The sequence below is a fragment of the Pipra filicauda genome, unplaced genomic scaffold, assembly GCF_003945595.2.
Source record: "Pipra filicauda isolate LSUMZ 115617 unplaced genomic scaffold, ASM394559v2 scaffold28_size6257848_pilon, whole genome shotgun sequence".
Classification (NCBI taxonomy): Eukaryota; Metazoa; Chordata; class Aves; order Passeriformes; family Pipridae; genus Pipra; species Pipra filicauda.
In genome coordinates this window covers 5,701,012-5,773,100 of record NW_024104409.1, presented here as the reverse complement: position 1 = coordinate 5,773,100, position 72,089 = coordinate 5,701,012, and positions in this window count along the sequence as shown.

Here is a 72,089-nt window from a genome sequence, read left to right as displayed (position 1 = left end):
TGAATACAAATAAAAAAATAAAACAACTGTTTTAACTTCAATCTTATCTTTTATGGGGTTTATGGATAAAACATCTTTTCTATGGCTGGGAAATGAATTCCTGCTGAAGTAGGCTAGTTTAAGCTCCTTGTGTTTCAGTATTATGTTTCTTGTGAATAATCATTAAAGGAAAGTAAAATCAATAAAGATATTCTTTCTAGAATTCCGGAAATATTTGAAAAAGCTGTAGCAATTACTCTTTGCTAGAACTGAGATAAATATAGCTTAGAAATAATGGAATTCATTGCAGAGTTCTGGGATCAGAGCTCAGAACTGCATAGTAAACAGTTCCAAAAGCATTATCATAAGTCAGAGAATCTGAGGACTTCACAGCTTAATATTTACATGGGTGAGTTTTTTTTCGATAGGGTATCAGGAAGGAACAGTAGATCTGAAACAGTAAGAGAACAGTGGGAAGTACTTTAGTGTTCTCCTGGACAGAGCTGAGCAAACTCCTTTTTCCTGAACTTGACATGCAAACTGTAATTCCTTAAATACATTTTATACCTTGTTTTGATTATGCCACAGTAATCTACAGGTATTTCATCTTAATGAAAAATTCTAAGTAAGGCAGGCGTCAGAATAGGCCTTTGGTGGTTCTGAAGTGCACTTCACTCACAACACCGCACAATGCACAAACCCACCACACTACCCTTGATGTCAGATTGCCTCTACAGCAAACAGTTGCCTTTGAGAATTGATTTACTCCAGGAAACTGACAACCTCCTATTCAATTCCACTATGAAATTCATGTGAAAAATCCTGGTCGATGTTTTGCTTTCAGCATCCTATGTGTTGAACAACTAAGGATGTTGGACGAAAGAAGAAACCAATTAAAGGGCCTTTGGAGATTCAAATAACTTGTGTTATCCTTTCACTGCTCATTGACTTTTAGAACACATGTAAAATCACAGACAAAACCAATGTAATTTTTTCACAGGGAGTGTTGGAATACCTAACTAATTTGTGTATGATACTAAGCAAGTTTGCAGATGACACAAAACTGGGAGGAGCTGTTGACTCTCTCAAAGACAGGGAGGCCCTGCAGAGAGACCTTGACAAATTAGAGGACTAGGCAATCACAAGTTCAACAAGGGAAAGTGCTGGATTCTACACCTGGAATGGGGCAACCCTGCATATACAGTCTGACTGGGGAATGAGATGCTGGAAAGAAGTGCCACAGAAAGGGAACTTGGGGGTCCTGGTCAATGGCAAGTTGAATCTGACTCAGCAGTGCCCTGGCAGCCAGGAGGGCCAACCGTGTCCTGGGAGGCATCAGGCAAAGCATCGCCAGCTGGCTGAATGTTGTGATCTGGTTATTAAAATTATTAGAAATGCCTCTACCCGAGTAAAGGTGCAAATGAGGCCAAATGACAAAGTCAGTAGTATGGGGTTTATTTAATGGTAAATTTGAGACAGAGAGATAGAAAGAAATAGGGAAAAGTGGAGGGTTGGGGGGTAGAAGAAAGAAAGCGACAGAGATTAAAATAGAAAAAGTATCACCATTCCATGCAACCCTGTGGCATCCCACTGTCCGGTTCTCTCATTCTTCTTGATGGTGAGGGTTTCCCAGAAAATACAGAGTCCAATGGACTAATATACATTCAGGAGATGCTGGGCACCTCCCCTTGTGGAGGGGGAAGCTTTGAAGTCTCTTGTAACAGGTTTGTTGCCTCACTTGTATCGCATGCAGTCATCATCAATGAATTATTCTGACCAGAAGACAGTTCAGTAAGCTACACCTCCGCACTCTGTAAAGGCTGGGTTGCAATTGACACTTTATTAAACCATGTACAGCAGTGGTAGGTGATCTAACGGCCTTCTGACAACCTTCTACTGTTATTTTTGAGGGTAAGTGGCTCATTTCACATCATTTTCACCGGGAAATTAGGTTTTGTGGAGAAGTATTCTGTGTGATAGTATTTGAAGTGACTAGGAAATGAGGGGAGATTGCTGTGCCATAGGATTGGTTACCATAAGCACTTCAAATGTGTATTATCATACAGTACATTGACAAGCTTTTTACCCAGTCTGATGTCTTGTCACTTACCAAGCATATCTATCCTAACACTGAATATAAAAATAATTTTTAATACATCCAGGCTGACTAAACAATATAATTCCAACTAGGACCATGGAGTCTGTAGCTTCTTGTATACTTAAAGTCTTTCTTTTGATTTAGTCCTAAATATTTAGATTCTAATATTGTTTATTTGTTTGTTTGATTTATCTCAACAAATATAGTTACAGTTAACAGCTAAATAAGAGAGACACATCCTTTTATACACAGAAATTCAGAATAGCTTGGAAACTAATCATTTTTACTGAGCAGCAGGGGCAGAGAGTGACATATCAAGATACATTTGCAAGCATGGTTGTTTTTCTGTGCCTCATGGGTTTGAAGATACTGCTTAGGACAAGGTTTGTTTTTTTTTTTACATGAAACAAATGTCATAGAATGGTTTGTGTTGAAAGGAACCTTAATGACCATCTAGTTCTAGTCCCCTGCCATGAGCAGTGACACGTCCCACTAGATCAGGTTACTCAAGGTCCCACCCAGCCTGGTCTTAAACACCTTCAGGGACCTGGAATCTACAACCTGTCTGGGCAACCTGTTCCAGTGCCTCACCACCCTTATAATAAAGCATTTCTTCCTAATATGTAACCTAAATCTACCCTCCTTTAGCTTAAGGCCATTCCCCTTGTCTTATCACTACATGCCCCTGTGAAAAGTCCCTCTCCAACTTCCTGTAGTCCCCTTTAGGTATTGCTTAAAGATCTCCCCAAAGCCTTCTCTTTCCCAGGCTGAACAGCCCCCATTCTCTCAACCTGTCTTCATAGAAGAGAAAAGTCCTCATGGCAGCCTTTTGTGAATCACACAGGGCCGGCTAGAGACTTCATAGGAGTTGAATTATCCTAACACAGTAAAAAATGGTCACTGTTTTAACAAGTCAAATTATCTAGGTTAAGTTCATGATATTCTGTGTTCCCAATCCATTATGTATAGAGCCATTGCTCCCGCAGAATCAAATGCATGCACATACTGGCAGACAGCTAGGCAGGTATGTGGCAGACAGCGAATCAGCAAGGCACAAAAATTGCACCTAGTTGCTTACTTATAAAACTAAATAAGGCTCATATACAGTCTTATATCTGCATTGTTTTTCTTAGAACTGCAAGTCGTGAACAAATCTATACACTTATTAAGTTTATAAGGAATATAGTTCCCATGGAGATAATAAAATGTAATGTTTTAGGCTACTAGGGTGTTTGCAGAAGATTTCCACTTTGAAATTCTGATAATGGCAAAACTCCCATTGGCATCAAGGAGAATTCTGCCTGCCAAAAGAGTGCAAGATCAACCAGACAGTATTTACAATAAATTTACAGTACATTTAAGAGCTTTTATGACTTCAAAAATCATTTTGTGATTTCCCATATAATAGGTCTCTAGATTTCTGATGAACTAATTTACAGGTTATTCTTCATGGATATTGGTATACACACTTAAGAGAAAGGTACAGATTAGAATATCTTAGAGTAATGAATTTTGCCCTATCTTAAACTTCAGGGACTTAGAATAAAAATGAACCACCAGCATTTTGTTTGGTTTTAGTTCAACTAAACAGAGTCACAATTCATCAAGAAGATACTTTCTGCTGGAGAGAGCGCTAAATTTTCTCTGATCATGTCATGGTAATCAGAGGTATTTGTCCTCTTTATTTGTATGAAGAATACATTTGTACCTTGTGCAGTATTTTACTCTAATTAATGCTAATAATCTAGACGTATATTTTCTAATTTTGCATGAAAATGGGAATAGTAACAATATCCTACTGTAAGAGTAATTTAAAAGTCCCCTTGGTGCTTTAAACTACCCAGGGAGAGAGGGGAGAGGGACAGACAAAGAAAAAGAAAAACATGAAAGGACAAAGAGGGAGGAAAGCGAAGGTTAGAAGAAGGAGAAAACTCTTCTGGAGACTGTTCTAGATCAGAAACCATAGAGAAGTTTACTGATTCTGACTGGAAATTCCCATGTCGGTTCCTTGTGTTTAAACATTATTAATAACGCTCAAAATGTCATAAAGAAAGAAAAGAATTGAGTCATTTTTAATACACTTTGCACACCGATGATTTTATTCTGACTAAATGATATAGATTGAGACACCATGACAGATGTTTTCTGATACTGTAACATAAGGTGGTTTCTAGTGGCTTGTTAATTTTGTTCCTTTGTTGTCTTGTCAACAGCCTAACAAAGTCAAATCTAGAGATAAAAATACTAGCTTACAATTATTAACACTGTTTCATTAAACTGTTACAATCCACTTCTCATAAAAAGAAGTCTAGAACTGGATAATTGCAGCATGATTGCAGTAGTGATTTTCTCCTTTTACCAATGACTTTGTACTGCAATTCTATTGCTCATAACCTTCGAATACCTGACATGTAATTTTGTTCTGATTTATTATACTTTAAATAATATTTGATTGCTATGAGCTACATGATGGTATCACTTAGTCTGGGCATTACAATTGCATCTGAGTGTTTACCACACTGAGAAATTCATCATAGGCAGTCTGAAAAAAGGTTATGGATACTAAATAAAATTACTTATTTCATAAAGTGGCTTTTTTAATAGATTTCAAAATTTCACATCACTAGAAAAGTCAGGTTTAGAAACATTTTTTTCTTAAAAGAAAAAATAATGCTCAATTTTCTCTGTCTAAATATACACATATGGATTACAGATGTGCTATTAAATTGTCTGCTTTTGAAAATTGTATACAGATCCATCAAAAAAATGTACAGTGCAGTTTGATAATTCCCCTATCCAGCGTGATCTCAGTACACTTTTTATGAGATTACATAGTGAAAACTTACCCTGCTGTACTTTTTTTTTTCTTTGAGTAGGGAATGGAAATGTGAACTGTTTGAAGGAAATTGTCAAAGGCATACAGAAGAAGCTACTATTTTTCCCCCTTTAAGTTCGCTTGATTAGTTCATAGGAAGGTCAGCTCTGGGAAAATAGAGCAATGGCCCAGCAGGGAATAAAAATAAGAAATTGTTAGACCTCTTCTCTTCTCATCGCTGAGGTACTACTACTTTGTCAACACAAAAGATCCCTTTTTCACTTCCAGTTTTAGCTAAGATAAAAAGAGTCATCTTGTACTTGTATGAGACCAGTTCCTTTAGTTTAGATCTTCTACCAGAATAAAGTGGTTTGGGCTCATTTAAAGAAATAATATCTGAATCTCAAATAGGGCTTTTCACAAACCTGTGAAGGTTGTCACCGGGTTTTTGTGGGAGAACAATCCTTATTAGATTTTTTTTTTTAAATTATAACAGGGAGGGAAAAGAGAAAAAGAAAATTCCTTTTCTATATCTTTTCAGAGCCTGACAGTTTATGTCCGAGTGTTCTACCATTACCTAGGGAAAGGCATTTTTACCCAATTATCTGTATATACAAAGACACTTGTGTCTATAAACACAGAGACACCTACATGCAGTTTTATCTTAAGAAACATACCACTTCCCTGTCCACTGGTACAACTGTTACAAAATCTTTGAGTTTACTTAAGTTTGAAAGGAAAGAATTTTGCTGAAAAGCTTATAATTTTATCTTCAATTGGGAAAAAAAAATCAGTAAACATAAAAGGTATTTTCATGTTTTGAAAGGTTTTTTTCTCTTTTAAAAATTTTACATTCATATATAGTTACAGCAACAGAGGGATTTATTTATGAAGTTAGAAGTATAGATTACAAATATCTCATTGAAATGCAGCTCAACAGACAGCTGAGAAAGGGAGGCAAATATTATCACAATTTAAGCTTTAGGAAATTAATAATATCTTAGCACTGGATACTCAGACTTATCAGTAATCGAATATATGTTGTGCAGCTGAAAATTAACTTTTGGGGAAACATCCCTAGCCAGTCAAGGGAGGTGATTTTCCCACTCTGCTCTGCACTGGTGCAGCCTCACCTTGAACATCGTGTGCAGTTTTGTGCAACACAATATAAGAAAATTATTAAGCCATTAGAGAGTGTCCAAAGCAGAGCTCTCCAAAGGAGAGCAACAAAGACGGTGAAGGGCCTTGAGGGGAAGCCGTGTGAGGAGCATCTGAGATCACTTGTCTGTTCAGCCTGGAGAAGAGAAGACTGAAGAGGACACCTCATTGCAGTTACAACTTCCTCGTGAGGAGAACAGGAGGGGCAGGCACTGATGTCTTCTCTGTGGTGACCAGTGACAGGACCCAAGGGAATGGCCTGAAGTTGTGTCAGGGAAGGTTTAGGTTGGATATTAGAAAAATGTTCTTCCCCCAGAGGGTCGTTGGGCACTGGAACAGGCTCCCCAGGGAAGTGGCCACAGCACCAAGCCTGACAGTTCAAGAGGCGTTTGGATGATACTCTCAAGCGCATGGTGTAACTCTTGGGGATGGTCCTGTGCAGGGCTGAGTGGGACTTGATGATCCCTATGGGTCCCTTCCAATTCCACATGTTCTGTAATTCTAGGATTCTGGAAATTGAAAATAGAAAATGTACGGCAGTATATCTGTTCAATCACAGTGAACTGGCCTTTCAAGTATCTCATATTTGTTCTTCTTTAATTATCATTCTTCACAGATATGGGGCTTAGGTTGAACTGAAGTGTATGCTACAGAACTAGTGCAGCTATTATCAACTTGCATTATATTGCCTGTCAGTCATTTTATTAAGCACCCACTGCCTCGACTTTTATCACAGCAAACAGCAAATGAATAAGAGAATCTTAGAAAATTTTAAAACATTATTTTACACTTTTACAGTATAGATTTCCACAGCAGCTAAACAGTTTTCTTTAAAACAAATTAAAAATGTTGCATATGCCACTTTCACTAGCAAGAATAAATAAGACAAGTGTTCCTGCTAGAAACGTCATTTAGAGGCATCATTAGAAAACTCAGTAGCAGTTATTTGAACAAAGTCTAATTAACCAAGAAACAGTATTAATTAAAAATAAGTTAAATAATTGTCTCACGTGAAGGCAACAGCATGATAGCTCCAACAGCTACCAGAGGACCAAATTCTAAAGGCAATGCAAATTCACCATTTTGCTCAGCCCACACAGATAATGTTCAGTGCATCATAGCAGTGTCTTAATAGTTGTACTAACCCCTTTCATAAATGATAGGTTCTGAACTACACAGAACTTTAGGAATTACTTGCAATTTAAGCATTGTGTAGACAAAAGAAAATACTTTAAAAGCATGAGCAAAGGTGAAGGATGTGAGTTTTTGAAGGTCTTCCTATCTCAAAAGGACAGGAAAGTTCACGCAGTTTTCTGTTCACTTCTTTTCACCCTGAAAAAATAAGATGTTGAAATAATTTAGTCTTCAGAAACTGGGCATACTTGATCAAATATAGATATCTGCAGAACTAAAATCATCAATACAGTTCCTCAAAGTTCCTCAAAACAGTTTGACCTAGATTAACTAATGAATGGAAACAAGTACTCATTCTGAGGGAAAAAATAACCTCATCTAAACATAAACATGTAGAACAAATAAAACAAATTGTGTCTTAAGAGTATAATTTTTTTTCCTTAAATAATGACAGACTTGGATGATTAATTTGTCTGTGATTTCCTGGGCTGCAGATGTTTAAGATAATTGCATCCAAGAGGATCAAACTATGTATGCATTTCAGAAAACATGAATTATGTTGATATGGCTGTACACTTCTAGCTAGACCTCTGTGGAAAAGAAATCTACCAGAAGGATCTGGAAAACTGCTGAAATCTATAGTGACACCCCTCTCCTTGTCCTCAAATAAAAAAACAAACGAACAAAAGTCAAACCAAACAAACAAAAATAAAACCAACCAACCAACCAACCAACCAAACAAAAACTAAAATCCAACACAATGTGGTTTCCCTCCTCCCCTTCCCCACAACCTAAGTATTGGGGAAAGAATATATGTGAAAGATCTTCCATGAAGATATAAACTTTCAGGTAACACCCTATCCACCATATCTGAACAGAACAGATTCTAGTCACATATTTTGAATCCTGTTTTATGACACCTGGGCATCCTTAATACATGCATATAATATATGTCTCCAATTTTTTAACTTACAGTAATGGCCTTCATGAAAAAGTTATGCTATAGGACTTCATTCTTTAAAAAAAAATGATGGCATAATATTCCTCCAAGCTTGCTGTCTGATTGAATATGTAATGTAACTCAAAATGTGAGAATGTTATAGGGCATCAGAGGAAAGGAGTTAGAAATACACACAAGGACATATTCCATTACAACTTTGAAAATAATAGATTTTTTTATTATTATTATTTTTATACGCAATTCTGTCCTCCTTTCCCTTTTCTAATTAGCTTTCCTCCATGACTTCTCTTATAGCTCTTTAGCCTCCAGCTGAGATGACATGTGGAAAAATTCCTCTGAGGCCAATGGTAATGTGGGTCTCTGGATTGCCCAGTAATAATCCCAAAGTATTGTTGCTAAAATCTCTCAAGCACAACACCTCCAGGATAACAGCTAATGGCTAAGAAAGTAGGAATGACCTGAAGTTCATTTTCCTTTTTTGTGCAAGAAGAGAATGACCCTATCTCTCCTCTGCTGTTCTTCATTTCAAGGTCAACTCAACACATGTTTTAAACTATGATACTTTATGATACATGATTACTCAGTACATACCCAGCACTCCTATATTTTCTAAACTTTATTTTCTATGGTTAAACACTGAAATGGGTAATAAATTCCATGTTATCATATGTGTAAGTAGACAATCTGTGTAACAATGACCAATGACCAATAAACCAGTTGTGGTAGATTGTGGAATCTGATGTATGTTTTAAACATCAATACCTCTGCAGCCTCCTGTGTTCATAAACAGGGTTTACAAGAGACAAGAGGTAGATCTTTGATCTTAACCCCGAGAGTTTGGAATTCATACTGTGTTGTGCAGCACAGTATGTCAATAATTAAAGCAATATATAATGTGTATTTTTTTGTTTATTTTCTGGGGGACTGCTTAATTTTATATTGTTCCATTACAAAAACCATCTTGTAGGTACTGCTGTAATATGCAGAACATAATTAAACTCTCGTTAGGATTCTTTTGATTCATCAATAATGATGTAGATTAATAGAGTGATGTACAACATATAGGAGTGTTTCCTTCTTTCTCAAATGTCAATTATTTTAAAGTTTTGTTTTAAAAATAACACCAGCCATGAAATTTCCTTTTTTTATTTAAAGTCCTCTACAGGATGGAGTCGGTATCAGAAATTAAAATGGAAGTTATTTCCAGGTGAAAAAATGTTGTTCGCCTCAGAAATTCCTAGTGAAGTCTTAGTGCATAGTGTATGCCTTCAGCACATAGGACTAGGGAATAGCAGCATAAGAAAAAAATCAAACAGCCATTATCATTATTATAATCATCATCAGTCATCAGCTCCATCACACAGGTTTGTGCATATGCTGTAATGAAAGAAAAAAAAAAAGAAAAAAAAGGAAAAGAAGAGAAAGACAAAGAGAAAAGGCTCCTGCTAATTCTAGATTGCTGAATAGTTTTAACCAAGCAGTAGACTATTCCTCTAAATGACCTCTTAAAGGAGATTGCAACTTATCAGCTCTGTCATTAAATTAATCAATATAATCCCATTATATTTGCTTCTTTTTTACAGAGACACTCATAGGAAAGGTTATCAGCAGCTCCTGTGTGAGCATTTTTCTGTCCCCATGGATGCGCAATATGTCACCAACTGTCAGTCAGATCATCACTGACATGGACAAGAAGTAGTGGCTGTGTGATTGGTCTATGCAACATACTATATTCTTCCAGAAGAATGAATATGAGTCCAAAGGGACCATCGCTGATGTTGTCAAGCATGGAAATTTGGTGAAAATTCCCTGCTAAGTCAGTCAGACCAAATTATTTTTATGGTGTATTCCTAAAGATGTCCCTGGTAAAGATAGTGGGTTTGCTACTTTTGTTTCCTACTACTCTACTTTTCAGGATGCTCAAAAGTACCTTTTTATAAATTTTCCATAACCCTTACAGGAGTTTTGAGTCACTGAAATTTTCCTGGAAATATATTGGGCTAAGCTTTTTCAGTATAAAATACTAACAAATACAGAACTTCCTTTACCTGTAATGACTGTTCTTTAACCTTCTTGAAAAACCACAGCAAGAAGCAGGATTAAGAATGTCATTGTAACTGACTTAAAATTTGATTAGAGACCATGTGATTTTTAGAGTAAATTATGGGTAAGAAAATTCACACCCAAATTTGGGGAAAATACTATTTAGAGGGAGAATTTCACATTCTGATGTTTTTATTTTTTTTGCTTAGTACTATCAAATATCACAATGTTTCTATGTTTACTGAGATGGTGAATAATTGTGCAGAATTCAGCTATTTCAGAGTTCCAGGAGCAGGGGTATATGAAGTTTATGAGATATTCACATACATGGCTCCAAGAAAAATCATTCACCGAGCTTTGTGGAAACTGTTAAGTTCCCCAGAAAAGCTGGGAACAATATTTCATTAATGCCGCCTAAAGTTTTAAACTTGCATCAAAATGAGATAGGAATAAATTACTTTCTTTATCTTCCATAAAGCACCTAACATCTAAATAAATATATTAAAAAATCTTATCTGTCATTGCCACTGCACTATAATCTATTATCTGAGACATATGCATGTACCTCAGAATTAGACAGTGATATTTGTTGATGACTTTATGAGCATGTCATCAGTTAAAATTGATCAATACTTTTTTCTGGTTTGCCTGAAATATTTAAAAAAGAGTTCAATGCAAAATGCCCTGGTATGAAAATGAAAAACCAAGTGTAGCATTTATGTTTTGCATTTACTTAAGCCTGAGCTGTCAAAACAGCTCTGCAGTGCTTGATGGATTTTGCTTTTGTTTTGTTTTCAACTTATACATGATGACCCATATTCTATGTAAATTTGCTCTAAAAACATTCAAATTTGATATCTAAGTACAATGGTTTAGCTTTTTTAGTGTGGTAGTCTGACCTTGGTTGGATGCCAGGTGATTACCAATCCCCTCTATCACTCCCCTGCTAAGCAGGACAGGGGGGGTAGCAGGGAGAAAATAAGATGGAAAAAATCCTTATGAATCAAGATATAGGCAGTTTAATAAAGCAAAGGCTGCAAGTGGAAACAAGGTAAAACAAAAACAGATAATGTCCAGCCCAGAAGTCAGGGTTTCAGTGTTTGTAGTGGTTGTTATGGAAGACAAACACCATAATAACAAATGCCCCACCTCCTTCTCCTTTCTCTTAGCTTTTGTTGCAGTATAGACATCATATGGAATACCCCTTTGGTCATCTTGGGTCAACTGTCCTCGCTATATTCCCTCCCAAGATTTTGCCTACCCCAAGCCTACTGGTGAAGGGAGAATGTTGGAAAGACAGCACTGATGCTGTGCCAGCACTGCTCAGCAGTAGCCAAAGCACTGGAGTGTTATCAGCAGCTTTCCAGCTACCAGTAAAAACCACAGAGCTGTGAGAAATGCTATGGGGAAAATTAACTCCATTTCAGTCATAGCCAATAGACTTTCCTATTGATTTTTTTAAATACTTATTCTATGAATTGCACAATACCAAATTAGTAGAAGTCTATGCTGTGATGGCTTATATAGGTGTCTTTGACTTCTTATTTATTTTCTCTCAGAAACTGACTGAGCACAAAGAGTTCTGGTTCAGCTTTTTCTCATTTCAATGGGAGGAAATTAACTGCTATACATACAGAGTAAGGCTCTTCCGATGGATAAAGCGAGCACACCTTAAGTATTGTCTGAAAAAAACAGAGATAGAAAATTGGCAGCAGGAGGATGATAAAGAGACACTTCTCCAAGTCAGGCCAGACTATGTGTGATGAAGAACAAGATCAGTTTTAAAATGGTGTCAAATCTCAATTTCTAGATCACGTTAGATGACAATATTCATACTTTGGACAGGGTTTTGCTTCACTTCATCACTTCACTTCAACGTACCTAGTAAGATGATTTATCAAACCAAACTGAAGACTATTTAATCCAGAAAATTATTCCTTCCAAATTTTTTGTGGCATGTCTGAGTCAAACTCTCAGAGAAAGGAGAATAAACAGAGAAATTTAGGACAAAATATATTTTAAGTGCCAATTCCTTATACAGTTTTCTCAAGAATCAATCAAGAAAGTCATTCAACTTTTATGAAAAGGAATAGATTTCTTTCCTATGTGCCAGTAAGAATCGAATCTTCATCATTTTCCTGAGTGAATTAGGTCAATGATAGCAATGGGTCAAAACCCAACTACTTGTGAACAAACATTCATCTATCAAATATTACAGCAAAATTTCTAAATCAGCAGTATTTTCTGAATGTTTATGTATTATTTGACAGTGATTAAAAAAGGTTCTTAGGTCTTCCTTTTAAGAATTTTTATTTATTTTTTTTAATATTACAGGCAAAATATAATTTTTATGTAAGTTCTTATGGTTTAAAATATACACTGTCAGATTTATAATGAGTATCTAAAGCATTCTAAAGAGTTTTCTCAAGTAGTAGATAACAATAAGGTAGTTTAAAAACAAAACAAAACATAACAGTAAAAAATATTTTAGGGATTTTTTTCATTTTCTTTAGATTCCCTAAATTACATCCTATACCCTTTGCATTCTAAACAAATAAGGATGCATATGTACCATTTCAGCTCTTTACTCCTCATACAACCACACTGACCAAACACTCACAGAAAAAGGAGAAAATCAGTCTTATCATGGTATCTCATTGTAGACAAATATTGAAAAAGATTTTCTGTATGAACCACATCCGTTGTCAATATGATAATACCTCTAACTTTGGTTTGACCCTTGCTTTATGTATTGTTCATGACAATATGAAGTATCAAGACTCAAGTATGAGCCAGATGAAAACTGAGTAAAGTACCACTATTCTTATCTTTTCATATGCTTATAGAGAAAGCAGTTCTTCCTCCTCTCTTTCATTATATCAACTTAAAACACACCTGAGAACTTCCTAATTAATTGACAATACCATTGACCCATAATATTCTATGAACATATTTACCTGGTTTTCATTAACAAAGGAAAAGAATATAGAAAAACACTATTTCCCTAGAGTTAGATTTCCTATATTTCTGATATCTGTTTTCAGAGAAGTGAAACTTAGGCCTATGTCTAAAATTGGAACAATCTCTGGTAGTTTGCCTGCATATATTAGAGACTATGAGATCCGCCATTTCCAATATATTCAGTTAATGTTCAATTTCATTACTCAGAACAGGGAATTCAAGCCTTTTCCTAGGCTTGAACAATGTGTAAATTAGTCAGTACTGGCAGAAGTTTGTACTTAATAAACTCAAATTTTATTCACACTGACCTTCATTTTCCACCTGACTTGGGCTTTTTTCCTATATTGTGCCTCTTCTGTAGCATATGATTTGCAAACTCAGAGGAGATGGTAGCCATACTCACTTAATATCATGGAGGAAACAAGGTAAGTATAAACAGAAGTGAGTAAATTTTAGCGATCAAATGTTTAAAAGAGGTCTGCTATACAGTTTCAGAATGATCACTTAATCTAGACCTCAATACCACTGTCAGACAATTTTTCCTGGGCCTAAATTATGCTCTATAGAACTTAATAGTTGTAGTATTAGCAGAATCAGGTTGTTAGCCAATGTAAGAAATGCAATTAAAAACCTTTTAAAGTCCATTTATGAAAGCAGCGATATACTCATTGGCAGCTAAGAAATCTGCTTTAGAGATGACCCCAGTTGTCTTTTGGCGTTTTTAAGTTATGTGTTTTCCAAATAAGGTTTGCAGTTCATTATTACCCATGTTTTTTCTATTATCATGAAAACTGCAACAAATTGGCACTTACAGTGGGTTCACAGGAGGAATAACCTCATGTAAATATATTTGTAAACATCACAGAGTGCTACTATTCTTCACTACTATTTCATTACTTCACTGATAGCTGGAGTTTAAATTAATTTAGTACATTTGAAAGTTGCCAAACTGACATCCAGAGGAGCTGCAGCTTCTTATATAAAGTGGAGAAAAAAAAAAAGGAAAGATGCAAGTGAGATATTATCCACTCCAATATCCCCTGACCATTTTCTTGGAAGATTGTCTGAAATGTGCATGTCTCGACAGCATTCATTTCACTTACTTTATTTATTTCCTGTACATGAATCGAAATCCATTTTAAAATTTGAAAAGGTTCATGAACAAAATTGTTTTTAAATACAGAAACAGACATATGATGAATATGATAAGATGTTGCTCTCTTTATTTATGAATATTATTTTTGGCTATGAACAATTTGATAATACAAGAACTAAACCAAACCTCTTTTTCATGCATAATGTAATTGCAGTTTGTATATGCCAACAGTTTCCTCTCAGATGACAGATTCTCATTGGATAACTAGAACTAGTCTTTCAGTATAAAGAAAAATGATCTCTTTTAGAGATGATGATCGTGTCTTCAAATTCTATCAACAATGAACTTGAAAGATCTTGGTATTTGCCAAAAATTCATCCCAAGTAAAACACGGAGTCACATATGCCATGGTTTAACCCCAGCCAGCAACCAAACACCATGCAACCACTTGCCCAATACCCCACCAGTTGGACTGTGGAGGGAATCAGAAGGGTAAAAGCTAGAAAACACATGGGTTGAGATAAAGATAGTCTAATAGGGAAAGCAAAAACTGCACACTCAAGCAAAGCAAAAAAAAGAATTAATTCCCTACTTCCCAAGGATGAGCAGGTGTGCAGCCATCCCCAGGAGAGCAGGGCCTCATCATGCCTAACAGTTACTTGGGAAGATAAACGTCATCACTCCAAATGTCCCACCTTCCTCCTTCTTCCCCCCCTCCAGCTTTATATACTGAGCATGACGTCATATGGTATGGAATAGCCCTTCATTCAGTTTGGGTCACCTGTCCTGGCTGTCTCCTCCCAGCCTCCCATGCACCTCCAACTTCCTTGCCAGTACGTCAGTACAGAAAGCAGAAGAGGCCTTGGCTATGTGTAATCTCTGCTCAGCAACAACAAAAACATCTCTTCATTATCAACCCTGTGTTAAGCACAAATCCAAAACATAACTCCATACTAGCCACTGTGAAGAAAATTAACTCTACCCCAGCTGAAACCAGAACAACTTATCAGAGAAACCAAAGTGGAGGAATTTGTAAGACACTGACTATAATGTGTCTTTCCAGTGGGTGTCATGCACTAAGTGATGACAAAGTATTCTATTACCCAGCAATGAAGTTATTTCTTCATTTTATTGTTGACTGTTCTTTTGACACCTAATTTTTCTACCAAAATTTTCTCTTACTTTCAGTTTTGTAATACTTAGTGCCCACAGCCAAATTCAGTTGCACTACTGTGGTTACAGCCCAACTAATTTCAGTGTATACTGTCTGGACTATCTGTAGTATGCAGTATAGGATGAATCCAACATCTGAGACCAATGATGGCTTATGAGACATCAAAAACTTTCCTCTAGGAAAAGAACAGTAACAATTTTTCTCTGTATATAGTCTGAATAGTGCTGTGAAAAAGTATGATGTTCCACAGTGGTTTTTTTGTTGGCTAGCTTATTTCCTTATGCCTGTTTGTATTTTTGCGTATGGGTTTACATTTGGTTTGATTTTGTTTAATACAGCTGAGGGTATTATCTACTTCATCTAGTTTTCTATATGACTCATAGAAACCTAATTAGAAATTTTTGGTGACAATAATTTTTTTGCATTTCTCATTTGTGACTACAATGATCATCAGAAAGATTCCCTCAGTTTTGATGTATGATTTACTAATATGACTGAAAATATTATCAGTAAATAATCAGTTTGACATGCATAGGTAATACACAATTGCTGGTATATTTAGAGTTAATCATAAATTAACTGGATGACATATGTTGACTCAGTATAAGCAAACTGCATGCAATAACTATTCTGATGAGATAGATAATAGGAAATTTACATCTATTTTAAAAAAAAGTCAGATAACTAGAGCAAAAAAAGTGTAGAAAGTATAAGTAAGTTCCTAAAACTTCCTGAAAAATTCATTAGCAATTATTAAAACAACCTATTTGCAAATACATTGAAGACAAGAGTGGAGTACACAATGTACAGAATGCAGCTTTATGAAGAACAGTGAACCCAAGTGATCTAATCTTTCTACACAATGACAAATAGAAAGGGAGTTGTTTGTCATATACTTTCATTTTTTGTAACATTTATTGTTTTTGTACGTGACATTGTCTTAAGAAAATAAGGGAAACTCAGTTAAATGATATTGGGGTGGAAGTAAACCAGATTGGATATCCATAGCCACAGAGAAGGATGTGAAATTGTTCTCTGTAATCTTTATGTATTGGACAAGAAATAATGAGCTTCAAAAGCAGCACAGAAAAATCAGTATAGGCACTGGGGAAACATGTAAAGGTAAGGTAGAGAATTACAGGCATAGATTGCTGGGGGAATCTCTGTCATAGAAGTCTTTAGGAGAAGTAGAAAAATGTCTATGCAGAATCATAGAGACTACCAAGTCTGCCTTATGGCAGGGAAAAGGACTACATGACCTCTCGATGCCTTCTTAGTCCTGTTTTTCTGAGATTCTATTACGTAGACATCTAAATGTGAATACATTACTGAAAATGTTGTAATACTATAGTTAATATTTTATAATAATAATAAAATAGTTAATATTATCCAATGAATGTTGATAATGACAATTGTATTATTTTTTACTTGTAATTTAAATTATGATTGGTATTTGAATTACTGAGTAAAAGAGCCAACCATTACCAAAGATTTAATTTGTGAATCGATATTCAAATAAAAGAGTCAAGGTCACTACTTTTTATTATTATTTCATAACGATAAATTTTACTACCTGATAGGACCATTCAAATTGATAGATACAAAATTTTTATTAAAAAAGAACCAGTGGAATAGTTCCAAGGACTAAGGATGCATGTACTCTGGTCTTTTTAATCTCAATGACATGAATTCTATTCATCCATTTAGGTTTTTTGTGACAGAATAGCAAACTTGAGCTTCAGTAATGAAGATAAGAAAGTAATTCAGCTTCTTTAAGGAGACTGATAGGCAAGATCCCACGGGAAGCTGATCTGAACAGTAAAGGGACTGATGAGATCCAGTTTCCTTTGCAGAAAAACTCCTTAAAACACAAGGAGTTCAATCCCAATATGAATAAGAATGTGTGGCAGAAGGCTAGCTAACTCAATGCAGAAATCCCGAATGAGCTCAAGCCCAAAAAGAAAGTATATAGAGTTGAGCTGGGGACACTCCACTAAGAGGTAATACAGAAACAGTGCCTAGGTCTCTAGGGCGAGAATTAATGAAACCAAAGTTCAGTGCTGAACTGAACTGGTGCTGAAAATGACAGGAGATGTGAAAGGGAACAAGAAATAATGTTACAGGTCTGTAGAGAAATAGTAGGTGTAAAAAGCAAAATGTAGGCCTGTTCCTGAATGAGACATATCTATCTACATAGGATATTGAAAAGCCTGAGGTATTCAGCGCCTTCTCTTCTCAGCACTTCCTCTATCTCAGACTAAGTCTCTATCTCTAGTAGAAGAGTACAGGATAAAGAGTGCTACAAAGGCACCAGAAGACAAATTAGATGGAGGATGTCTTAGTGATTGCTAGAGCAAACTTTACATGTACAATCCATGAGACCAAACTGGATGCATCAAAAAGGTCTGATGCCATTCTTAATCTGCCTTTATCATCTTTGAAAAGTTACAGAGACAAGAAGACGTCCATGATGACAAAAAAACCCACAGATGTGATGCCCATTTTTAAGAAGGAGGAAAACTGTCTGTCTCACTCTTGCCTCTGAGATGGTAGAACAAATCCTGCTGAAAGTCATTTTCAGACACATGAAGCACAAAAAAATTCATTGGGAACTGTCAATATGCTGTGTGTGAGCACAGTTAATGTGTAACCATGCCAACTAGCTTCTGAGTTGATTGACTCAGTGGGCAAGAGGAAGGTGGCAGTTGTCCTTGATCTTGACTTTAGCAATGATTTTGACACACTATTTCACAGTGTTCACATAGCAATTTTGGAGAGTTTTAGATAGGTAGACTGTTAAGTGAATAGAAATCTATCTAGATTGTCAGACTGCCAAAGAACACTAACAGACATCACTTCAAAGTCCTACTGTTGTCCAGGTATTAGTGGCATTATGCAGAAAATAGTACTAGAGCTGATGCACAATATGGGTGACGAAACAGACTGCACCCTCACAAAATGCATTGATGGCATGAATCTGAGAGAAGAGGATGATGTCCTGAAGCATAGGAATGAGATTTTGTCAAACTTGAAAACTCCAGTAAAAGTCAGTGAAAACAAATGTTGAGTCCTGCACCTGGAATGGAGTCAACCCACGTGACAGGACAGGCTGGAATCTGCTGTGCCAAGGAGTCCCAATGAGCAGAAGATTGAACATGAAACAACAAAGTACCCGTACTGACTGGAGAGAAGACATTCAGATTCTCCTCAGATATGCTCAGTGAAAGATTATTATACAACAGACAGAAAAAAGCTACTGTAAATAAAATTCTGACTATATATATATATCTAGATATAGATATATATAATCTTCATGGTGGTGATGGTCAAGTACTGGAACCCTGAAATCTGTGAAATATTCATCCCCATTAGATATTCTCAAATCTAATATGTCTAACAGAACACTTCAAAGCCAGACCTGCTTTAATCAGGAACTTAGGTAGATGATCTAGAGAGTCCCTTTTACCCTAACAATTTTTATTATATTTTTCTTCCTTTTTTTTTTAAAAACTATAAGAAATCTAGCTGTAATACTATATTTGTTGATTTAATTGTAGCTTCTTCTTTCAGAGGTTCCTCTTATTTCTTTTGTCTTCCCTAGCTCACACCATTTTTAAAAGCTCCTGTTGAGATTTATTTCCTTTCCATTTTTATATTAGCCACTGCTTGGCTATGTTGTGATTATTTCTTTACATTTAATTCCTTTTGAACACTTAATCCTTTTTTCTTGTACTTTCCTGAACTGCCTCTGATTTGTTAATATATGTGTGATATTGAGGTTTCCAGAACTGAACTTATTCTTGCAGGTGAGATCACACTGGGGTTATATAGAACAAAACTATTGTATGCCTGCTGTGTGACATCAACGTGACAGATTCCTTGGTCTCTAACAATAATTCTTATTTCTTTTAAAATAGGAAGGGGAATGATCACTTCTGTATCTTTGCAAGCCCGGAGTACAAATACAGACATGCACGAACCGGCACAAACACACAGATATACACAGGTATATAAAGACATAAACAGTTCAGAGAGATTGAGTTAATTTCTATCCTTGTTTTGTACATCTCCTGTACAAAATGATTGGTATTGGGAAAAAAATGCAACCAAACAGAAGAAGAAAAAGAATATTCTCTTAGATTTTTTGCAGAAGGAAAAATGGGGCAAATGACTGTAAATAACAGTAATTACAAAACCCATAAGAAGAGATGTAGGAGTATATTAGTCATTGATTCATTTCCCTTGAATGGTACACCTGGTCATATAGTGATATGGTGAAATGTTTTCATAAAATCTTTCAATATGACAGTAAATTGTAACACCTTTTGATTAAATAAATCCCAAAGTATAACCAAGCATGAACAGTAGGAAAACACCTTGGGATACAGGGAGTAGAAATGTTCTCAAAAGCTGTCTGCACTTAAAGCTAAACTCTGCCTCACTTCAGATTATCATCTGGTTTCAAACTAGCAGTGTCAGATAAGCTATTCCTTCTGTTTTAGCACAATTTTTTTTCTTTGGTCTTGATAGTTTGTGAATCTCTCTGACTGTCCCAAGAGAATCATCTTCACAGCAAAAGCTTCTGACTCCACTTCACACCTGACTCTCAGTGAGATGAAGCATAGACTGAAGAATCTTGCTCCCCCTCGACTATATTCCTAGATGAAATACTTTTCAGACAGGTCCACAGGAGAAGGTTATGAACTACAAGGAAGAAATGAGTTCAGAGGGTAAAAGTGACAATTATTTTTCTACATGAACAGAAATGAGAAAAGCATTGGCCTTTTCCTTAAAAATGTTTCACATTGAAAGCCCAATACTGTTGTTTTTGTAGTCTTTCTTCACATAAATGTCCCAAAGAAACCTCTGAAAAAACAATCTGACAAGCACCAACTTTTATATGATCACCTGATTGCACTTTTTAAAAAGGAAATGTCTGGAAAGCACTGCAGCATTTACAGACAAATAATTCTTTATAGATGAACCAAGAACTTGAGATAATCTGTGGGGTGGTATTTACACATCCTTATATTTACCCACTTAAAAATCATACTTTGTGGCTCCAGGAAATTCAACTGGAATGTAACCCCCTTAAAACCAGATCTAAACTGCATTCCATGTCATAAGCTTTCAATCCTTGAAACCAAAAGGAGCATATAAGGGTGATTTTGAAGATATCTCTGCATGCATTTTATCTGCTTGAATATTTGTCAACTAATCCTCAAGGGGTTCACAATGAAAATAATTTCTGCAACCAGAGCTACTGTGGCTTCAAGGCTGATCAAGGAGCTGACGTGGAGAAGGGGAAGACCAGTAACTCTTTTTCCAAGAGTTACTACCACTGAAAGGCAATTTTCAAGCCCAGATCTCATCTTTGCTTGCTGAAGAGAGAGTTTAACTCAAAGGAAATGATTCAGATGTAACTGAGTGTCTTCAGATAGAATCTAGTGGGAAGTTGAGGAATGTCCATTTTACCCATTCTGTTCACATTCTGAGTTCAGAGTCTTCCTGTGCTGGTTCCATCCCCCCCCCCCATCTCCCCCCTTGGAATTATTGCTTTGGCTGTATGTCAACACCATGCTTGTAATTTTAACTGCTTGCTTAGGCACATGATCTTCGTTGTTGACTCCAGCTAAAGCTCTTTGAAGATATATGCTGAAGAAGAGCATCATGGGAAAAAAAAGGCATGTGGAAGAGCAATACCTCCTCTAATACCTCGTATCTCAGTGGTGTTGTGTATGTTTCACTTATTCCACAAGGAATTTCTGCTATAGAAAAGTATCTGCAGCCTAACTTGCCTACTTAACCTTTTGATTTTATTCCTTTGCATGGTCAGTTTCAGTTCTGTGATTATTAAAAAGCAAACTCCATTTCACTTATTATTTTTTTTCCCAGATACATCAGTTCCCTAAAAAAACCCTAAGTGATTAAAAGTCCTCTTACTTGAAACATACATTTTTCCAGCTGGTTTAATCTGTTTTCCATTCAAAAACAGAAGAAAATTCCATCAAATCTTCCACTCATTTGGATTGCATGACACCAGACAGATTTTTTTTTCTTGTTTTTCAGGATGTATATACCATTTCTAGCCTATTATCCCACTGATATTTCCATAAATGTAATTTTTCAAAATACATATACATGTATTTTCTTGTATTATAAATTAATCCAAGGGCATGTTAGATGATCACAGTTAGTATGACAATGTTCTCAAAAATGCTTATGGAATAAGGCACTAGAAACAGTATTTTACTCATTAAAATGTTGGCACTAGTGAGAACACAAACATATCAGCATCGTTGTTTCTTGATCGTGAGTGTCATGATTGTGTATTTTTTCAACAAATCTTTGTTTGTCCTATTTTCCTGTTGAAAACAGAGGTTTTAGTGGGAATTTTTTATGCTTGGGGATGAAGGATAGGCCTCTCTTTGAGCTTGAGCTCTCTTCAGATGTACAGAGAGACAATATATACAGGGTAAATAGAATTAATTATAATGCCAGATATGAATATTAATACATGAACAAAATCTTACAGTTTTTGATAAGTATTCTTATTCAAAACTAATAATCAGTATCTTTTTTTCCCTGATGATTGAGCTCCCTAATCTCTTTTCAACAGCACTGCTGCTAATCAACATGAAGCAAACCAGCAGATTATTCAGAGAACAACCATGTCTCTGTGGTCTGAACAGTAATAGAGTCTGACAACAGGTTATACACAAAACCTTACTGAGGCAGTAAGAAAGATGAGCAGCAATGCTCCAAATGGTGATGCACCTTGATCACTGATAACAAACACAGGGTCATAAACAATACCATGGCTCCGGTAGACTATCAGGGGCTTAATGTCCAGTCAGTCGTGCAAATGACTTTTGAATACGGGTAAGAGTTGTGCCACTCCTCGGCTCTACCAGCGTGAGTATGAGTTGAGAGAATCACACCCTACATGGCAGTAGCACGGACTACATGTCACCTCAGATGATGTGGGTGACATCCTGCCTGCATGACAATGGGGGCAGGGGGTCAGGCTGCAAGAAAAGAGAGACTTGCGCAAATCGAACAAGCTTGCAATAAAGACACTCCTATTAAATTTCCAACAGCTCTCAGCTTCTACTGCATTGTGAGGATTAGATCTAAGGCTACATTGTCTACAGCACCAGTAGATATCAATCTGCAAACTCTAGATGAGTTCTGTTCATTTTTCCCATCAATATCCCGTGGTTCATTCATTGTTCCTTGATAGGACCTCTGTGTGAAATGAAAACTGCCACTTGACAAGTGTCAGACTTCTAGACAAAATGTCCATGAAGAAAAAGATATCCAAATAAATTTTATGGAGTAATATTTGTGAACACAAAGTTTTTGAGAATTAAGCAACATTTTTCCCCATTTAATTGCTCAGATTTTTGTGTAGAAAAGGTAGTTTAATTATCTACCAGTATACTCTTATTTTGCTGGTCATGAGAATACGATTCTGCAATAAAAGCAAATAAAGTTGTGGTTTGTCAATATGCCTCCTCAAAGAGGCATAACCTGGTTTTCTCTTTTTTGCTCTCTGAATGAGAGAACAAAACAATACACAGCAGCTGTTTATACTCTTAAAGCCCGTTCTCATTATACTGTGCTGGACTTCAGTCAGTGTGCAGAATTGGACCAGTACTCAATCTGCAGCCTTATTAGAGCCAAGCAGTGCAGAGAGATAATTTACATACCTTATGCACAGCACTTCTGTAATCCAACCTAGCAGAACATCATGACATACTCAGTTCAAGTTCAATTCAGGTGCCAGTATGCTGACCAGATACTTTTCTTCAGAGCATCTTCTTGCCTTTTTTTTTTCCCTAAACCACATTTGATCAGTCCATTAATTATTACTGCCTAAGTGTAGAACTTCACAGAATCCCAAAATCACAGAACAGTTGGAGTTGGAAGGGACCACTTGAGATCATCTAGTCCAACCCTCCTGCTAAAGCAGTTTCACCTACAGTAAGTCGCACAGGATTGCATCCAGGCGGGTTCTGAATATCTCCAAGGAAAGAGAACTCACAGTCTTTTGGGACAGCCTGTTTCAGTGTTTTGTCACTCTCGCAGTAAAGAAATTTTCCCTCATATTCAGATGGAACTTTAAGTGTTTCAGTTTGTGCCCATTGTCATGAACTTCAAAACCTTTTTTGTTGAATTTTATCAGTTTATCAGTTTGTCTGTTTTCTGATCACTTTCCCAACTGAGCCTTTGTGAATTTAAATAAGTCTGTTCTGTATTGCAACATTTAAATCATTCGTGAAAAGCCAGAACTGTATAAGACATGTGAAAATCTTCTGCAGAGCCTGCCTAAATGCTACCTTCCAATTTGACAGGCAGTCACTGTTAATGATTTTTGGGGCTTATCGGATAATTTTTCACATCTATAATACTAATCTTCTTAATCTTATCTTTTGCTTATAAGTGTCACATAAAGCAGTTTCAAAAGATTTTGTAAATTCAAAATATCTTACATATACATTTCTTCTCTTTTATCTGTAAGACCGTTATCCTATGACAAAAAGGAAATTATATTATTCTGACAAACTTTGTTCCCAAGAAATCTGTGATTGTAGTTGCTCTACTCTTACGTTATCTCTATGTGCCTATAAATTTTTTGATTATTTGTTCCAGATTTTTACAAAATGAACTAAAGCTAACTCGCACATAATTCTCAATTCCTACTTTTTCACCTTTCTGAAGAGGAGAACTGTGATTTTCTTTTTTTTCTCAGCTCTCCAAAACTTCATAACCTTTCATGAATTCTATAAGACTTCAGCAATTCTTTAAAGTTTTCTGAGTAAAATTCAATTGGATTATCCAACATAAAACTTCTAACTTACATTAGATGTCTTTAATATACTTTTCCCTTCTCCAGACTAAATCCTCACTCCTTTCTTGTTGATTATGTGTCAGCTGCCTGATCTCAGACAATCTTTTTAGCAATATCTGAAGCTAAAAAGAACATTAAACACCTCAGAATTCTTGGTATCATCATCAGTTCTTCCTTCCCCCGTTCAGCATTTCCCTTTATCTTCATCTTGATACTAACATGCTTACTGAGTGTCTTCTTGTTGCTCTTTATAACTCTTGCCAGTTGTGTCTTATTTTACATCTTGGTCCTTTACAATTTTTTTCCACACATTTGTCCTTAACAATTTGACCTCTTTTTCTGTGTTCCATATACTCCCTTCACGCAATTAAAATCCCTAAAGAGTCAATACTTTACCCAAGCTATGTTTTTTCTATACTTCCTATCCTTCCAGTATTTGCAGTCTGTGATTATGCTTTTAATATAGTTTCTTCATTAAGCTGCCAAATTTCTTCTTCTTTACACGTTTCTCACAGAATATAAGTTTTAAATATTCTTAATTATTGCTCTAATAAATTTGCAGGTTCAAGGTTTGTTTAATCTAATGTATGAGAGTCAGGAGTTTTCCCCAAGGGAAATCTATAAAGACAGTTGAGAGTATTTTAGCTTTTCCTGTTCCGTGGGCTTTGACCTATTTCCCACAATCATCCAGGCATTTTAATATAACAAACTCCTTGCTATTGAAGGATGTAACCCGGATTTCTCCTGTTCTTTTGCTGTGACACATTTGTTATTACCATTGTTATTGGTCTTAATTTTTTTTCCTAAGGGACTAAAGACAAATTTGGGGGTTGGAGTTATGGAGAAATATGTGGAGTAAATGTTTCAAGCAGCTTAATTACTATGTACTTGGTCATAATTCTCCAGGGACACTGACATTGGGGCCAATAGATTTTCGTTAGTTGGTATATTTTCAACATTAAATTAACATGTGCAGTTACTATCTTTTCTTTTTATAAAAATTACTATTCAAATTTTTATCTTAGTATTGAATACTTGTACATAAAGCTCTACTATCTAATGAGTTTTTCACAATTTGTTAACCAATTGTTTGTGCTAAACCAGAGAACCATAATTTGTTCCTTTTCTAAGTTACTTTTATCCTCTCTCTCCAAAGATAACTAGAAAATAAAGAGAAGCTCAGGAAAGTGAAACTTTCTGATGACATGAAAAATGTAAGTTATGGGTAGCTGATATCTGTACTTCTGCTGCAGTTGGATTTATATCATGTCTCTCTTGACTGGGACACAGAGACTAAAAGAAAAAAATCTGAACTGTAATTTCAATAAAATGAAATAACAGTTGAAGGTCATCTTATCCAATTCAGAAATATCCAGCTCAAAATGCAACATATACTTTATGGAGAAATTGTACTCATTGTCAGATAACCATATGGCTTATTTCAAATCTATTTGTAAAGAAGGGATACTGCCACAGAGAGTTAATCGAATATGATGCTCATAATGTAATATGAATCACAATAACAATCCTAAATAGACATTATGGTAAGAGCAGTGAAATTAAACTTGAAATAAACAGTGCAGATGAGTGCAAGTCAGTTAGTTTGAAAGGATAGGAGCTTTCCAGTGGAGGAACAGCAACCGAATATAGTATCTATTCAAGGACTATTAAATGCAAATGTAAAGTGTATCTCTAAAGCCAAGTGCAACTATTTGACATATGAGTGGGAAAAAACAAATACATAGCTTTGCTGCTGTAGGATGTGTTCTTGTTAATTTCCTAAGTCTCTCCCCTCTAGGATTCTTAGGCATCTAATAACATGGTTGAACTCAGATCATAACCTTACTTCAACACGGGCACTAATCTGTCTCTATTCTGTGCATATTGTCAGTAAACTTGTTCATTATGCTTTCCCACCGTGAAATTTGTTTGTTCACATCTTGGAATTGGCCAAAGGATTCAACTGTTGTTGGAGAATAAGAATGGTCTATCAGAGAGCAATACAGACAAGGCAGTGAAAATCCATCAGCTCCATGTGAAACATTTTTTTTTTTTTTAAATTTTTCTCTTTTTTACAGGGCACATAGGGTCAACACGGAATGGTGAGGAATATCCTTTAACTGGTTTTCTTATTGCCGGCAACAACATAGGTACAAGCACAAAGTCTTGGGGACACTTGTGGTCTCAAAATCATGCTTTCCATTGATGCCAAAAAGAAAATCCAGGGAGAAAGAAGCTCCAAGACAACTTAGTTTTAAAGGTGAGATAAGGAAAGGATTTAATTCGTGACTAGGCAGAAGGTTACAAGATGTGCCCCTCTGTTACAGATGTTACAAGTTATAATACTCTCTGTCCAATCCCAGATTTTATCCTCCCTCTGGCTTTTGCCCTGGACCACCCCTGGTCCACCCCTAGGAAACTGAGGTGGGGGTCTTTTCGAGACCACCTACTTTGTCCCCCTAGTCTTCCTTGGAGCACAAAGGGCACATGTTCACCCAGTTCTTCACTGTATCCTCGTGGTTCAGACCAGGATTAGATGTCCTCAAACAGAAGAGGTCTATCTTAAAGAGAGACTAAACATTTCTACTGGATTTCAGGGGTATTGATATGGGGAATTGGGGTAAAAGGGTTGGGATATGTGTGTAGCTTCTGTGCTAAGGGTAAGGGAATAAATGCTACTGCTTCTAAAATCTACTTATAAAGTTTATAAAAATTAGAAAAATCAAAAAAACAGATGGACCTTAAGGCATCACCATTTGAATTATTGTCTTACATTTTTAACTAGATATCCACCCAGACAAATGAATTTGACATTGCAGCACAAGGGCATATCCGCAGAGTCATCTTTAAGTGAGTGAGTACAGGAAGCAAAGAAACACTATTTTTGAAGAATAACCTGAACTTGAACACGGATTAGGAACTAGAGGAATACTTTTTGTCTGCTGACCTGCTGCATTCATGCTCCAGTGTCTTCACAGATATTTTATACAAGTAGCTTGATTAAAGTTGTTGTGCAGTAAGCTGATCCACATTAGTCATGCTAGGTAATAAAGGCAAGCAAATTTATTAATATTGTTCATTCTTACAGAGAACATTAAGGAGTCAGAAGTTTGCAATCAACACCACTGTGATCTGGTTTGTTTCATTGTATTCTCACCCTGTATCTTCTTTTGGTGAACTTTCACAGGACTTTATGGTGTAAAATAGGAAAAAAATGATTATACACAAAGTTGTATTTAAGTGAAACCTTTTAAGTATGATTTCTTTGAATACTTAAATATTCATCATAAGAAAAGGCAGGTACTTTAACAAAAATGATGTCTTATTAAAATGTCAGCTTCTTCAAGGTTTTTACCTTGAAGAATAAAATAAAAGATAAGAGTTTCTTTTCTGACTTTCACTTGATGACTGCAATACACATTATGGAGATAACATTAAGATATGCTTCATTGTCCGCTTAGTGAATTATACAAGTTTTTGGACAGAAATCAAAAGACTAAATTTATCCACATTTTCACTTAGCCTCTGAAAACACTCAAATATATTGAAATATATAAGCTTCTCACAACAACAGATATATGGAGTAGGACAATAAATAACACACAAAATTATGACCATATATATGTTACACTTTGACTCAGGAAAATAAGCCCGTCTAAAATATACAGCTCAATTTTGAGATCCAGTTGTGGAAATATTTCACCCATGTTCAACACTTTGGTTGGAGTTTTGTTTCCAAGACTCTCTAGAATCAGACAGATGTGTATAGGTAGCAGGTAATATGTAAGTATGGATGAAAGAACAGGAAGATGATTGTAATTTATATTTAACTTTGATGTACACTGTGCGATGAAAATTCACTTCTTTAGTGAGGAGTTTATCTTTAAAAGGTGTTGCAGTTTCATTCAGAAAGGAGTTAAAATTCTGACTTTCACCAGATAACATCCAAGGCATTGTTGTCTGGATGCAAGATAAGACCTCATGAAAATCAGGCTTCTCATAAATTATGTCACAGCTAAAACACCCATAAATATTGCCAATCCATGGAAACACTTTTGGTTATGTTAACCTGATTTATTATATGTGTCTACATTGGGAAAACATAATTCACTTGTGTCTATCGCTTTCCATTGACTATAAAAGGAGTTTGATGCAAGTGGTTAAGGGTTAAACACTTACATTGTTTAAATGTAGATAAAATGCATTTGATTTAGATTACAAATGGATTATTCAGAATTAATATCAGTCATCTATGTAAACACAAGATAATTACAGATGTGTATAAGCATTGTTAACAGAATAAGTTAAAAAGTAAAATTGTGCCTGAAGTAAGATTTAAGCTCGGAGGCCCTATCCCAAGACCACATATCAGCCAATGAAGATAGATATGTAGCCTAAGACACCAAGAGACACAATACAGAGGCTTTGTACCAAAACTAGCTTGCGGAACAGTGTAGTCAGGTTTTTACAATGGATTTGCACATCAGGTATGTTACCAGCCAAGTTGTTTGCAAAAATTTCTTCCAGCCGTTTGTAGACCACCTACCAGGCTTTTGGGGTTTGAGACATAACTGAATAATGAAATTTCTAACGTTTTGTTTCGTTTGAGGACTCTATGTTGATATACTTAATTTCTAATTCCCTCTTCTCCTGGGGAACGTCAAACATTAAAATCATTGTCACACCAGCATCTCCAGCAAGTTATGCTCAGAGCTTAGCTTCATTCTCATAACTCCAGCGTTCTCAACAGCTTTGCTATTTGCCTAATCAAATGACCTGTAAACTAAATGACACTAAACAATCAGCCCAAATCCCCTCTGTGTTCCCTGTGCCACGTAACCCTAATACCTAATAATTATGATAATTATTCGATGAAATAGCCTAAAATAATTCATATAGTATATCATTGTTGAAATCAAAGTGATTTGTTTACAGCATAGTGCCAAAGCGGTAGGTAGAGTTGCCCTGGCAAGCTGCACAACAGCTAGGTGTTTGAGAGTGAACGGTCTGCACAGGGTGCAAGGAGTTTAAGCCTCTCTATACCACCTGTAAAGAACAGCTCCTAGAATCTCTGGAGGTGACCCTTATTTTCACCTCAGAAGAGTTTATAGTTCCCTACAAAACAGAACCCAGGCACTCCATCGCAGCATGGAATGGGAGCATGGGTCTGAAAACAGAGACACGAAATTATATGGCATAGAAAACTGATCTTATGTTATTGATATCTAAACATTCTGCAGTCATTTCACATCACTTAAAAGCTACACATGCAATTTAAGCTTCCCATCTTGCTTGTTGATAAAACTAGTCAAAAAAGAATAACTGCTGACTCCCTCAAAGGCAGAGAGGGCCTACAGAGAGACTTAAACAAATAAGAGAGATGGGCAATCACCACCTGTATAAAGTTTAACAAAAACAAGTGCCATTCTCTGCACCTGGGATGGGGTAATCCCTTATGTACACACAGACCGGGGAACAAGACTGAAGGGCAGTGCCACAGAAAGGGACCTGGGAGTCCTGGTCGATGGCAAGTTGAATCTGAGTCAACAGTGCCCAGGCAACCGTGTCCAGTGGGGGGGTATCAGGCAAAGCATCGCCAGCAAGTTGAGGGAGGTGATTGTGTGGCCTCACCTTGAATACTGTGTGCAGTTTTGGGCACCACAATATAAGAAAGATATTAAGCTGTTAAAAAGTGTCCAAAGGAGGGTAATGAAGATGGTGAAGGGCCTTGAGGAGAAGCCATGTGAGGAGTGACTGATGGCACTTGGCCTGCTGAGCCTGGAGAAGAAGAGATTGAGCGGAGACCTCATTGCAGTCTACAACTTCCTTGTGAGGGGAAGAGGAGGGCTAGGCACTGATCTCTTCTCTGTGGTGACCAGTGACAGAATCTGAGGGAATGGCCTGAAGTTGTGTCAGGTGGGGTTTAGTTTAGACATTAAGAAAAAGTTTTTCCCCCAGAGGTTGGTTGGGCACTGGAACAAGAGAAGTGGTCACAGCACCAAGATTGACAGAGTTTAAGAAGTGTTTGGACAATGAACTCAGGCATATGGTATGATTCTTGGGATGTCCTGTGCAGGGCCATGATTTGGACTTTGATGATCTTTGTGAGTGCCTTCTAACTCAGGATATTCTATGACTCTATGATTCTGCTACATGTACATTAAAGAAAATGTTTTCTTAATGTGAAATATTTGTAAGTCAACAGATGATTTCAGGATTAGCCTTGCTAAAGCTGAAAAATGAATGTTTATTTAATTATTTAAGAAAGGGCACATAATACTAAATTTGAGATAAAATAGTCTGGACCATCTGATATCTGTTTGAACGTGATACAAGATTATCACATGAAACATGAAAAATGAAAAATAACCTTTTAGATCATATAGTCCATACCTTGCTATTGCAGTGTTTCAATTTTACAGGTTTGGTTTGGGAATTTTTTCCTGTCAGTTTTGCTAACTCCAAAATCCCTCATGTTGATTTAATGTTGCTTGTTTCATATGTTTAAATATACATTGTATGTACAAACACATTTAAACAAACATATGGGGGATTTCAGCATAATGAATTCCTGTTAGCATATTTGGCAGTTCTCTTTGCCTCCTACATTCAGGCTGTTCTATAAAATGGGCTTAAATCTCTTCACGGTACAGTAAATTATACCAACATCATCCTGCACTACTGAAATTTAAAATCCCTTCTTCAGTTTCTCTTTCAGCTGCTTGTGATTTCTCCCTCTAATATACATGTAAACAGTTTCTCTCCCATGCTTTGTCTCCCATCTCACCCAACACACACAGGAACAAACTCACCTAGCAGATTTTTCAGTTGCCTGAGGTTATTGAAGGCTCTGTTGCCACAGAAATCATCCTTTATTCACCGTAAGTTTTTGAGTTAATTTAGTACCACCTCAACCTACTTTTCATCTGTAGAAAGGTGCATAGGGAAGGAGAAGTGGGTGGCCATGGAAACCTCTGAGAAGAAGAAGAAAAGAAGTGAACTCTGGTTCACAACTTTGAAGAGCCAGAGAAATGGTTTGGTATATCAGTTGTGAGTTTTCCTCAAAGTCAGTAGTTCCAAACTAAAGAGTATCATCAAGATATTGGTTCCCTCACAGAAAATTGCCAGCAGTCTCTATTTGTCATATTAAATTTCAAAGCTCTGTTTAAAATGAAGAGTTGTGATTCAGACACAAAATTGTGAATTGAGCAGATACTGTACTCAGACATAGGTGATCACCCTGAATGACAACTCATGACCAAACAGAGTAAGTACTGTGACACATCTTCAGTTTGTATTTACATCAATACACAGAAAAAATCATGACAGTCACTCTAAAGTCTTATAATTAAAAAAAGACAGCATGTTCATCTCTGCTTATTTAAATTGCCTTAGCCAAAGTCAATATGTACACCATGATGTGTAGGGGTTGCACATTCTGAATTGTGATCAGATTAGTTCATCAACAATTTCTGAAGTACACAGAAAATACATTCAATAAACTGTACTGTGTCACCAAACTAAAGCATGAACAGGGAGAGAAAACAAGATTATAAAGGTTAAGAGTTAGAATTGTTTACATATTTTAACATTCATAAAAAAATCCACTAGATTAAATTCTTTTAGGACATAACTGCTCCATGGATTCCACAGTCTGACCCTGACAATATGCAACAGTGATATTTTTACTGCTGATAATGCCCATCTAATAAAATATACCTATTCCCTAGTTGGACTTAGAATACTGTAGTCTTTTGAAAAGAATATACAAAATTTTTTATAGTTTAATATAAGTAGGACATAACTGATTAGCAAAAAACTGTGCTGAATTATTCTTAGCTGTGGGCTAGGAAATACAGTTTCTATTAATTTATTTCATTGGAAATATAAGCACTCAGGCAAAGTTAGGCCCCCTTGAAATTTTCCCCATTGGATAACTTGGTATTAAAAAATATTTGTTTACCTTTTCTGATTGAAAAATTACTGCAATTGTTGTCCTCATTTAAAATATAGATGTAAATTATTGACACAATTTTATTCTTATTGTAATATGACAGACGAAGAGTTAAGTTTAAAATATGTTTATATGTATGTACGTGTGTGTGTTCTTGAATATATATATGTGTGTGTGTGTATAGTGCAAGATTAGAAACAGAATAAACGAGAAACTGAAAATTGTCACTATTATACTCAGTTGCTGCCTGCTTTCTGTAGATAGTCACCTTGCAATAGAAGGCTAACCAGTCTCTTCTGCTGTAAACATCTGCTTATATTAGTTAAGCTCATCAGCAGAAGTTAGGTGCAATTAATGTATGCAGCTTTAATGAAACATACAAAACAGCAATTACAACCATAATTATAATATAATTAAACTGCAATCATATAATCAAAGTAAGCTACATAAAAATTTTGCCTTTGAAACAACTCAAAAGAGCATTGTAGCTTTTTTAACATCTCATATCTAACTCTTTGTAACTTTTTTTTACAAAATATATAAAGAGACAATAGTCTAAATTTAATACGAAAGCACAACAGCAAAACTTACATAGTTTACTTGACAGCCTTTCATGGGGTTTCAGTGCATTTAAGTTTTACTGAGGAAAATGTTACTCAAGTGCAGATACACCACTTATATCTGTGGCCTTGTCAAATTCCATTAGGAAAGCAAATTTGGGTCTGGTCAACACTTAGGTAGTAGGGCTTCAAGGATACATCAGGTGCTGCAGGAAGTGATACTACGGTTTCCATAAGTAGCATCTTCTAAGTTTATCTCACAACAATGTTAAGTGACATTGTGATTTGTACCTGCTGCCATTAGAGGATATGATGGCATATCTACTGCCATTTGTGGATACCAAACAAGGTATTGTAGTCTTTTATCAGTAGAAAAAGAAAAATAAAATGAAATTCAATGGGTCAGCGTGACAATGAGGCAAGTTTGTTGTTTATTCTTAGTATTTCAGTGATTTAGAATCATAGAATCATAGAATCATAGAATCGATTGGGTTGGAAAAGACCTCCGAGATCATCGAGTCCAACCCTTGGTCCAAATCCAGTCCATTTACTAGATCATGGCACTCAGTGCCACGTCCAATCTGCGTTTAAAAATCTCCAGGGATGGTGAATCCACCACCTCTCTGGGCAGCCCATTCCAATGCCTGATTACTCTCTCTGTAAAGAATTTTCTCCTGATATCCAACTTAAATCTCCCCTGGCGGAGCTTAAGCCCGTGCCCCCTTGTCCTATTGCTGAGTGCCTGAGAGAAGAGACCAACCCCCACCTGGCTAGAACTTCCCTTCAGGTAGTTATAGACGGTGATGAGGTCACCTCTGAGCCTCCTCTTCTCCAGGCTAAACAGCCCCAGCTCCCTCAGCCTCTCCCCATAGGACTTATGCTCTAGTCCCTTCACCAGCCTTGTTGCTCTTCTTAATGTGTTCTCCTTGCTGCCTAGTCATCTTTCCAGCATTTCATGTCTTTTGTGTTCCTGAAGGGGAAAAGAAAGGTAATAATGCCATCCATTCGTGTCAAACACAGGAAAAGGGCATTTGGGGGTTTTTTTGGGTTTTTTTTTTAGTTGGTTGGTTGGGGTTTTTTTTCTTTTGTTTTTTGGTTAGTTGGTTTGGTTTGTATTTTTTTTTTTTAATCTTCTCCCACCCTTTACAATGAAGACAATATTTAAAGGGAGATGTTTTCCCATGGATACCTCTCACGAACATTGTTGGGGAACTTTTTCATTTACTAACTAGATGTAGATAGAAAATGCCTGACAAACTTTTTATTTCTTCAGAATAGGATGCTTTGCTAAAAACAAGATACATTAATGCCAGGCATCTTCAATCCCAGGGCTGTCTGTTTATTACTGAGTCATATATTTTCTCCATAGGTCTACTTTCTGTATAAAGTAGAAATAAAATGTCATCTACTTGCCTTTTTGCTTTTTTTTTTAATATTTGTAATTTTTTTTGTTCTCCCAACTGATTACTGAGAGTCACAGGGTCTAGTTTTGAAGGAAATTTTTATTTTAATTTAACAAGAAAACATAATATATATCAGAAATTGTTATGGCTTTGTACTTTCATTTGAAAGAAAGCGATGAACTGTAATAGGAAGAAAAATCAAATTTGCATAACAAATGCATGGTTTATAACAGGTTTGAAAAACAGAAAATCAGGTCTTAAGTAAGAAGGCAGCTGCAGAAAGTTAAAACCCAAGAGCAAATTTCAGGAAAATGGAGTCTCAGAGAACTCCTCATACTTTTTTCTCAATTAGCCACGTCATAGAAAGTTTTGGTCAAAATACGAGAAGACTAATGCCAGGGTTAAAACACCAGGATGAGACTCGTGACTCCCATCTTCTACACTTCTTTTTTTCACCGTAGCTCATATAATTTCAAAACTTCACTCATAAAAATTCTAGTGCTTGAAGTTCATTCAACGTATGAGACTTATATGTGTATAGTTTATAAACCAGGAGCAGCTGTAAACCATTTGCAGTTAAATATGCTGAAGATTAATTTAGGGGTGATATAGTAAATTAATTGACAGGTTAAAGACCCTTATGGTTTCGGTTTGGGCTTTATTTATTTATTTATTTATTTATTTATTTATTTATTTAATTCTATGATGGAGCAGTCTGGTCCTGAAGGACTGCATGCTTTTGAAGAGACCCATACCAGAGCAGTTTTTGAAGAACTGCATCTGTGGGAAGGACTTACATTGGAAAAGTTCATTGAGAAGTGTCCTGTGGGAGGAAGGAGCAGCAGATACAATGTGTGATGAACTGACCACAGATCCTATTCCCCATCTGCCTGTCGCTGTGCAAGGAGGAGGTAGAGAAAATCGTGAGTGAAGTTGAGCCTGGGAAGAAGGAAGATGTTTTAAGATTTGTTTTTATTACTCATTATCCTACTCTTATTTTACTGGTAATAAATTAAGCTAATTTCCCCAAGTCAATTCTGGTTTGCCTGTGATACTAATTAGTGAATGATCTCTCCTTGTCCTTATCCCAGGAGCCTCTTGGATTTTTTCCTCCTCTGTCAAGTTGACAAAGAAGGTAATAGAATGGCTTTGGTGGGCACCTGGCATAGAGCCAAGGTCAGGTCACCACTATAGTTCTTATTACTTTTTATAACTCTATTTTTTTTAGTCTCTTTACATGTAAATCTCTAACTCCTGAATCTTCCATTCACTTAAACAAAACTTACTATTCTGATAAAAACATGTCTGCAGCAAACATTTTTGCTGTGACATCTCAAAACTATAATGATATTTTCATTGTAAATGGTTCATTTAAATAATATCATGAAACATTAAAGAAGCCTGAAGTAGTGAGCTAACAATGACTGCAGATTTTTCCCTAAACAGCATCTTACTGTTGTAGTTGCATTTTACCTTGTTATTTATTCATAAACAAATTACCAAAGATATTAAACTAAAGTGAGAAGTGAAATGGATATCTAGTCACATGAGGAAACATCTTTAATTGCCAGTGACCCCAGCGATTTTGACATCTTTGATTCATAGGTCTTACTTACCTGTGAAAATTATGAGATACTCTCATCCCAAAGTTGTCCTTTAAATAATGCAGAAAATGTTTTCAAGCTTTGATATAAGAGCATCCTGCATCAGGAGTAGTAAAAAGTAGCTCTCAAAACAAACAAAAGATGGCATATTTTCCTTCAATCTGCAAATGGGAAACTAAGGCAAGAGGTTTTAACTGGTTTTTGTCGGGATAATGTATACTAACCACCTTTGAGGTGTCTTGACACCCTATATGAAGTTTACTAGCTTTGTTTGTTCTCTTAGTGCTAGCAGGTTGTGAAAAAATAATTAAAATTAATTTTTGAAGGTGCCCAACTGTAATACATTTCACAAGTGATTTTCAGACATATTATTATTAACTGAAACTGAAAGTGAGTAGTTTTAGATTAGATATTAGAAATAAATTCTTTACTGCGAGGTTAGTAAGACACTGGAACTTAGAGTTGTGGATACCCCACCCCTGGAAGTATTCAAGGACAGGTTGAATGGGCTAGTGAAAGGTGTCCCTGCACATGGCAGGGAGGTTGGAACTAGATGATCTTTAAGGTTCCTCCCAACCCAATCAATTATATGATTCTATAATTTTCTGATCCTATTATATTTATTTACCAGATGAAATTAGATGTGATGCACAGTTCACACTAGCATCACTTTTCAAAACAGTGAGAAGCAATTCTTACTAATGCTTTCTGTGTGAAGGCAAAATGAATAATTTCAAAATGTACACTAGTCAGTTTGCGCATGCCAACATTTTCTAACAGGACTTGATATCTGAAGATTTTTTTGCGGAAGGCTGTTGTCATCAGCAACCAACTATTAATAGACACCAACCACTAAAGCAAAAATTCATAAATGTGCACAGGATGTTGCTGACTGTCCAATAAAATCAGCATTTCACATATGGTGTCTATAAAATTCATTGCTAATCCAAAATGTTTGGTGAAGCATTCAATTTAAAAGCACAGTATAAAAACCAAGGAAGTTGCAACAGGACACAAATGTTGAATAATTCCAGTTTCATAATAAAAGAAGAGAAATTAACAAAAGAAAGTAGTGTTAAACAGAATATAAAGGCTTTAAGCTTATTTTCTGTTTAGTTTCCTAGTTTTATTATAGGCTAGACAGTTCCAATGATACCTTTTAATTCTTCAAAACATACTTAAACAGTGCAATATTCCTTGCCTATTTCAAGATACTATTTGATGATGAAAGTCTGATGCCCTAAATTTTTTCCGCTAGGGATCAATGAGTAGGTCTGTGCTGGTTCTGGAAGACAATAATCTGCACTGTTTCCAAAGACAGGAATGTAGGAGAAAAAAAGTAATTAAAATAGAAAGAGCAGAAAACAAATGATCAAACAGAAACCTTCACTGTAAAATGTTTAATTAGTCAAAAAATATTTTTTCTGCATATGATGAGGAAAGGCACAGAAATCAAGTATAATATTGATTTCTGGTCTTGAAAATTTAGGCTATGATGTACTCTTACACTAGACCTTGGGAATGACTACTATAAAATAAACTTTTCTCAAGTTTTGCAAAATTTGATAGTTTTGCCCTCAAGTTGTGAGCTATTCAGCTTTCATTCAACCCAGAGCACTACTCATTTTCCTACACATCAATATGTCATACTATTCAGTATGCCCTAGAGTATGTGTTGTGGTTTCTGCTGTGACCTGAGAAGGGTAAAGTAGTGCCAATGTCTCATGTCACACCTAACAGCTCTATGCGAATTCTTCTGATATCCTAGGTCATTCTCCTACAGAACTAGATGCCTGCATTTGGAAAAGTTCATCAGCTTCTACTGTCTTTCATACTTTTCTTTTGTTGACAATATGACTTTGTGTTGGTTAGTAGTGGGTTGGTGCAGCAGAATGAAATTTGTTGCTCTGTATCAATTTTTGTATCCTGGACAGATGGCAAAGAGGAGTGGGTGAACATCATAGAAACATACAGACTGAATTACTTCACATTTTCAGGGAAAGTTTCCCTTGTTAGTTTGCTACCTTTTTTTTTTCCCTGTTTTTTTGTTTGGTTTTTTGGTTTTGGTTTGGTTTTTTGGTTTTGGTTTGTTTTTTTTTGGTTTTGGTTTTGGTTTTTTGTGGTTTTGTTTTGTTTTAGGTTTTTTGTTTGTTTGTTGTTTTCTGTTGTTGTTTTGTTTTTTTTCCTTTGGTGCAGTTTTCTTTGTTTGTTTTTTAATTTTGTTAATCTCATTTTCCAGAATCAAAAATAGCAGTGTTCCAGAGCATTATTTGCTCTTTCAGGCAACATTAGCAGTCTCATGTTCCAGTATGGCATGAAATTTCCCCAGCGTATTTCACCTATCTTTCTGTGCTTTCTCTGTGTTATCTGACCCTTCTGGTGCCTAATTTTCTATTTTATTGCAATAATGTACTTTTAATATAAAGAAAATTATAAGAAGAAGAAACTCACAGAGTCAAATGAAGCCCTCTGACGCCTGTAATAGTCTCACAGCGGATACTGACCTTTCTGCGCTTCAAGGTAAGTACTGGAGCACGTGACTACCCGAAATTAGGTAAAATTTATTTAGGACTCAGGGTTCTTTCTCTGTTTCTTAAAATTTCTTGTCCTCTCAGATGAAACTTCTCATTTTCTCTGCACAAGAACCAACTTCAAGTAATCTGATATAACATAATGCATAAGGGGGGGGGGGGGGATTGAATTCTACATTGTCCAGACTTTTTACTCGATTTCCTTCATTAAAAAGGTATAAATAAGTCTTTTGTCCTCAGATTTAAAGAATGCTAGTGGAAAGAAGCACTCAGAAGTATCCTTTATTTATAGACACACTGGGCAATGATTTAGTTTTCACTGTGAGCTACTGGTAGAAAAATATATAAAATAATATATCCTTAACTTCTACCACAACACACAAAAAGAAATTAATTTTATAATGTTGTTTTTCAAGTGTTACATAGTCTCTATATGCAATAAGCAGCAACATACTTCATCATGCAAGAAAGTCCAGTATTAGTTTAATGTATCTGTTCACTTAACAAAATAACAATAATTTGAAAGAAAAGAAGGAGGAGGTGAGGAGGTACTCTTAGCGCTTCCAGAAGCAGAGTTTCTCTTTGCAGTCTATGGACAAGACCAAGTTGAAGCAGGTTGTTCCTTTTGCAGTGTGTGAAGGATTGTGATAGAGCAGATATACATATCACACCCTGTGGAGGCTTCCATGTCAGAACTGGTAGATAGTTCCTTGTAAGACCCTAACTCTCAAGCTACAAGCTCACCAAAAGGTTTTACATTAAAAATATACAAGGGTCCAACAATATTCGCCCTCTGGACATATTAGAAGATACTTCGGTTCTTGTAACACCTTAAGAGAGAGCACAAAGGAGAAATGCTGCACATGTTTTCTCAGGAGGCACTTTACTGGTAAATTATAGGAAATAAGAAATCGTGGTCAAAGTTTGAAAGGTAACATACAACCAAAAAAAGCATTCCACAAAGCATTGACTCAGCACATGCTAACACGTAAAACTTAGCAAAATCTAACCAATTCAGTCCCAGGTTACCCAAAATGTTAAGAAAGAAGATTAAGAGAAGTAAAGAAAGAGGGAAAAGAGAAGATCATCGCTACCACTGAAGAGTCCTGTGCAAGTCCAACTTCCACATGGCCAGATGATAGCGTTCAAAGAACAAGGAGAGCACATGTTGCTGCTTTTATTGCTTTGGCCCCCTGTGGCCACCCCTCCATGTGAGACTCCTGGTCCACTGGCCACTCTGGGGCTCTGGGATGGGGTGAGGGCCAGTGCTTCCACTGTGTGAGCCAGTCAGAGGCTGGCTTAGAGGTTCCAGGTGGCATGGTGTGGGCATGCTCCTGGGCTGCCTTTGACTGATAGCTGCTCTGGGACTGGCCCAGGACACCTGTAGGGGATGGCATGTGGGACAAGGCATTACCTCACTTCTGTGAGATTTGACATGTTCCTTCCCCCCCACACACACACTTGAGTTGTTCTGAGCCAATAATTAATATAATAATCTACTGCCTCACAGTGCTGAAGGAAGATGAAGCCCATGGAGAGCCCACACTAGAGCAGAGAGAAAGTGTGAGGGAGAAGGAGCTGTAGAGAGGAGCTGTTATGGAATGACCATAGATCCCCTTCTCCATCCCCCTGCACTGCTCTCTGTGGGGGGTAAAAGGAGTAATGTAAGCTTCAGGAGAAGGCCAAGGAGCGAGGAATGGTGCTTTTGCTTTAACTTTATCTTTGTTTTTCACCATCATATTCTTTTTTGTTGGCAATAAATTAATTTTCCACAAGTCATAGAATCACAGAATAACAGAATCATAGAATTGTAGGAGAGTTTCAGTTGAAAGGTACCTCAGAGATCATCTGGTTCCAAGTGCCCTGCCATGGGCAGGGACACCTCCCATTACATGAAGTTGCTCAAAACCCCACTCAACCTGGCCTTAAACACTTCCAGGGATGGGACATCCACAGTTTATACGGTCAACCTGTTCCAGTGTCTCACCATCATCACAGTAATGATTTTTTTTCAAACAGCTGACCTAAACCCACTCTCTTTCAGTTTAAAGTCATTCTCCCTTGTCCTATTACTAGATCCCCTTGTAAAAAGTCCCTCCCCATCCCTCTTGTAGGTTGTCTTTAGGTATCGGAAGGTTGCTCAAAGGTCTGCCTGGTGTCTTCTCTTCCCCATGCTCAACAACCCCAACTCAGCCTGTCTTCATCGAGATGCTCCAGCTTTCTGATCATCTTTGTGACCATTGTCTGAACCAGCTTCAGCAGATCCATGTCCTTCTTATGTTGAGGGCACCAAAGCTGTAAAGCAGTACTGAATGTGGAGTATCACAGGAGCAGAGTAGAGGGGCTGGCCATGTTTCTTTGGATGCAGTACAGGATATGGTTGGCTTTCTGGACTGTGAACACATATTTCTGGGTCATACTAAGTTTTTGCAGTCAAGTCTGTTTTGCTTGTTATGATAACTGGTGAGTGATCTCTCTTTCTTTATCTTGGTCCACGAGATTTTAGTCTTAGTTTTTCCCCCAATTCTGTGTAGGAGGGGCAGTGAGAGAACAGCTCTCTGGGTGCCTGGCAGCCATTCAAGGTCAGCCTACCACACAAATGGTGAGAACTGGATGAGGATGTTAGGGATTTTAAGAACAACCACCTCCTCCAGCAGGTCCAGCTCAGGACTCCTGCCCAGTGCCCCGGGGTCTCTGCTCAGGCAGAGGGATGCTGCTGCCACTTTCCTGCTTTCAAGTTCAACCAGGAGCAAAGCTGAGCACATATCCCAGAGACACAAAAAGGTACACAGACACACAGAGAGCATGGGCACTGATGATCACATAGCCAAGATGCTGCCACCCAGCAGCTTCCACATTCAGGACTCACACCAGACACAGGCATAGACAGACATGACCCCTTCTTCTCTTGGGCTAGCAGAGGCAGAAGGTCAGTAGTGCAACACACACACCACAATGCCCAACTTAACAAGCACACGGACATTTGTGGATCCCTCAAGCATCAGCACGGCTCCTCTGCCCACCCTGTGCACCCCTGCTCAGATTCTGTTGTCTTGAAAAGATATGCTGTTATCTTGAAGTATCATTTATGTCCATACTTATTTTATCTGTGTTGGCATGTAGCCTTAATCCTCAAAGTGTCTAAAATGACTATTTAATCTAAAGTTACCTACTGATCTCCCATAGTTGCATTAGCTTGATCTTCACTATTACTATGGACATAACTCTCCAGATGAGTGTTAATTACATTTGAGGAGCTAATCCTGTTTTTGTTATTAAGAAGAATGATGAGGATGAGATATAGGGATATAATTCTGGCACCTTGATGTACAAATTCTTAAATGTTTTCTGTACTGCAATAATGTATTTGTTTGACTCAGACATGAATAACTCCTATTATTCAGTTATCACATTTTTGAGGCTATAAATAATTCAAAAAATGAATTTGAAATCCAAATTATTTTCTTCTGAACTTCAAGGAATTTGGGTTACTTTAGTATTCTTACAATAGAATGTAGGCCCACAAACAGATTCACGACTTAGAGGTCACATGATAAATTCCATTGACAACTGCTGTTTGAGGCATCTCATTTCATCCATTTTTAATAGTTTTGATATAGTCTTTATTGCTCATAAATCCATGATCACAAAGAAGAAAAAGACTTGCTTTATAACATTACTCAGCCTTTAACCTCAGTCATGCAAGTAAAGCTATCCATGTGTAAAGAACAGTTGAATCTGTACATCTTAACATACACTATCAGCTGTGGTCAACTGCACTAGGATGCCCAAGCAATTCAAATATAGAAAGCTTTAAGTCTTTGTTGAAAAATGGTGGCATTAATATACTTAATTAAAGTGAAATTTGAAGAAACTATACATGAAGAAACGTTGACATTTTTAAGCAGTAGGTAGGAAATCTATCCCATAGTAAGTAAGCTTTATGTAATTTTCAGACCGTAGAGAGCAGGATACTGGAGCCAAGCAGAGCAACAGTGTAATGAACCCTCAATTCTCCAATTCCACCCACAGAACAAAAAAATGGGCTTCAATTTTCCCTAAGCCAAAAAGAACTGCAACTTAGTTAGGAAAATGTCTATGATATAAAGTACAGAAACACTGGTTTTATGATTGATAAAACATTGGGGTAGTCTGACATTCAAAAAGCCCTCAGAAATTCAGCAGAAAATGTTCATAGAAAAACCAAGTTTAGATACTTGTAGGAAATAGATAATTCTCAAAGAATTCAAATATACATTTCAAATAATGACAATGCTGAAATGTTAAATATTTATGAAAGCTTCTCTAGTCTTGTGACTTCCCCCTCTTAACTGTACATCATTATAATCTTATTCCTTACCCTAATTATAAGCTTTATAACATTATACCTCCTCTGTATCTCCATGAACTATCCATGATAATTTACTTTTCCTGACTAGTGAATCATATATCATCGTAGTTAAACCAGCAGTTAAGAGGTACATGCTAAAAACGAAATCTTTTTTCAATTGTAATAAATATCTCACCATGCTCTTATAGTCTAGGAATAAAACAAAAATATTGCAACTCATTAAAAAATAATATAAAGATAAATATTTCTTTTAAAATATTTACCAACTACATGCAACTTTCTGCATCACAGAAGTAAGGCAGGCTGCATAGATTGTACAATGCGTTCAGGGATATTTTCAGCTTTGCCTAATAAAATCATATCATAATTTACTCTAATTTAAAAATTCAGGTCTAAAGCTACAAATGCATTTAGAAAACATTTTTTAACTAAATCGATGGGAAGCAAGTCCCTAAAAGAGTTACTGCATATAATTTAGTAAGACACAGTTTATTTTAGTTATATGTGCCATCTGATGTTAACCACTGTACAATATTAATATGCAAGATCAATATAATTTTCTGTTTTCTGCTCCTTATGGTGATCTTCACTGAAGACTTATTTTTCCTCTAAAGAATTAAATTTGATTAAATGGAGTTGGCAGTGTATGAAAATATGCCTTTTGCAATGAAATGAATAGCATACAATTAAAAAAAACCCTGATTAAAAAAAAAATTAAGGTGTCTGTTTAGTACAGACAATAATAAATAAATTTCCTGAATGAAGAATTTTGGGGTAGCTTCTGAGGCTTTAGGAAGTCAGGTTGCACAATAATGAAAGAGGAACAAGGCACACTGTGTTTCAAAGTTGTTTTTTATAGAACTCTAATATGCACATAAATAAAGCCTCACAAATGTTACTTTCACCTTGAAATTCATTATGATATTTAGAATTATTTCTGATATAGGAAGGAGATATAATAATAGTCTTGTAACAATGCTGCTTAACCCTGACTTTGTAATGCTAATCAAGATAGACTAATATTATATGAAGCAAACTCCTAAATTCCCTTAAAGGCATTCACTCTCCGTAACACAAAAGCAAAACAATAAAAGAGGAAGCAACAGGAATGTGAGTAAAATTACTATTAAGTGATGTCCTAAAACTTGATCTCATTCTTCTGCCAGCACCAGTGGAATTGAAAAGACTTTGTCACATTCTCTAGACACATTGACTATGAATAAAACACATACCTTAGATAACTGAGGAACTGGTCGTGGATTAGACCTGACATGACATAATAGACTTTGAAGGCTTGAAGAGGAATTTAGACCATTGTAGCTAAACAGGAAAAATGCCTAAGTAAATCAGACTAATAAAACCCTGTCTCAAACAAAATCTCATATTTGATAAAGGATACCTTCATAACCATTATCTTAAGATAAGTCACCCTAAGTGAATTCATAAACTACCCAAACTCTTAAAAACATATACTCAGTTGAATTTGAGTTTATTAGAGAAACAATATCCTAAGGACTTGTGGTCTATTTAGAAGTTCTGTATGGTTTAAGTAGACATTAAGGATTATGTAGTCCATAGATTTTTTTAGGGGGAATAAATCATATAAATATTCTTTCTCAGTGTTGATTTCTGTGCGCTGACTGTAAAAACATTCTAAGATTTTTTCATTGATTCCTCACTGCAGATCCTTCCTAGAAGGAGAAGATTTCAAACAGTCCAGGAGTATGTGTGTAAACAGTAGCAAACAATGGCATATACATGCTTCTTCAACATTTTCTGTTTTCTACAGGTTACCATGCAAATCTGTTTTCTTGTTGTTTAATTGTTTGTTTGTTTTCATCTGCTTTTTCAGAATTTTAATACCTTCCATGCAATGGCTGCTGCAATAGTTAGCCTGAAAGGTCCTTGGATTTTACTGGAAAGAGATCTGCAACCATTGAGATGCCTGAAATGAGACCACCTGATGGACAGACTACAGAAGCCCTGATGCATCAGCAGCACTGACAATCAATCATAAGAATGTGTTTATAACCTGCTGTAAATCCGATGAATGAAAGAGTTGGACGGGGCCTTGAATACAGGTAACTATTCCTGCACAAGGGGATAATGCTAGAACTTTTCTGAACGAATATAAACCAAGTGAAGTACAACATTAAGCAGAATGGTGAAGAATCAAAATGACCCTTCATCAAAAAACCTTACATTTAAATTGTTTTTGATTTTCTAGGCCTGAAAAAGAATTTATTTTCTTCACTACTGCCCAGAAGATATACTAGACTAGGCCACCACTGGTTGCAGAATAGTCTAAGAGGAGAATTTGAAAAAAGAGGAGGATTTGAACACATACATGATATCACAGGACGTGACAATTTATTTGAATGACACTTGCCAGAGATTTTTTATTTAGCTTAAAAGTTATTCCTCTGTCTGGAAGTAAAACAAAACAAGATTGTCTTTATCTAAAGAAGGAATGTACTTCAGGAACCTTCTCAGGAACAGAACTAATAAGAAATGTGACTTGGAATCAAATATATTACTTGAAGACTGTTTCACAAATCTGTTAGGAGTCAGAGCTTTATTGAATTTGCTTTGAAAGCTGCATCAGAAGTCATTAATACTTAAGCATTCACATTGACTTAAAATTGTGTCATGGGTGGATGTGGTTTTCCCACCCTGGAGCCGAAGATGGCTGGTTCCAGGGCAGACTTCCTGGTGCTGAGACAATTAGAAGTTTTAGTAACGCCTCTGTGATAATATATTTAAGAAAAAACTTGTTGTGAAGAAGAAATTCCCGCCATGGGAATTTCCGACAGAGGGTCCGGGTGGCCTGGGCTGCCTCCCCCGCCATGAGCTGGTGGAGGGGTGGCTGTGGCATGGGCCCGCGGCAGCAGCTGGCCCGGAGCAGGTAACGGTGGCCCCTGCCAAGGGGCAACCGGGGCCGGGGCATGCGGTCCTGGCCGAGGCATGCGGCCCCATGGGGGAGCGGCCCTGCAGCCCTGGCCAGAGCCAGGGCTGGGGCCATGGCCTGGGCAGTGGAGAGAGGCCCTGCAGCTCCTCCCCCAGGTCTACCCCACGAGCAGCTTGTGCTGAAATCGATCCTACCAGCTGAGCCGACCTGTCTGGGCTGGGGCAGCCCCGCCGCCTCCCTGCTGCAGGCAGGCATGGTCGGGCCGAGAGGCACGGGGACGCCACGGGTTAGGCCAGGGAGGCAGAATGGCGCCACAGCCCCCGGGCCTGCCACACGAGAAGCCCATGATGGAGCAGATGGATGCATGGGAGAAGGCCGTTACCCTCCATGGAAGGTCCAGGATGTAGCGGAGTCCTTCAAGAGACTTGTGGTCTGTGGAGAGGAAAGCCCATGCTGGAGCAGGTTATTCCCAGTAGGACTTGTGGTCCTGTGGAGAACTCACATTGGTACAGCTCACCCTCCGTGAAGGACTGCATCCCATTAAAACCCATCAGGGTGCAGAGACCCCCTCCACCCCATGGAGGAATGACCTTCAGGACGGCAGATATGGAAGACCTGCAGCCCGCAGGGGGGGTGGTCCTACATTGGAGAGGTCCATTAAGGACTGTTTCCTGTGGGAGGGACCCCACAAAACAGAGGAAGGACTCAGAGCTTTAGCCCCCCCTGTAGCCCATGGTGAAGACCATGGTTGAGCAGGCTGTCCTCCTGCAGCCCATGGAAGGGTGACCCACAGGACAGCAGACCTGGAAGACCTATGGGTGGACTTCTCTTCCTGCACTGATGCAGGGGGAAGAGGGAGAACAAAGAAGGAAGGAGGGGTGGTTGGAAAGTATGTTTTATTTCTCACTCTTTAGCTCTTATTCTGTTAGTAATAAATTTTAGTATTATTCCCATGATGAGTTTGTCTTGCGTGTGTGACCTCTCCCAGCTCTTAGCGATTTTAGTGGTTGCCTAGAATCTGGCCAAAGTCAACCCATGACAAATTGCTAATGTCACGTCAGAGGAGGTAGAAACTTTTTTCTAGCCCCTTGAAGTTGCACTGTAAGGGTTAAAAAAAAGGTACAATTTTCTTTAAAAATTTTAGCTATGTTGAGTTACGTAAATTGTCCACATCATCCTGAGCGAAGATTGCTTTTTTAACTCAATAAATACAATGCAGCATTTTCCAAATAATCAGCAATTTTCCCTCTTGAGTCGTCTGAAAAAGACTCTGAATTCAGAAACCATCTAGCAAAATCTTGCTTAGCTGTGTAAATAAGCCTGAGGATGTTCTGCCAAGCATTACAACAAACTAGCTAAATCATTGACTATAACCCACAGCAGAAAGGCTTCTAAATGGAAGATGATATGCACTAGAAGCCTTTTCCTGACTTGCAAAAATAGCAGCAGGATGGGGACAAATAGATAAAAGAATAGATTTCTGACAGCCATATTCTATTCCACAGATGAATGAGGGCATCCTGTTATTCACTTTCTAATGACATTTTACAACATAGCAGTTGAGTTTTAGTTCTGAAGATTTTATTTATTTTGAAATATTACTTAAACATAAACAAATATGACAGAATATTTCTGCTACTCTTCAATCAGATAATATTAATTAACATGACAATTAAAAAAAAGAAAAGGTATTTAAGGTTGTACAACAATTACTTTTGCAAGGCATGAGCTACCATAAGTTTATGGGTTTATGTTTCAGACCTGACATGTTTTTTGGATTCGTCTGGAGTCTAAAATATACAAATAGAGACAGATAGAAATCCTTAAATTGGTTATTTTGTTGCTCTCAGCAGTCAAATGGTTTCCCATGGGCATCTTTATCCTGTTCCTGTTTCACTGAATAAAAACACTGGATCTGACCAAAAAAAGCGCAAATGCAGGTGGACATGCTTACTTGTCTCTGATCCTTCTGCTTTCTCTTCCTTGCTGAGACTCCGGAAGAACACTAACAACCAGTTTACAGAGCAATGAAATCATTACTTGTGCACTTATCACTATTATATTTTTACATAGAGCTATATAAAATAACCTTGGGAAGAAAAAAAACAGACTTGAAATTCTAATCTCTAAACTCACAAAATCTAATAACCATGCTTAATTTTAAACATTTCTAGCCATTTTTTATTTAATTAAATTACATACTGTGCCTAAACCTAAGCCTGATGATTGTAGGATCTTGATCTAAACACCTACATATAGCTAAATGTACCTCAGTTCTAAAACTCGGCTTTAGAACTTATGTAAGAGAATATAAATAATAAAAAAAGCTTGCTAATATGTGTGATGTGTAGTGCTGTATGAAGATTTTAAAAAAGAAAAAGAGAAAAGAGCTCATTTTCACTTCTGATTCTGTTACCTATAGAAAGATTTGAGAAAAATCATGATGCAAACAAAACTATATTATGTCTTGTTCCAGGGCATTCTGTAGTAGAAGAAAGAATATCAGTGTTCTTTGCAGATCAGAAGCAATTCCATTGAAAGCACTCATGTAAAAATGCTTAGAGGCCAGGGAATAAGACTGTGACAATTCCTAAGATGCAATGTTCCTTTTCATGACATTTTACAGTCACTTCCCAATTTGCACGAGGACCTTCTCCTACCTTCTTTTCTCCCCAAAGACAAAATTTGAACATGTTGCCTCCACATTTGTGCTTCTGCCCATCTTAGAGAAACAAACATAACACATCAAATCTTCATTTCCTTTCCTTTTCTTCTTCCTTTTTATCTCTTTCTCTTTTTTGTCTTTTTCCCTCTCTTTCTCCTTTGATTACTTTCTCTCTTTTTCATTTTCTTTCATCCCCTGAACACTGATGGAAAACAAAAAGATTTTTTAGTTTTAGAAAACTGTTTGAAGTTTATGTTGCATGTGTTTGTTGATTCCTTTTCTTTTAAATTCTTCTAATTATTATAGATAGCTGTAAAAGCCTCATCCTAATCTCTCTGAAATGAAGTTTTAATGTCTTCCACTAATTTTGGAGCTGGTCTTTATTATTATTATGATTTTTTTTGATTGCACTTTTTTCAGGGTTAACAAAATTAAAGTGAAGAAACAGCAATGCATAGGAATTCTTGATTAAAAATAGACATGCAAAGAAATTATAAGACTGAGGTATATGCTTAATACTTGCAATAAATTCAAGGATTATATGAAACTTGTAAAAACGTCACTGAGACTGATAGCATCAGCATTACTAAACATTTGTTTATATGTCTTGTATTTTTACAAAGACCATATGAAATCCTTTTCTTTTTACAAAAGTAGTATCTCACTCATTGCAAATGGCATTTGTTTTTCTAACTGTAACATAGAAGCAGGATATTTTTGTATTAAAGGAAAAATGTATTTGTTCAAGACTAATGATTCTTTAGGTAGCATGGTCCCAGCTGTTAACAATCTAGGAAGGAAATCGAAGAAGAAAAGAAGAAAGTCGTGAAAGCTCAGGGAGCAAAGCAGCATACCTGTAATATTATTTGAGACAGAAACAGAGAGAAGAAAGTCATTGCTGCATTGCATTATGTTAGAGGTCCCTGGTGGCAAAGGCCTTGGAAAGGTACCATATGAAAAACTGTGAAGTGAGAAGATATTTAATCCTTATTATTTCATAAACAGAACTACTTCTTGCAGGAAATTATACTATGTCCCCCTGCGCAGAGGGAGGATTGGCAACATGTGAGGAGAAACAACAACTATCATCAAGCAAATGAGTGATGCAAAATGGGAGAATGTTATTAATGTTCCAATAAGAAGTATGTCCATGTTTTCACAGTTTCCCCGGAGTCATCCGCTGTTTCTTGCCTGAGGGTAAAAACAAGGAACATTGTGTCTCTGCCTCTGAAGCTGCTTTCCCTCACTGGGAAACGTATCTCTCCTTTTCAGTCTTTCCAACCACATTTATTGAGTGACTCCGGAAAAACCAAACCAATACAAAGAATTCCAGAAGGGTAAGAACACCTCTTGAGTGTAAGTTTAATGCACACTACTGCAAAAAATATCCCCTCACACCACTGCACACATGCACCAAATAAATTCATTCAGCACAGAAAACAGACTATCAGTATGAATTTCATGGGCGAAAAAAGAACAAGATCTCATTTTCTTTCTTTGTTGTGATACGACGATGCTACATGCTGCCAGATCCTTCTCTTAAATTGCTCTCTAACAGCTAGATGCCCTCCACAAAGCTGTCACCAGAGAAGAATAGCAAACACCAAGGTTGTTTTCATTTGTTTAAGCTCCTGCTGTGCTGCTTGTCTCCAGTATCAAAGCATTCCTTTTTTAGAACAAATTTCTTTTAACATATTGTTCTCCCTTTCTAAGATTCTGCTTGGTTCACATAACAAAATCTTCACCAAACACTCATTGATTTATTGAAAGAAGTTACATTTTCAAAAAGGAAAACGCTGCTGGGATATAGATTTTCACATATATAATAAGAAAGCCAGCACTTATATATTGGTAACATATGATCCAAAATCATTACTAGGTTTTCTGGTACCCTGAAATGATATCGTGGTCTATTTCTATTGCTTTCACATCAGAATTTTACCTTTAAATCTTCTGCTTCCAAACTTTGAAATAGGTTCTTTTTACCACATAAACAGCCTGATATGATAAGGACCAATCTCAGAAGATATTTCTGCAAATCTAAACAGTAATGTCAGTATAAAAAATTAGGTGATGTCTTGTGACATTCATTGTCAGAGCTAGTGATATTCAGAGCAAGTCTGTGAATCCCTACAGACTTTGAGGGTTTTTTCAACTTTCTCAATTTATGGAATATTAATAAATATGCAACACAGTAAACTAAAGTTACTAATAAAGAGTGAGATCAACGTTGTTTAAAAAAAGAAAAAATAAGTAATTATTTAATACATATTTAATTGTTATATTTATTAATATACAAAAAAAAATTGAAACAGTAAGGAGATATATCCCAGAAAGGAAGCATCACCCTACCTGCAGTTTATTTTTTATCTCATAAATGACAGTCACAAAGTTGTACTATTTATTAGCACTGTAGTGAGAGCACACTGCTTGATTCAGTCAATACTGTTCTTCCACCAAGAGATTTCAGGGCAATATAAGCCATTATGTTCTCCTAGCCTTATCGTTAGTCTTCTCTTTTTTTTTTTTGATCATGTCTTTCCTACTTTACGTGTGACCGGCTCAGCAAGTCACCATGATGAAAACAAATGTTATTAGACCTTCGTTTTCACACTGAAATCCCAGAAGAGGAGCTATCCTGCTTACAGCTCTAATTGCTTTAACAGCACATCTTTTGGCATTTGTTCTTGTGGGTTTTATTCTGCATCCCTACTCTGCTTGAGTAGTACTGTTCTTCTGAGTAGTTTCATTGATACCCAGGAGCCTCCTCTCACTATTAAGTGCTTCTCAGCAGGAGTAAGGCTTGTAGAACTGAGCAGTGTAAGGTTATTTCAAAAGGGCAAAGCAACTGCACATAGATTCCAGTGAAAGGAAACACAAGCCTTACTTATCTCACACCGGTCTTTCACACACAGCTATCCTCCCTACCCGCCACCACTGCTTTTCAGTTCCCAAGTCTCTCAAGCACAAAATAGCAGAATTCTACCAAGCTGGAAACAGCCAATTCAGGTGATGTTTGGTTCATTTTTAAGCCAATGCATGTTATTCAGGATATTTCGATACAGTAGAAAAAGTACAACTTCAAGTGGCTGCAGAGCTCCTGGTTCACTCCCTTAAGATAATTTTGCTGCGCCCATCTCCATTAAAGTTGTTACATTAGACCAACAAGTGAAAATAACTTGTGAAAAATGAAAATAACTTTGCCACAGTATGATATGTATAGTATTTGATTTTCAGAAGGATTTTAGTCAGTTAGTCTTCCAGCTTCTTGGAAGTTTAGCAGAATTAGGTATATAAAAAATCACCTAAAGGAATATATTCATATGCATTTGACACAAATATCTATGAATGCTAAAGCCCATTATATAAAGCAGAAAATTGCAAAGCATGGTTTGTCCAATAAATATCTCAAGTAGGAAACCTAATCTGTAGTAGAATCAGATAAAGGAGAGAAAGCAGCAGGATACAGATCCATACTCAAATACCAGATGCAACACAGCAGTGTTAGAATGTTCTGTTTGTTTTTTTTTTCTGGTCATGGGAAAATAAAGGTATTTGAGTGCAGATAGAGTACTTCCCTAGAAGAACTGTGTGGCATCTCCTGTCATCCCAAACTGCTTACTTCCATTGATATATTTGAAAAAACTCTTTTTATTGTCCACCACATTTCTGGCCAGCTTCAACTCCCGTGGAGCTTTGACCATACAAATTTTCTCCCTACAGTGGAGAAAAAAAAACTATTCCAAGAATAGTTTGTTGGCATCATCGTTCTGGTTAGGAGGTCTATGATGACATCTGCGTTATTTGTTTGCCCCTTGATTCTCACCCAGAGGCTCTCAACTGTGCCATTGCCAGTTGTGGGATCCATACATTCTAACCCTTCTATTTTGTACAGTGCCACCTCTGCCTTTTCTGCTCTGCGTATCCATCCCAAAGAGCCTGTAATCATACAACAGACTCCAGTCACAGGACTCATTGTAAGACCCTAAGTCTCAAGCTATGAGCTCACCAAGGGAGTTTTACTTTAAAAAATTCCAAAAATTCACCTACTGAATTGTTAGAAGACAAAGCATTCCACAAAGCATTGACTCAGCACGTGCTAACCCATACAATTTAGCAAAATCCAACCAATTCAGTCCCAAGTTACCTAAAATATTAAGAAAGGTGATAAGAAGAAGGAGCAAAGAAAGAGAGAGAAAAAAATAAGAGTCCTATGAGAGTCCGGCTTCCGTGTGGCCAGGTAGTAGGTCTCAAGCAAAGATGGAGAGTACGTGTTGCTCCTTTTATTGCTTTGGCCCCCTGTGGCCACCTCTCCTTGTGGGACTCCTAGCCCACTGACTGCTCTGGGGCTCTGGAGCAGGATGAGGGGCTCCCAATGTGTGAGCCAGTCAGAGGCTGGCTTAGGGGTTTCAGGTGGCATGGTGTGGGCCTCATCCCACCAGTTTTCACTTATGCCAATGATGTCAAATCTCTGGGACTGGGCCAAAGCTTCGAGCTCCTCTGGTATGCTCCTTGTGCCATGTTCATTGGTGTAGAAACATTCAGGAGTGGTACATTGTAGCCAACACCTCGTGAAGCAGATCAAGGGATCCCATTAGTGCTGATTTCTTCACACAATCACATTGTTCATCACTGGCAAACCTGGTTTTGTCCCTTACCCCTTCCAAGCTAGTTTAAAGCTCTGTCAATGAGCACTGCTAGCTCCTGTGCTAGAACTCTTGGATTGCCAACACAGATACATTTAGACTGAAATCTGCAGCAGTGTCCAGCTTTATATCCCCACTGGAAGAAATGGAAGTCTGATCATAGGCTCCAGTTTTAAGTGAAAGTGAAGCTGCTACCTGAAATGTTTTACCTGGCTCTTTAATATAGCCTTTCAAGTGCAATTTATGGCTTTGTTCACTATCTACTAAGTATATTAATTAATCAGCACTTTATGAACCCAACACTCTGCGGGTTTTGCTGCTTAGCAACCAAACTTCCTCCAGTAAGGGACTATATCTAGAGTTCTTTAACCAGCTTTCATCTTCCATGGCATTTTTAAATTCAGTTAATTCATTACTTTTAGAAAAGAAAGCACTTCTAATTTAAAAGGATAAATTATTTTATTTAATTTTTTACTTCCATTTTAAATCCTAAAATGGCACTTAGAAATTACTATAGCTGCATTAACATCTTATTCATGATAAATACATACAATAAAATCCAAACAATAGTAAAATAATTACATCAGCCAAAGGTCAGCAGTTCTTTTCATTGCTCTGGGACACACTCTAGCTCTTTCCAAAATCCCTATTAAATCTGTAATAATGTGCTCCATCTCTGGACACAAGTAAGAGAGTAGTAAATTATACTTCAGTGTAAACTAAATTCTAAAATTCAGAACAAGACCTTTGCAATTTACAGACATTTTAAGTTCTAGTGTTTTTAAAACAGGTATTTCTCAGTCCATGAACTCTTCTGTGGAACAGATAACAGCTCTGTTTGGTGCATCAAGGGTTCAGTTTTTAATTCCACTGTTATGCATAACATTATTAGAATTAATATTGGTTTCTCTATTTTATGGCTCATCAGCTGAAAGCTAAATTTATCCCCACTCATGAAAACATCAGTTTCAGAAGGTACCCTATAGTTTTCCATCCTTCACAAGAAATGTGAACATTTACCAAATATTTGGTCTGATTCTTGATGTAGTATATCCACTTAATATCTACATCAGAAGTTCAGAACCGAAATTTTGCCTATGTCTAATTTAGGAGCAGTTATAAAGTCAGTGGTGCTAACTCTTTACGGTAAGGGAAATAGCCCATACAGTAGATGAGAATTAAAACAAAGCAAAGAAAAAAAGAAGAAATTTACCCATGTTTAGATTAAACAATACAGTCTTACACTTTTCAACACTTGATTCATAACACCAAATGTTTCAGTTTACCCCTTGATATACATATACACCATCATAGAAAGGATTTGTTTGGAGAGAAAATTTAGAATGCATAATTAAGGCATCTGGATTCTATGCTAATGGAGTGAGCCTTTGGCAGGTGCTAAGTAGACAAATATATTCTATGTGTGCATTTATGAATTATGCACTTTTAGTTTTTCAGTATAACTTGAATTTCACAATGGTGGAATTTATGTTCTCCAATGTACATGCTCCACTACTGTTCAGTTGTTTAGTGTATGTGGCTATTGGGATAAAAATGTGATCCTGTATTTTCTCTTTTCACAGTATGTGAAATAAATTCTGACACAATCTTTCACATCTGTGGAGTGCTTCCTTTAAGAAAAACAAATGGGAATATTGAGGGGTACAACTGCTTCCAGGAAAGTACTCCGTAAGACAGGCATTCTTTTAAAATCTGTGTGAGCATAAAAGGATACTTTTAAGTTGACAAGGTCTTTTCTAGAACTGTGCATGTTTGGTATATGCTGCATAATGTACTTACATGAGCACTAACCAAAAGTTTGGATTACAGCAGTTATTTTTACAGACAGCTTTTGAGAAGGTTTTTATTTTGTTTTGTTTTGTTTTGTTTTCCCTTTGGAGTCACTGAATTCTGTTTTTTGATACAGATGAAAAGATGACATACAGAGAAAACAAAGTTACATTGAAATGAAATATGACTCAAAAATCCTTTGTAATTCTTTCTTTAGGTGTTGCTCCTCCTTCAGATGATCATTGTCTCTGTTCTTCACACTTTGTCTTCGTTCAGAACATTCTGAAAGATTGAGAAAACAAAGGATAAGCCTCAAATTTTTTCCCTTTTTTCACTTGAGCAATGTTGTTGCTCTCAGCTATTCATCTAATATCACAGGGGAAAGTCCTGAGGACTGCCACTCAGTCACGTGACATTAATATGGAAAAAACTTCTTGCTACCACAATGTATTCCATGGAGACAGTAAAGAAAAATGTAGCTTTCTGCATTTTTTTCCATGTTGCTCTGCGTAATCAGTGCTCAGGAGAAAGGACTTATGAATGTAGTTTTACTTTGATTTTAGTTTTTGACAAAACAGTTGTACCATTTTTCAAATATTTCATTTTTCATGGTAACATAATAAGGTGCACAAGGTTTCTTAAAATGTTAATAAGGCACAAATAAATTTGTGCAAAACCTTTTTTTTCAAATAACTGAAAATATTTATAGCTTCTAATTGCTGCAATGCAGTCATCTATTGAAAAACTATTTTACAGACAGAAAAAAAAAGCAAAACAAGATCTCATTCATTTTTTATGTGTGGAAGTGGGTGTCTAAAAATTTTGATTGCGTTTTGAGAGAAAGGCAAGCAGTCACGCAAAGGTGGAAGTTTTGGTCAGACTGAAATATAGAAATAATATCGTCAAATAGACATTATTAATGGACTAAGCCATCATAATCATTGAGGTCTCTGCCACCGCTGAAGTAAACTTTATGAGCCTCCTCATGACTTTCTACATTATTCTATAGACCTATTAACTGCAGTTACGCAGTCTGGGAACCACCTAGAATCTGCCTTGAAGCTTATAAAGAAAAGCCTGTATCTGCCTGCAAAACAACATGTAAATTTTCCTAAAGAAATGCCAATATTCAGAAATAGTTAGCAGAATATTTGGAAAGGGGTTAGTCATGAAGATATTTAAGACACATTTTGCTGATTTGCCATTAAGAAATTAAAATACTACTCTTTATATACTGACAAAATATGGCTGAGTATTATTAGAATAATTATTAACAGAATTTATTGTCATGATTGTGCTATTTTTTTTCCCATTTTCATAAATACTGAACACTAAGTTACTACAATTGAAGCTATGGGAGTGTTTAAATACACTTTTTAAGTCTGAGTTCATGCTTGAGTAGTGTGTTTGTTAGGACAGACTCAACCAACTGAACTAAGTCTTCAACAGTGCTAGCATATTTAAGACTCCCAAAGACCCTAGAAATGACACATGAAACATCCATGCATCTAGAGAACAGTCGGAATACCACTAGACATTTCAAATTACAATAGATGCTCATGTAAAAGTAACTGAATTGAGTTTTTTTTGTTGCTTGTGGATTATTTGACTACAGCAGGAGCTCAGAAATAGTAGCCAAAGCTGCCTGTAGTATGGAGTTGAATCCCTCTGTAAAAGTGAATATTCTGTTACCTTAAGTGCCTAGGGTCTTTTGAGTTCATGTAACATATTTCAGCTGGCTTCCATCTGTCTCTGCAGAAAGGTGCCTCTCAAAGCTCTCCTTCTGTCCCCCTATGAACATTTTGGCTAGCCCAGCAGATTTGACATGTCACCTGACACTTGTGTTTAGACAACTGAAGGCCACCATGGGTAGACAGTCAAGAGTAAAGAGAATAAAGAGTACAGTACAATTTTGGAGTGACTCATTTCATAATATGAAGCCTTTCAAAATGGTAAATCGTCCCACTGATGCGAGACACTTGTGTTTCATCAGTGAGTACAGACATCTTCCCTTTAGGAGGTCAGAGTTCGATGTGATTAGTCCAGCTACAGGCTGATTTCTGAGTACCTTTCATCCATTCCATTGATGGCTAAGTGGACAAGCCTTTTTGGAAAGTTCATGACACATTCATCTGCTTCTGCAATCATCTGTTCACTTTGAAATATCTGGCAATTAGCTCTGTGATTCTATTTTTAACAGCCTTAGTTAGGAAGAATACACCATTCTAAACAGAAAATAGATCTCAGAAATAATTTAGGTGCAAAGAAAAAAGCATAAGCTGCAAAAACAGTAGCAAATGTAATGAATCTTTTAAAGTGCTATTTCAAGTTATTGTGATATTCATAGGAGCTTGAAGCTGAGAAAAAGCTGCCTGTATCCAGAAGCTACCTTATTTTTGTTTATTTATCAAATCCTTATTTCATTCTCTAGCAAGTTCTGAATTATTGATTTGAATGTTGATAAAATTCACCCTAAAGTTAAAAAATGATGAAAAGAGAAATTTGAATTGTAAATATTTCTATTAAAGTAATTGTTTAAAAAATGAATAAAAAGCCCAAAAAAACTGCAGAAATTTAGCATATAGGTAAATCATGCATATTGTACAAGATAATAGCCTTTCATCTCAACAGTTTGCCTAACACTGAAGAATGAGATTAGTACGTAATCCACAGTTTCTATGAAGTTATTTGTGTGGAACTGATCCTCTGAGATGTATAGAAAAGAACTTTGAACTACTACTTTTTTTTTTTTTTGCCTTATCAACTTACTTCTAACTGTTTACAGAAATATCTTTTTATATATATATACTTCCCTGAAACATTATTCTTTAATCTTCATTTTTCTTTGTGAATATGCTGGATACTAAACTTGAATGACTGGTACTTGTCCATTACATTCTGTTGCTGAAAAAGGGCTTGGTTATATGGCTGTTGATTTTATTTTTATCCTTTTTCTGTGGTACTCCCAAACACAAAAATTGTCTATTTCAGGTAGATACAGATAGAGAAAAACTCTATCCGCATCATACAGAGACACTGTATTATTTTCTTTTACCTTGTATTTATCAAATGTTTAGATGGGTAGTGGTTTTAACCAACTTCATTCAAGAAAAATCTGCTGAAAGATATATCCAAGGACACTTCCTCTGGACCAGGAAATATCTGAAGCATAAATCCCTATAATCTCTAAGAAAATCTTTATTATGTTCATGTAGTGGGTTCTCTCGGATTCTCCACTAGTGGTTTCTGTGCATCAGACACCAAATGTGTCTTTTCTCTAATCTAATACAATTTTAAAGACATTAACAAAATGGCGTAATGTTATACTTCAGATATTTTCTGCAAAATTTTGAAATTCTAAGGCAGGAAGAAATTCTGAAATCCACAGCAGCACTAGGATGTTCTGGCTTAAACAACAGGATGTTGAAAAAAAAGGCTTTAAAACTTGTTTTAGACTTTAGACATTGTTTTACCTGAATGCATATCACCAGATAAAATGAGAGAGTTACAATTTATCATGATAACCAGTGTTATTTTGTCTGTTTTGGTTAATAAGACTGTAGAAGAACATTTCCTGTGCTTCCCTCTCAGATTTTAATTTCTTCTCCTTTCCTTTTATTAGGAGGGAAATTTGTGCAACAAGGTACTGTAAAGTAAAGAAACTACGAAGGAACAAAAACGGTTTTTCATCAAAAAGATACTCAGTTATCATTTATAACTCATCCAAGACATAAATAAATGTTCAAAAGTGTAAATTAAGTGATTTTGGATGATGGGCAGATATAGCTAATCTTGTGACATTTTCTTTGCTAAAGCCAAAAAAATATCCAATATTTAAGCAATGATCATGACTTTTGATATTTCATCTCCCATTATTCTAAAAATTAAAAAAAATTAAATGGGAAAAAGTCAATACATTGAAGTAGACTGACTGGATGGTTAGTTAATAGAGGAACATTTAAAACTGTTATTACACAAATGGCTAAATTAATTGCATAGGTTTTTTTGTTTATTAAAAAGGCTATTCAGAAGTTGGATAACATTCATAGACCTGTGAACACCAGTAAATATATGGATATGCACAAATATGGGCATAAAAACCTCGACTCAATTATTCATTTATGAACTGCCTATAATGCTGCCCATATTATAAGAGACTTCGGTGACTCTTTAGGTTTTTCCATTAACCATTCCATCCACCTATGTCAATCTAAAGGACCAAAACAGTATCTAACAGAAAATCTAAAAGGCTTTGATACTTTAGAAATGTTCTAGCTTTTTCAACAAGCCACAAATAACATTTTCATCTAGCCAAGATGATCCTCTTATGGATCTCCAAAGAACTGCTATAACTGCTCTCTTCATCCTAAAACTGGTCAAAATTGAAGCTATTCATCTGATTCAGGTTGTGATACTTAGAAAGACTTTAATGTGACCTTATTTTCTTTAATGCTCAGACAAACAGAACTAAAATATAAAGACTTTACAGATTATTTTCAGAGAGATTGTGAGAGTGAACCATCTGTCCTATCCTTTACTAAATTAGGTAACTTTCTTTGCACTGAGCTCTATTCTGCGTGACACACTAGAAGACACTGTGAAATCTTGATTCTGTAAACAATAATGAAAGTTTTGCTAGACCACTTCTTATTGACACAAGATAATAATAATAATAATAATAAAAGAGAAGATCTTCATGTCTTTCTTTTTACCACTATTCTACCTAAATTTACTAGAAACTGTTATTCCCAAAGTCAGATTTGGTTTTTTTTTTTGCTATTCTTATTATGAATAGTTAAATTTTGTTTAGCATCTATGCATCATTTAATTTCAAAAGTTTGCCTTTCCCTTATATATACTTCTAGTAGCTTTTCCATTTTCAGATCAATGTATTAATGTAGTAAGCTAGTGGATTTCCAACACGAAAGACACAGACATTCAAAATTCTTCTTATTTCCTATGACATCATGAGTAAAGAGCTACTACTTTTGGCCTTCAGATTTCTGTTCATTACAATGTAGCTTGAAGCAATTTTTTTAGATCTGGTTATTTCTTATAGCACATAGTTATCTTACATATTTCTCAAACTTTTTCTTGAAGGGGCAGTGATGTAGTTTCCAATATTGAAGCATTTACAGAGTAAATGTATAGGTTTATCTTTTTTTTTATCCGGAAGTATGAATTGCTTTTAATTTCTCTAAATCGCTGACTTGTCTTCCCATGAAAGGACTGCATGAATATTTTATACAGTAATCTATTTTTCCTAATTTGTTATTTCAAGATGTTTATAGGTGTTCTCATTTCTTCATTCAAAAAAAGAGAACACAAGGCAGTTTTCCCCTGTATTTTATAGTGGGAATCTCATTGGAATATATCTGCCTTCAGTCGTATAAAGTTTTGAAAATGTGATTGTGCTTGTCTGCCTCAGTAAAGAGTGCTGGGACTACCAAGAAAAACAACCTTCCAAAAACTGTTCAGCAGCCATATCTGGGAAAATGCAGACTAAATAACCCCTCACTTCAGTGGTTTGCAAACTGAAATAAAATAACATGTTCTTTTAGATATTTGTTCTTGAAGAAGACTAACTTTTCATTGACAAATCTGGTGTCGAGTCAGCACCTGAAACATATTTGCTCTAGGGTTATTTGACAATGTTCATAGGTTTGATATGGTTAATTTATTTTGTGCTTGGTACATACAAGTCAGAAGTACCATCAAACTGCTTGCTTCAACCTCTTCAACTTGCAATGCAGTCTTTCATAGAAGGATGAATAATCATTCTTTGTTATTCTGCATTATCAAAGCAGTACACAAGTATTGGTGAATTAGGCTCAACTTTCAATCACTGAACAATGAATTTGAAACAGGCAAGTCATGGGTAAAATCCTGATCTATAATTACATGTACCCATGTAATATAATATTTCCAGTCTGGAAAGTCCATAAGTTCTTTCTTGAGTTTGAAAGGGCTCAGGGCTACAACTTGTCAGGACCACTCTGTCTGAACTTGTCTTGATCAAGAATTATTTTTAGTTAAAAATAACTATTACAGCAAAAGAAAGAAGACATCTATGCAGAAAAAGCTTAATATTTACAATATTAAAATTGTTATACCACACTCCTTAGTTTCTATCCCTTTTCCTAGATCACTTTTCAAGTACTGATCCCAGAATCACACAATTGTCAAGGTTGGAAGAGACTTCCGAGATCATCCAGTCCAGCTGTCCACTCAGCACTATCACTGTAACCCATATCACCCAGGACCAGATCCAGATGCTTCTTGAACACCTCCAGAAAGGCACTTATTCTACAGGTCCTGAAATCTTGTATTGTAGATATGTGCAGGCCTTGGTTAGCATTTCAAGTGATACAAGAACACTATCTTCAGGCAACAACATATTGCCCACAAAATCACGTTGAGGCACTGTAGGCACCAAATGGAGTGTGTTCCTCTACTTCATCATCCAGTAGAAGAGATTAGCCAGCGAAGCTGTGAATGCCCCATCCCCATAAGTGTTTAAGGCCAGGTTGGATGAAGCTCTGAGCAGCCTAGTCTAGTGGAAGGTGTCCTGGTCCAAGCAGGAGGTTTGGAACTAGATGATTATTGCGCATTATTGTAATACATCAATAAATTACACGGACCGGCCAGCTCCTTGGGGGATGCTGAGGCAAAATCTTCTATTTAAATCTAAACAACACCTTATATTTGCATGGGTCCAAAGTAACACGTGACTCACTTGACCAATCACCATGGGCTATCTTACTGCCCACGTGCGTGGGAGTACATAGGACTGCACGTCCCAGAGTGCTGTACGGCACCTGTTCTGAAACCCGACTCCTACAGATGATCTTCAAGGTCCCTTCCAAGTCAAGCCATCCTATGATTCTGTGATCCATTACAAAGAGTCATAGGTTGTCATAAAGCCTAAATTGTTATCTGCTAATCTCGTGTAGATGTCTTAGTGTTAAGTAAGACACGCAGGTATCCCCAGAAATGCCAAGGCAGTGGAAAGAATTCAAGAAGTTTATTTAGAAGGCCAGAACATGGGAAACCTACAAAACACCTGACAGTGCAGTTTACGCACCGGCCCCAAGAGAGAAAAAGGCAAGTTCCTGCCCTCTCAGGGCCTCTTTATCCACTCTGTTCTCCCCCACCTTCCCAAGGCCTCTGTACATGTATGTTAGGGCTCTCTCTCTCCAGGGTAGGAAAGAGAGAGGCTGAGAACTTCTCTTGCTATGCAGGAGTGGGGGGAGAAAGCACTGAAACTGTCTTTGAGAAGGAGGTACATTTTAGGCAGAAAGCCTTCCTAAGCAAAAACTGTCTCCTTGCAACAAAATCTTCCGGGCAAAAAGGGTATTCTATCCTCACACTTAGATATCTCGTAGTGTTTCAGAGGGCACTCAAGCTGAGTATTGTCTCCATGGACAATGGTAAGAGCTTAAGCACATCTGTAGACACCTACAGGAAGGTTTCAACATATTAATGTAAGTTAATGGTAATTAATCTAAAATAGAATCCAATAAATAGAGAAAAATTAATAAAAACATATGGAATCTACTTTAGAGTGGGGATGTGCTTGAAAAAAAAACTAAATATCTTCAATTAAGATATGGAGAACCTCAAATCAAATCCATTTGCTGAACCATAATGGAGCAGAGACCTGAATCTGTGTCTCCTACTTCCTAGAAACCAATTTTTTAAGCACTTGACTAACTAGTTAAAGTGGGAATTTTTCCTTTTTATTAAGTTGAACTAATTAGTCGAATTCAGCATAGATTTTCCAGTGAATCTAGCTTTACCCAGACTGATTTATAATTTGGGAGTCTTTCATCAAACAAATTATGTGTTAAAATAGAAGGAGAGATAACTGCCTTTTCCTGTCCTAATTAAGAAAGCTTCACCAGAGTTCATTTTAGTATTAGTTCTCTAGGTGCTATTTTGTGAAATCCTAAGATACTTTAACACTCTCAGTAAATTATATTTACACTGCATTTAGCTATCACCTTATTTTTCAAATCAGATTCTACTTGCCATATCTTTAACCCTTAGCTTTGTTACCAAGCACACTGCATCAGGTTTGGAAGGCAGAAATAGTATTTTTCTTTTTCTTTTCTTCTTTCTCCCCCCCTACCCTCTTTTTTTTCTGCTTTATTTGAAAAGGAAAGGATTAATAATCCTTGGGAATAAATACTTTCATTATAGCAGAGGGTTTATGTGGAGAAGAAAACAAATGCCATATGTGCAATCTGTAACACATCACATGTTGGACTAAACTCATTCACATTACATAATATATCATATGCCAAATAGGGTCAAGATATTTATTGATAACCAGCTTAATTGCTTATCATTCAGAAAAGTTAATTGAGCCACAGTTTAATCTTTTCATCCTGATGAAAAATATTCACAATACATACCTAACTAAGTACATTACCTAGAAAGGTAGTAATTTAGAGTTTTTCCACATATTTCATTATTGTGCATTTGCCAAGATATTTTTTGTTATGCTGCTGTTGTCACCTGTCACTCAGTGAAAATGCTTGGCTGGCATTATACTGCATCACTGATCTTTACCTAATGTGAAGGAGGTGACATAACTTACTGCTTCTTCAATCATTTCTTGAATGTAAAAACTTTGCCAAGTTCCTTTAGATGTCTAGGACATCAGACTGTAGATCACACCTCTCATTTGGAAAGCAAGGATATTAATTCCTACCAAGACATTAACAGCAAAAGAAGGAAGGATTTTCCTATTACAGTAGCATAACTGTGATTTTTCAAAGATGAAAAATTAATAACACTTTAAAAGAAAAGACAGTATTCCAAAACAAGAAGTCTTCTTAAGGGATTTTTATTTAAATAAAAATTAGCTCAAATTCTGCTTTTAAGCACAAAAGGAACCTTTTTATGGTTTGAATCTATCAAGAATATATTCAAAAAAGTACTAAGATTTGTATAATTTCACCAAGTTCTCACAGATTGCTTTAGAAAATTCAGTGTTTTGGAGATACAGAGTGTTTTCTGTCTACACATGGCTAGATGGGTTTAAAAACCTTGCACTACATATTTTTTAAATTAAATTGCTTTATCTTAACCTCAAAATCTGTTACACTTGAACACTTATATTATTATAGTAGATATGAATTTGTTTAATAGCAACATGAAGTCAAGAACTAAGTTAAAATAAGAGCAAGAGTATAAAAGTTTCAAAAAATATTTAGAAATTGTTGAAGACAATTCATTTGATGACCTTCACCACTGTTGCTATGATTTCTAATGTTCATTTGTAAATGATCTTTTGGTAAAATTTTCTTTATATGTCATTGATAAAAAAGATTTTGATATCATGATATTCAATAAATGAAAAAAATGTTAACAACAGTGAACAAAAATTAAGATCAGAAGTTTATTGAAGTGCAATAAGATACGAAATATACACTATGCAAAACTTAAGGATAATAGGAAAGCAACTATATATTTGCATGTAATACATTGACTTTATCTTTAAGCTTATTTACATGTATACACACAGATTACATGCATGTTTGATATATATAGATATACAAATATACATATATAAATATATATATGTCAACATATATGTATATAGATAGACATATGAATATAGACTTAAATATTTATATGTACATAATTTTTTTCATAAACTGTCTGGTAAATGGGAAAAATACTGATGTGAAATAGACATATATCAATGAAAATGATGAAATCATTTATATTCTAACAGTATCTAAGGGACATTTTAAACAGCATCTCTAACAGTACTTCCAAAATCAGAAATTTTTGCAACCTACCTAAAAGTATGCTGAAAGTGCTGGCTGATGAGCACATCAGCTCACTAACACTGATTTTTAGTTAGTGTTATAGGACTGGGAAAATTATAGAATGAGAAGGAAGCTAATGCTGGATTAACACTTTAAAAAAGAAACAAGATAACCTGTGTCAGCAAATAGGAAGATATCAGCTCTTGCAAAATGATACACTACACTACATATTATTTAATTAGTAAAGAATTAAAGCCATGTAATTTATTCTAGTGAGTATTGGTAACTGATTTTTTGTCTTTCTTTAAGAAGACTTTAAATGTGGCATACAAATTGTCATATATTTTGGATTCTGTAAGGAATCTCACTCATTGCCAAGCAAATATGATAACTATGATCTAATCCCCATGGAGCATGTTAAATGAATTAAGAGTTAGCCAATTCATCGCTGGTATTTGACACTGACAATCAGAGGGAAATGGAGAAGGAGTGAGATTTCACATGGGTAGGTGATAGTGTGACTGTCGCAGAAGGTTCTGTTCATTCCCTAATTGAAGAATTGTTGTGTTATGGTGACGAGTCAGTCTACATACATGAAGAATCAAAGTGATACCACACTCTAAGAGATGCATAGTGCTCTGATTTTATCAAAGAATAAATCTAATTAGAGAACTGACCAAAACATTTTCTTTTTTTTTCTTTTTTCTTTTTTCTTCTTTTTTCTTTTTTCTTTTTTCTTTTTTCTTTTTTCTTTTTTCTTTTTTCTTTTTTCTTTTTTCCCTAGAGGAATTCTCTCATCCAGATTCGTCAAACTCCTGTTCAGAAGGATATAATATCATGTTGATAAATCATTATGTATATAATGCATATTTGTCATAAAAATAATTCTGAAAAGACAAAGGGTTTAAAGTCTACAGTGATAACTATAGGAGTTAGTTTTCACACAGCACAATTTCACATTTGCTGTACAGTCAGTTACAAAGGATAAAATGTAAAGAGAAAGGAGAACAAATTTCTAACATGACTATGTAAAAAACAGGAAAGGGTGAGAGAATATTTGAAGAGATGTTGTAAAAGATAACAGCTAGAATTTGTGAACCCGGCTATCAAAGAATTCTAGCTGTTCTAGTGAAGAAGAGTGATCGTGAGCCTAAGGGGCCATTTAAACCAGCTTTATGCATTTTTTTGAGATGTGCCTGAGGTGTAGAACAGCCACGGGAGATGTAGCTGCTGCATATCTGAATTTGGCCCTGTGAAATTTTGAGTTCTTTATTCTTTATTATAGTATTTATCAGGCATAAGTAATGACAAAAGCTACCTCAGTTTATGCCTACATATTACTAATACCTCTGTTCCAAATGATCATATGTAACTGCCTTCTACTCTACACATATATCCTACAGAAATTGCAAATTTAATTGTCTTTTTATTTAGTCTTATTTATACATCAGAATGCCAGGTTAGCTGCACATCTCTTTCAGCAATGCAGAGAAGGATCTTGCCATTATTAACTAAAGACTGCATTTAAGCCAATGTAAACAACCCTGTGCCAAGTCTAACAAAGTAAAACTTAAAATGCATCTGCTTGACATGATAAGTAATGAAGACCTAGATAATTTTAGAAGCCACTTTTCAAGATTTGTTCCTATTACAGAATTGTACTCTCTCCCAAAACATTTATACAAGGCGAGCTATGTGCTTTGCATTCACCCTTTAACTATGTTTAAATTCCTTCCTTTTTATCTTCACTATAAGCCTCAGAATCATTGATTGCTAAGGTGCAAGGCACATAGTTTCAATATATGATTGTTAAAATATCCAGAGAAAGATCTACTTTTCCTTCAATGAAGAAGCTATGTGCTGGGATTTGCTCTTCAAATCATGAGGTAGTTTGGAGTCTAATATCATTGAGGAGTGTATTTCATATGCTACATGTATTTTGTTCAGCTACAGCCTTTTGACAAAGAAAAAGCAATAAAAATTCTTTATTGAAATTGTACTTTAAATTCATCTGTAAATTCTAGCTACTCAAATAGTGAACAAAGAAATAATCAAATGTCTTCTCTGATGTTTTTATACTAACCAGAAAATAAAGTTAAAATTACACAGAGAAGCCAGTAACTCCAGAGTCAAAATGCAATAAAACCAGGTATAGACATTCACCATATTGCATGTACGTACAAAACCAAATAAAAGAAGAACATGATAAATTCCTGAAAAGCTGAAATCATATATCCTTAGCCACATTTTCCAAAGTGACAGGGGTTTCCAAAAGAACTCAAGCCCTCTCCTTATGCAAACAGACATCTGAAATCAAAACGTCTTTTTGTGGGGCAGTCCTTACCTACCAGCAGTCCTAGTTTCTTCCTTGTCTTAAGTTCCAGAATGTGCATGTAAATTATTTCCTTCCTCTGAGGTTTGAGAAAAAGGTTAGAGATGTAGATATCACTGAGTAGGTGAAATAGAAGTTTTCTCAAACACAGTAAATTTAGCGTCTGAAATAAAGATTTTACAACAGCTGAAGACCCAACTCAGAACACTGGAGGAGGCCCAAAAGGGAAGATAGGGATGCAAAAATAGATTTCCAATGTTGCAGGGTCTCTTGAGCAACATCCAGCTATGGCTCCAGAAGTCTGTAACAATTTACACCATGCTGTATCAGCCATCATCATGCAAAAGTTTTGGATGTCTTCAGGCATGTGAAAATGATACAATATGCTAGAGAACAGGTGGATATATATATATATATATATATATAACCTTAGAAACATGATGGGCTTTGTATTCCAGGACATCTTGACCTGGTTCTGAATGTAATTCGATAAAATGTCTGGGGCTGTATCATCTGTAATCTCTTCATTAAGTTATTCTAAGACAGATGTTGGGAAAGAAACAGATGCCATACAAAGTTCTAACATGTCACAAATATCTTACAGAGCTACTGTCCCTACATAGATATACTGTTAAGCTCTAAAATATGAAGCATTCTTGTGGACAGAAGAACACAATTAGTGCTAAAATGCTGCATATACTATTCTCTTGAAAAGCTCTTCAAGCTTTCATTGCCTTTTATAGTTTTATAGATTCTTCTTATTTTATTGTGCTTTGATGGCTAGATATGCACTAAATATGTTTGATATGACCAGACTATGAAAATTGGGGTTTATACTTTTAATGAGGTTTGAAAATACAATCCATACTGCAAATTTCTAGAAAATAGCTGTTCCTATATCACAAAAAGAAAGAAAAAAAAAAGAAAAAGAAAAAAGAAAAAAATTACCTCATATTAAGACCCATACTTCTTTCATTACTTTCTTTATTAATTTAAGGAGAAGCAGTCCACATACACCATGATGCTCTGGAGAAACTCCTGTGTTTTGACCTGCTGTACTCTCTGTAATTTAACAGGTCTGGTCCATAACAGAAAAACAGCATTCTTCTCGATGTCAGCTTTTTAATGGACTGCTGTATCAGGAATGTGGAGCAATAGAAGAGATGTTTTGCTCTACTCTGACCTTTGTAGTAGCAGTGATGCATTTAAACCAAATGAAACCTTGCTGTTCTAATACCACAGCTTCAGAGTGGAAATTCTTGCCAAATAGTATCTAATTATCTGCTAAATATATTTCTGTATAAAAACATATTAAGATTTACAATTTGTATGTTTCTAAGCAGAGAAAAGTTAAGCTGCTAAGGAAAACAAAGGTAAATCTTCAAATAATATCACTCAGAAGTGTGCAATGGGGAAATCAGGGCACATAACTTCTTAACCAAATAAAGTCCTTTGCTCCTGTTTGTGCTAGAAAAAATATTTCATGTTTAATGGAAAACAACTGAATGAAAACACAATCTTTTTTTCTAAAAATCAGGTGATTTGTAAACAGTAAGTAAAACTAGTTTCAAAACACACTAAAAATTCCTCAGTTGTTCCATGGGCTTGATTTTCCTGTTGAATTTGAGGCTTTGATTATGTCATTAAATATTTAATATTTTTTGAATTAAAATTTTCCACTTTTATTATTCTATTATGAACTAAAAAATGAATATATAAGTAAAACATAAGGCAGGAATTACTTTCTGGGGAAAAAAACTAAGCAAACTATCCTTTACCACTGATAACAGCCTTCCATTTTAGTGTGACCTGTTTACTCTTTCCAAGATTAGTTTTGTCTCCTTTGCCAAAACTACCCTGAGTGCCCATTAGTATTCTGTATCAGACAATATTTTGCATTATTGCAAGAATTAGCATTTAAAAGAATAATTTATTCTGGTTGTGTACTGTATTATTCTTGGCCAAAATGATACCATTAAAATTATGGGAAAACAACAGCAGGAAGTTACCAAAAATTTAGTATGAGAACATGTTCTGAACTCAGACAAGCACTGTCTGCTGTCACTTACCACATCTGAAATGCTGTGTTGAATGTGGCATTATATGTTTCCCATTAACTCTCAAATCAGGAATTAAATCTGAACAAATAGAAATAGTTGTTGTGCAGCATTAGAATTATTCCTTTTCTCTCCAGCAGTACTTACATCCCTCACATGTAACTCAACTATACCAAGGTCCCACAGCCTCTGTCCGTAGTAGTTTATAATCTATTCCACTAGATCCTACAGACACAAAAAAAAGAATCATTTATTTAAATCTCCTGGGAACCTAAAAACTCAGATTTGTACGTTGCATAGATGTCCAAGTTCAGTTTTTTTCCTCAAGATGTGTCAAGATGACACATAGATACAATCTGCAGAAGACCCAAAATTGGATTTTCCTAACAAGAGAATTCTAACACATGCAAGAAGGCAAAACAAGGGGTTTTTTTCTGCATTGCTCTTTTCTTCTGAACATATTTCTCTGAATCGGTTCTATGTCACCAAAAGTAATTAAGTACTTATTGATACCAAGATAAACAGTAAGACAAACAGTGGAACACTTGTTTAGATGGTTAAACATTTAATATAGGTTTTTACCTCAATTACTGAAGAGAACTAAAGGATAATTATCTGGTCTACAGTACTCACTTTTGGTTAAACTCTCAATACAGGCACTATCTGAAGATGACTTATGTTACCTTAAATGTCTCTCTAAAAATGGGTTGTCACAACCTCCGAAAGGTCTTCTTTCCATTGATATGCAGGGAGTTTTGTTAACTACAATACAGACATTAGCTTCAGATATTTGATTTAATTGTAACGAAACCTACTTAAAGACATATATCTCAGGTGCAAACTTTTTGTTAGTAGGAAATCCAAGAATGTCATTCTGAGGATTTTTCATTTCTGAATATGTTTTCTGGAGAATATATCTCCATCACATAGCAGGAGAACAGCTTTGAGACACTCTCCAGGATGTGAAACAGGACAGGCAGGACACAGAAACAACAAATGAAATGCAAAGAGTAAATTTATTTTTGTTACCTCAACAACCACTGGATCCCAAGCATTTGAGCAGAAGCGGACGTATACGATTCAGGCACTGCAGAACTCAGTCCACACTAGAGGATGACCAGACCGGCTATCTTCATCTGTATATCAGGGATTCATGCAGGACTAGTTTACCATTGTGCTTTAATTTTTCACCCAGCAGGAATCTCAAGCATGTTCAGTGGGGTCCCTCTAAGTTTATCACAGGTCTATGTTATCTAAACACATATGTTCTTGTCAAACATGTGAAACTAAATAAGGATTAATATGATATATGTGTTTTTTGACATCTCAGCTGGAAGTCACTTGAGCATGTTTATAATCCTATTTGCCTATCTTCAGTTATTTTCCCATACCCAGATAAGACTAATGCCCTTATTAGTGTAAAAATCTCTCCTTTGAATAAATGAATGCCTCTCTCTCAACAAATTTTTGTAACATGTACCGCCACACCTGTTCCTCTCACCTTTTTTTCCTTATAAATACACCTCGAATATTTTGTGCTAATAAATTCTAAATCCCTAGATTTTATTTTCTCATTTTCATGAAGAAAACCATAAATCCACATTTAAGTCAAACTTTTTTTGGGGGTAAGGTCTTCCACCAACTTTCTGTTCATCAATCACACTGAATGTTTAATTGCTTGTGTATGGCATCATTATAGATTACTGCTCTAAGTCCAGAGACGTGGAATTCCTTTCCTTTTTACAGTTTTCTTCTCCTTTAGCTTTTATAGATACAATACAGAGGTAAAAAAGTGAAATCACAAGCAATACAGATAATGTCTCAATGTTAGATACTGTGATGTGAGCACATGAGCTGCAACTCATACTTATGTTCTTAAAAAAACTTAGGCCAATAATTGACTCTGAAAACAAAACTGTGTCAACTCTGTTGGATTTTTTTTACTTAAGCCATTTACCTGAAGATCATTAAGTTAAATGATAGCATCCATATTATGGCAAATTATTTCATGCCTCCATGTGTATGGAATTTTCCATAGCTACAATAAATGAAAATATTACTACAAAAATTCAAGCTCAACAATGAAGAAATTTTATCAACAAACTGTCCAGTGATCTAAAAAATAAAGAAATTACCTATCATAGTTCCAAACCTACAAAGATTTTAAGCTGTCTTTAACACTTGAGGACACTATTCAGATATTTAATTTTGAATGCATGTTTGTTAAAACCTATGTTATAACAGTATTACATAACTGTTCTTTCACATTACAAGAAGAAAAATGTTTATAGCCTTAGGTCATTTGAATATATTAGAGGCAGGAGAGTGACTTTAACTTTTCCTTGTGATAGTCTCTATTGCTTCTTTCACAGGGACTTCTATAACAAAATTCAAAGTCAAGTACAAACATAAATATGAAAATCACATTCAAATCTCTCTTTGATTTTAAATAAATAAGGTAAAAGAGAATTCAATTCTTCTACTTTGTTCTGTCAGTTAAGGAATCTCTTTTTAAAGATATCCAAGGTACAAGGATGACTAAGATCACTGCTTTTTTAGGACCAATTTATCTATTGAAGGTTCTAAAACATAGCCTGATCCTTTACTGTACAATGTTGCAATCAATGCCATGACATTTAATAAATGTTATAATAAATAACATTAATATATTAAAATCAATAAATATATTCATGGACAATATCTTACAAATTCTCAGATAGATGTCCTATGGTAGAAAGATCAATAACATGATTGAAATTTTCTTAGCTAACTTTAGATCTCAAAAATAGTGTAGGTGAATCGTACATCCCCTACAGTCAGTGAAGATACAGGATATGTACTTGAGAGAAAAATAAATACCTCGTGTTACAGGCTCCTGTATAGGGGTAGGGACAGTGAATCACTTCTTTCTGTATATTATTTGGGATGGTTAACTGTAGAAATCTCAGATAGATAGTTTAAACTCTACAGCAATGTTTCTAATGGTTGCGATTTGGACAGATGAACTGACACCTTCTGACTGCCGGACTGCCTAGGCTGTGGTGTCCTAGTAGTACTGAGTGCATTTTCAAGCTAATCAGTTCTGCTGTTCGCAGCTAAACTGTTGCTACACTGTGTGAATGTATTTGCTCAGGTCAATAGCACTCAGGTCAGGTGCTCCACTGAGCAGTGCAGTCATGCCCAAGCGTGTCCTAGGAGAAAATGTTAGTACAGAAAGGACAGTAATTTGATC